The sequence below is a fragment of the Dermochelys coriacea genome, chromosome 24 (assembly GCF_009764565.3).
Source record: "Dermochelys coriacea isolate rDerCor1 chromosome 24, rDerCor1.pri.v4, whole genome shotgun sequence".
NCBI classification, from domain to species: domain Eukaryota; kingdom Metazoa; phylum Chordata; order Testudines; family Dermochelyidae; genus Dermochelys; species Dermochelys coriacea.
The window spans coordinates 4,194,161-4,266,249 of record NC_050091.1 but is presented as its reverse complement, the minus strand read 5'-3'; the positions used below and the strand labels follow the sequence as shown (position 1 = coordinate 4,266,249).

Genomic DNA, 72,089 nt, shown 5'->3' with positions numbered 1-72,089 from the left:
AACTGGCCTAGTATCTATAATGCTAAGAGCATGCAGCTTAATCCTAAATGAACAGAGATACCAGTGGGCCTAAATCTCAGTTATAAAGGCCCTTTGTGCTGCCAGAGTGATGTAAACTGGGTGTGCATGTAGTTTATTTCCACTTTCAGGCCTCTTTGTATTGTGTAAAGGGGTGTTAGTATAAATGGCAAACAGGCCTTAAGTGCATATGCTGACTAGGAGTAGCTGGATATATGAAAATGGAGCATACATTCTGTGGGAGATCACTACTATGTGTTACAGCTTGGTAACAGGTTTCTAAGATTTAAGGGGCTCAGTGAGAAATGCTGTGCTCACACTGATGGTACTGCAAGCTAATTCTTGAAAGAGAGTTTGAATAATCCCAAATCCCTGTTTTACAGGAGGAAGAGTGCATTCAATATTTAATCCCTGATGTTGTATGCAAAATTCTACAGGCAGTCACTCAAACAAAGTGATCTGGTCCTTTAAGGGTATGGGGCTTCGCTCGCTCTGTGACACAGGGAAACTGCACAATCCTAGCAAAGACCTAATTAATAAATACTGAACATGCTTTTGTTTTGTCTGCTCCGAATGGTCTGGTTGGCTGAATCTGAGCTGGGGAGGCAGGATTCCTGGGTTCTATTCTGGACTCTGTGTTCCCTTGTAGTTCATTCTGCCTGGGTCATATGCATAGTGGTGTAATAATTCTACTGGGGTCAATGGAGTTACACTAAGGATTGACCCAACCCTAAGGGCCAGGTCTTTAGCGGGAGTAAATGGACATGGCCCCCACTGAAGTCGAGATATATCCTCAGAGGATCTATTCTGTGATGCCAATGCCCTATCTGTATAACCGCCAATGCACTGCTACCTGCTTTGCAGGGCTGTGGTTAGGATGCGTTAGAGTTTGTACTGGTACTTTGAAGACCTAGAGCGTTGCTTGTTCTAGACCCATGCAGGACCCTTCCCAGAATAACAAAGAGATAGCCGGATCCTCCACTGGTGTGAATGGCAAAGCTCCATTGATGTGATTGAAGCTATTTGGATTGGTGTCAGCTGAAGATCTGGTTGGTAATATTTTAGAAAGCAGCAAAAAGGGGGCAATTGATATAGCAAATAGTTAAATAGCTGGGGGAGAGAATTTTCTTCTCGCAAGGCATTTAGCAGTAATCAGCCTTTGTGGGGCTTTTGCTAAGCATCAGATGCCTTCAGTTGACTTTCTGTTGAGTGGAACGGAGCTGAGCTTTGCAGATCAGGGTTGGCCCTCCATGGAGCAAGTCCCAGCAGGAATTTATGGGGCAGATCCCAAGCTGGCGTGTGTCAGCATAGCCCCGTTGGCTTCAACAAAGCCCCTAAATTGACATAGAGCCTTGGAGCTAGGATCTGCCCCTCATGTATCCAGAGTTAGTACAATTCCTCTCAAGGGATCTGACTTTTTGTGTGGGACGGAAAACGTATCTTCAAGGCACCCACTCCTTCCGGTCACCTATTATTCTGGATACAGTCTGGAGTCGGAGGAGTTGGGAAAGGTGCCTCTACAATGACATAGGGTTTGTCTACATGGGAGCATCCAGGAAAGTTAATCCAGGTAACTAAAGGTGTGAATTTGAAGGGGATTAGTTAAACCTCATTAAACCCCTGTGTGAACCCCTTATTCAGAATTAAAGTGGCCTTAATTCAGGTTAGCTTGATTCACTTTGGAAGCGAATTGGGCTAAACCAAATTAAGGCCACTTTAATTCTGAATGAGGGCATCCACCCAGGGATTTAATGCAGTTTAATTAATCCACTTCAAATTCGCATCTTTAGTTATTTTGGATTAAATTTCCTGGATATCCCTAAGAAGATGAACCCTAGATGGATTTTGCTTTCCCCTGTGTCAGGATTTTTTTTTTTTGGGGGGGGGAATGGAATTAGGCACTTGGGGGCTGATTCACCCATTGAAATCAGTGGTGTGGTAGTGGAGCACCTAACTCCTGCTGATGTTCTGTAGGAGTTAGGAGCCCATTTGTCTAGGACAGGGGTTCTCAAACTGGGGGTCATGAGGTTATTACATGGGGGATCACAAGCTGTCAGCCTTCACACCAAACCCCACTTTGCCTCCAGCATTTATAATGGTATTAAATATATTAAGGTTTTTTTCACTTATAAGGGGGTTGCATTCAGAGGCTTGATATGTGAAAGGGGTCACCAGTACAAAAGTCTGAGAACTACTGGTCTAGGAGCGCTTGTAAATTGCACTAGGCACCTATTTGCATCTGTAGGCACCTAAATACCTTCATAAATCTGGCCCAGGGTGACTATCAGTGCTAGATTTATCATTCATTTCCATATGGATTTTTCTCTTTAAGTCAAAGTCTAGCTGTGAACTTCATCCAGTAGTTGCCAAACCCTCCCCTGCTTTCATTCATCTAGAAGACCCATTGCAAGGTCTGAAAACCTTTATGAAGGTCTGAGATCTGGGGATGGCAGTACAATTATGCCAGGCCTGGATGGGACACAGCCTCTGATTTGCATGAGTAACCATGGAGAAGAAATCACTCTGAGGTTAAGGACCAGGACTGGAAGTTGGGGGCGAAGTGATTTGTGATTTTTTTTTTTCAATTTTTATACCTTAATTTTGGGGGTCCCAAATTAAGACTCTCTTAAAGGGATCTGATTTTCAGACTCTGCAGAGCATCTGCCCTCTAAAAATGGGTTTCAGAGTAGCAGCCATGTTAGTCTGTATTCGCAAAAAAGAAAAGGAGTACTTGTGGCACCTTAGAGACTAACAAATTTATTTGAGCATAAGCTTTCGATCACGAAAATCTCTAACTTTTGTTAGTCTCTAAGGTGCCACAAGTACTCCTCTAAAAATGGTCTCTCTCAAATCGGGCACCCAGATACTTAGTCATCCAAAAGTGCTGTGATTTGACCTTCCTCCCTGCCACCCATCAGCCTTGGAGTGGTGTTTGAAACATGGGTCAGAATTCTGCACATTGATTCCAATCTCTGAAAATCAGCGCCCTTTAATGGACACCCGAAATCACTAGTCACTCTTGACTTAGTCTCGGTATTGCCTTTGCAAGCATTCCAAAATCCTGAGTCTAGCCTCAGAAAATGAGATTTAAAACAACACTGAGTAGCTCTTTTTATTTATCTTCTAGTTTCTGAGCTTTGAGGGTTACACTGAGACCCTATTTTCAAGCTTTTGTCCATGATGACGAGGGCGAGAAACTTAAGCTCAGATTCCTCAAAGGTATTTAGGTACCTGCTTCCCATTGATTTCACTTGACTCCAGGAGCTGGGGCTTGAGGAAAACCACCAAATATTATGAAAATCATGATCCAATCCTGAGAGCTGGCAACTCCGACTGTTGTTTTCTCTTTCAGACGGGGCAAGTTAAAGGGAGTGGGATATTTATTGGGCCTGATTCTCCATTGGCTTGAATCCTGTGTGGACTAGTGCAAAGTGGCTGTGAAATGCTTCCATGATGATGTGGTAGCATTTTACATTCACTTTGCACTGGTGTAAATAATTGCACAGGGGTGCAGGGCAGTGAAGAATCAGTGGGTTTTTTCCTCCTCTTTACCTGATTTTGAATGATCGTGATAAAATGAGACGTTGAATAAAAATTGCCGAGGGAGGGAATTATGATCAGCTTGTTTCTTCCTGAGCTTTGGAATTTCAACTTCCAATTCCTCTCCCCTCCCCCCCATCCCCAGCTTTTGCCATCCCAGCTTTTGCACCAGCTCCTCCGGCAGGGCTCTTATCTCCAATAATCCCCCTATAAGAGGTCTTTCTGCTTGTTATGACACCCAGTGAAAGCGCTGGAGAAAGATCCATTCTTTTCCCTTGTTCTCCACAGCTAGCCACTAGCTTGAATGGAAGGCTTTTTTTGTGTCTCTGTGTGCCTGACTAATTGAGCTGAAGGACTTGTGTCTGGAAGGGTTTGAAAGGGTCTTTTGTTGCCGCTGCAGAGTTTGTAGAAGGCAAACGAGCCCTGCTTTTTTAAGGAACGGGGGTCCTGGGCAAATTTGACTCTCGAACACTTGTGCGTCCGGGTGCTATGGAGAAACCAGAGAAAGGGCTGATCTGTGAAAGGATCACCAGCCTCAAACATTCAAAAATTGAGTGAGGCCCTGGAAAGATTCATGAGATTGTCTTAAAACTCATGAGATTTTTTTTGACAATATAATACATTTTTTTTTTTAATTTTTTGTGTGCGCACCTTCTGGTGTCTGAGTCTTAAGGGTTACACATTTCAAGCATTACTCTGCAACCATGAGAGTTAGGAACACTTTTCTTTTGGCATAGCTGTGTCTACAATGGGGGTTTTATCGGCTTGCTGTATTGATTGATGGGGGGGGGGTTGGTTTTGGTTTTGGATTTTCAAAGTTTTAAGTGTAGACCAGGCCAGAGATTCTCATCTAATCAAGTAAGTCCAGGAATTGAGGCTTTAAGAAAAATAGTCTGTATTGCAAGACTTGTTAAAATCATGAGTTGGGAACACTGTCTTTCTCCTCTTCCAATGCTGTTGTTCAGGAGGAACGTCCAAATGTCAGCATTATTTTGGAATATGCTTTCATTATTATTTGGCATACAATTGCACTTAGAGGTGCTCACCAAAACTGGGGACTTGTGCTTGGCCCTGTACATACAGATAGTCAGAAACAGTTCCTGCCAAGAAAGCTTGCACTCTCAATAGAAAAAGGATGGAAGGGGAAGCTGAGGCATAGAGGCAAAGTGACTTGCCAAAGGTCATATAGCAGGTCAGTGGCAGACCTGGGAATAAAACCCCAGGTCTTTTGACTTCCAAATCAGGACTCTGTCCACTAGACCATGCTACCATTATACTGCGTTCCAAACTTCTGTATAGGAGAGATGCTAATTTAAAAAAAAACCCTAAAATCTCTGCTTGGGCACCACATTTGAGTATTTGCGCTTGCAACCCTTACTCCTGTGATTTCAAAGGTTCTAATTTCATGTCACGTATTAGGGACGTAACATGTGAAGCCTGTGTCATGGGACACGTTTTGTGCATGTCTGTCGATTATTGCCTATTCTAGTTTGTGCTATGCATAGATGACGAAGTCTCGTCTTGCATATGCAATTGAGGCAGTCAGTTTTGGAAATGAAGTCCAGATTGCGTATAGACTAAAGCAATGAAGAGCAACTAATGGACTCTGTGTGTGTGTGTGTGTGTGTGTGTGAGAGAGAGAGAGAGAGAGATTTCTGATGCAAACACTTACTAATTTCTGATGATTTTACTGTGTTTCATTTATTTTGCATTCTTCCAATTTCACGTTTCCCTGAAATTCCACTGAGTGGCTTTTTTTTCAAATAGGCAACGTATGAAACTTCAACTGCTGAATATTTGCCTTGCAAGCTACATTTTGCTTCTGAAGGGATGGGAGGGGTGCAAAGAAATCAAATGTTCACTTACAAAAAGATGGTACATTTTACAATTTTTGTTTGGTAAAATCCTTCTGTTTACCTAGCTGCATCTATAGTGGAGTTAAATTGAGCTAATGGCATCACACAGGGCATGACATTTTTTTCACATCCCTGAGCGATGTAGCTAAGTTTTATGTGTAGACCCAGGCCTAAGACTTTTCTTTTTCTTTTTCCCCTATGGACTACTTCTCTGTCATCCTCAAGATTATTTATTAATACTCAGGAGGGCTGGTTGAAAGTGGTTTGGTGTGGAAAACTGGGGTTTTGGTGAAGAAGAAATTTTTTTTTGGAAAAAACTCCTGCTTGCCTCTCCTTTTCCTATTCATTGAAAAATTTTCTCTCTTCAGTTTTTCAAAGAAAACTTCCATAGAAAAATAACCCCATTTTCCAATCAGCTCTAATACAATCAATTGCCTGATCCTTCCCATGCAAGTCAATGCTGTGATTCCCCATTTTACAGATGGGGAAAGCCAAACAAATCAATGGCAGAGATGGGAATAGACCCTAGGAGTCCTGAATTCTAAACTCAAGCTGTTGGAACATGCTGCCTTTCCAGAAGCATGAATCCAGCAGATTGTTATTTTAACTTTCAGTTGTATCCATTTCCCTCTGCACCCCCACCTAACGTCGGAAATGGCTAATTTTCCTTGGTTTAGTGATGTGCCAAAAATTTTCAATTTTTTCTTTCTACCTCCTCACAAATCCAGGTGTTTGGTTTTGTTTTTCCTTTTTTTCTTTAACCTAATGAGCCAATAGTTTAGCATTCTGTACAAATATTTGTTCAAGCTGTGATTGGTCAGAAATGCTACAAGACCTTGATTCTGCACCCTGTTTGGATGAGCGCACTCAATGTACCAAACTCGCTTGTGGGGTCTTTGAAAGCAGAGCTTGGTTGAAAGTTGAAATTTTGATGAAAAATGCCCCCCAAAGGCCACTTTTCCCACAATTGTTTTCTCTCACTTTTTTTCAATCTCTTGTAATTGGAAGCCACATTACAGGAATGTTTATCCCAGCACAACTGGCGGTGGAAATGCTGGCAGAAAGGCAGTTCAAAAGGGGGCATGAAAGATACTATCTTAAAAAAAAAAAATCACAGAACTTCATTTTTTGGCATTAATGTATTGGATAATATTTTTGACCGGTTGGATGAAAACTGAGATCTTGAAGTAAATGACGGTCCTAAAATATTATGATGTTTATTTGTATTCCAGTAGCATCAGAGGTTCCCAGCTGAGTTCGAGGACCCATTTTACAAGGCACTGTACAAACACATAGTAGGGAGAGTTTTTATTCTAGATAAAGTGTGGGAGGGAAAAGAGGACCAAAGTCTCACTGCGGAGCCAGGAAGAGAACTTGTGTCTGCTCAATCTCGGACCCCTGCTGTACCTACTGGGCCATGTAATTTAAAGCAGAATATGGAGATCTGAGACATGTGCCTCATTTCCCCATCTTGTGCTTTTAACATGCATGGGCTGGTGGGTATCACAGTGAACTGAGATTCAGGAAGGCTTCTAGCCCTGGTTCTGCCAGCAAGTGAGGCTGGAAATTTCAGAAGGGTTCTCTGTTCCCACTAGGCTAGGTTTTGAATGAACTTCGCATGTTGAAAATCTGCAAATAGTGAATGGAAATGGGTCCTGGGTGGTGGTTTTCTTCATTTTGTTTTAAGAAAATGAATCTGACCTTAAGTGACTTGCTTGGTTTCTCCAAATCAAACATTCTAAAATCATATCGGGGGGGCCCCCCAAAAATCCTGAAAGTGGCTTAAAAACCATGAGGTTTTTTGTTTGGTTTGTTTGTTTAAATGTTGGGTTCTTTTTATTTACCTTTTGGTTTTGGGGCCTTTAAAAGGATTAAGTTTCAAGTTCTTCTCTGCAACCATGAGGGTTATAAATTTATTATTCTTTTATTTTTAATGAAAGCAGAGTATCAATTAATCACATGACTCCAGGAAATGGGGCTTCAAGAAAATCACCAAATGTCACAAGAGTTGACTACACTGCTTACTCAGTGAGTTTGTCGGTGCTAGGAACTGAACTCACATCATCTAGCTTCCGAACACAGTGTCTTAATCATAAATCCATCTTCCTTTCCAGAAACTTAGCTTCATCCAACTCTGTTGACTCCTAGGATGAAATTGACACTGGGTATTTGCTAAGTGAATCCTAACCAGCTTTCATCTTAGGTAAATTACAAGTTACATGCTATTTTGGGTGCTCATAAAAAAGCATGAGTGAAGTTTGCTTTCTCAGCACTGTGGTATGAAAATGATGTTGCATATTAATTGTTAGTAATAAGTAGCTGTCTGTGTCAGTTTCTCGGGCTATGCCTGGAAAATGCAGACAAGGTGCACCTATGAGCAGTGACATTTTTGATGATGACAGCTTGTGCTTGCAAAAAAAAAAACCCAACCCAAGCCTGGTTGAACCTTTTTGAAGTGAGATGAGTTGGTTTCTTCACCTTAAATTTAAATCCCTTTATAAACCCTAACAGTTGGTATGGTATGATGAGGTTGCCTACAATGGCATATGACCCATCTATGATTCCTAGCAGCAAATGGCCGGAGATGGGACAGTAGAGGGGGAGGGCTCTGAGCTACTACAGAGAATTCTTTCCAGGTTCCCAGCTGGTGGGTCTTGCCCACGTGCTCAGGGTCTAACTGGTCGGCATATTGGGGTGGGAAGGAATTTTCCCTGGGTCAGATAGGCAGAGACCCTGAGGATATTTTTGCTTTCTTCTGCCACGTAGGGCACAGGTTATTTGCTGTTTGAACTAGTCAGTGGTGAATTCTCTGTAACCTGAAGTCTTTAAATTTAAGATCTGAGGACTTCAGTAACTCAGTCAGAGGTTATGGGCCTATTACAAGAGCAGATGTTTGAGGTTCTGTGGCCTGCGAATTGCAAGAGATCAGACTAGATGGTCCCTTCTGGCCTTAAAGTCTGAAGTTATTCCAACTTAAATACAAAGGCTGGGCTTTTCTGAAGGAGAAGCTAAAAGAAATTAAGCACCTAAATCATATTTAATTTTGGTACCTAACCCCCTTAGAATCCATTAGAAATTGTATGCAACTCGCGGGGAGCCCCATCCTCCGGGGGACTGTCTAGCAAGGAACTGAACATGCTTACTCTGCCGAAGCCAATGGATGTTGAGGGGACTTGGCACCTTGCAGCAGCGGTCCTTTATGGGCCCAATCCAGCCGCAACTGAAGTCAGGCTGGCACACGTGGGTGCCCTTGTACATATTGGATCCGATTCTTTTTCCACGTGCACCTGAACAAACAGGGAGTAGCTCCACTTAAGTCAGTAGGGCCAGAGGCTTATTCACACGGAGGCCCCTTGACAGCAGTCTGGTAGGATAAAGTTGGCTTAATGTGGAGGCAAATGACAGCTACTCTCACTTTAAGGCCTCTTTCCTTTGCCATAGACATGTAATAAGGCCTTGGTTCACCTGAGAATCATCCCAATAGTGTTATGCTGATGTGAGTGCGTGCTCACTGTATTCATTTTTTGTGGTAAATGATCCTTCCCCCCCCTCACCTCACTACTTTTCCTCTGTTCTTCACGCTGTCTCTTTAGTTGTTTTTCATTTCACCTGCTCCATTTTCCATGCTGTATTTTCACTGGATTTTATTGCTCCCTTCCCACCCTTTTCTGCTCCTTAATTTCCACCCCACTGTCTCTCTCCTTAGCAAAATACACACCCGGGCCCTGATTCAGGAAAGTATCCCACCAGGCACCCTCTGTTGTGAGTCATTAGTCAGGTGGGATCAAAATTCCAGCCTGAATTCTCATTTACCCTCTGGCCCATTTAACAGCCCTCTGACAATATAAAGGTGTATTAAAATAAGTGTAAATATGAACTGTCTAAATGTATCACTGCAAAATACCCCTCCTTTTTTAAAGGACCGTTTCCATTCCTGGATCTGCTCTTATGGTTTTGCTGTTTTTATTGTGATTTTTTTTTTTAAAAATGCCAAGTGTCACAATATTTGGTGGGTTTTATTTTTGAAACTCCAGCTCTTGGAGTCATGAGAGAATCAAATTTCATGTAATAACATAGTCTAAGCCCAGAAGGGACCGTCGGATCATCTGGTCTAACCTCCTGTATATCACAGGTTACTAAATACCACCCAGCACCTATACACTAAACCCAACAACTGAAATTAGACAAACGTTTTCCAGCCCTCAGCAGGCTAAACTATGATAACAAAATAAGTAAGCTCTCATAGTTTGGGAGAAAAGTTTGAAAACATGACCTGAGCATGCCCAAAAAAGAGACCAGAGTCTTCAGAGACCAGAAGACTGATAAAAAGAACCCCAACTTTATTATTATTTTTAAAATCCCAAAGGATTTTGGGGGGGGCACGCAGGTCTGATTTATGATTTTTTTGAACACTTGAGGTTATGATTAGGACAGTATTGCCAGTGTTGTTAGTTCATCACGGTAGTGCCCAGGAGCCACAGGATTTAGCACTCCATTGCACAAGGTGCTGTACAAATGCAATGCTCTATATTACGTTAGTACATAGAGGCCTCAGTCAGATTGGAGCCCTGTTGCCTAAGCCTTGTACAAAAATAGGGCAGCATTTTCAAAAATGACTAACGAGTCTGGGCCCCTGAATGTTAGTCTTGCCCAACTTGAAACATCTTAAAGGGGCCCGACTTTTTTTCAGAGTGACCAGCACGGTCTTAAAAGGAAACCCCTTTAAGATGCCTTTAGTGAGGCACCAAAAATCATGAGATGCTTTGGGAGAACGTTGGCCGTATCATAAATGACCATTGCTGTCCCAAAGAGCTTGCAATCAAAAAAGACAAGCGATAACAGGTGGTTGAAATAAAGAGGTAGGCATGGTGAGGAAGGACCGGGTGACCAAAATTATAGGATGTTTTAGCCCAGGCTAGCTGTGTGCATAATTACGTAGCCGAATAGTGGCAATGATGATAAAATATTTCTAATTAATAACAGATCTATTCAATATTGAGAATTAGATATATATTTAATATAACTGTGTTTTACTGGTCACTTAAATATTCATTATTCTTGTGATTCATACATTTATTTTTCTCTTAAGTGAAATATCTAGTTTAGGTTATAGAGATTGATTTTGGGCTACTCTATCTATCCATCCATCCTTGCCCTGTTTCCATCACTGCAGAATGAGTCCTTGTATTGTAGCATATTCTGTAAGGCCAGAAATTAATAGAACAATAAGTGGAAGCTGTGGAGCAAGGAATAATCCTATTGTGTAAACATTTCTCTCTATAGGCCTTTACTCCCATGAGTAGTTCTGTTAACATCAACCAGACCACACGCTTTGCCCGAGTGAAAATTTTGAGGGGTTTGCAGGGTTGTCCGCAGTTATTGCGAGCCTTATTCTGGTTTTGTTTGTTTGGATCACTCTCCATTGTGGGAAATGACCTGTCGTTTTTCAATTTTAAAACAAAATTAAACATTTAATATAGGGTTGGGGTTCTTTTTGCATGTGAAGGCAAGAGAGGTTTTGTTTTGTTTTTTTTTTTTGCGGCCATCCTGGCATCCGGCTGCTGGTTGGATTAAAGCAACCGAATCCCTGGCGGCTGCCATAGTTTTTTGCCGATTTATCACAGAGGGACTTTTTTTAACGTTCTATCGATGGCTGTTTTTAAATTCCAGGCTTAAGCCTGCTTTGTTTCTCTTCTCCTGCAGACACAGTGAACGAAGGGGGTAGCTGCTTCCATGCCAATGTTTTTTTTGCTTTGTCTTACCGGATGCCCTGGTTATGTTCCCTCAGACCTTACGCTTGTGTGAAAAGCGGGGCTCCGCAAGCAGGAGAAAAGGGCCGTGTTTCTGTTGCCATTTACCAGCCAATTTTGGATTTGGAGTGGTGGATCAGAGTTTTGGGCGGGGGGTGACGGTGTGTTTGTGAAAGTGAATAGGGGAGAAAAAGTAAAATAAATAAATAAGCCAAAGGAAGACACTGGTTCTTTCAGAAGCACGGTGGTGGTGGCCAGGGAAAGAGTTAACCCATTAGCAATTCCGAGCCCCTCTTCCGATAGTTAAACCTGATTTGCATACATTTGCATAATGAATGTCATTTGCATTCTTGGAGGTTGGCTACTTCTGTGGGAAAAGTCAAAGCGGGATTGTGGGGAGGGTGAAGGGAGGTCGGCAAAGGAAAAAAGGGAAGATTCTCCCCCTCCACGTCTCTCCCCCCCTATCCTCCCCCAAATGGAGAATTTAACACGACATCTTGACTGCCTTTTCCTCCGCAGGACACACACAAGCCAAAGACAGATAGGCCTGCCAAACTACAGCCTTTTAAAAATTGTTTGTTTCACTGATCTATTCCCCACCCCCCCGCACTCATGGCTTATGTGTGTATGGGGGGTGGTGGTGGTTTGCAGGGGGGGGATAAAAAGGATTGCAGAAAGGAAAAGGAGGAAATCCACCATCTTAGGCAGCTGGCATCTCTAAAATGGCCGATCCTCCTCACAGGTAATGAGTGATGTGCTCGGTAGCGTACTGCGTGTCAAAGTGGCTGTATTGTTCACCTCACTGAGGGACGTGGCACGGGGATCCGTGGCAGAATTCCTCACCGGGAGGCGGCTGGTTTGCTAGCAGCTGGGCGGAGGCTATGTCCTCACTGCAAGAAAGAGGTGTGTTGTTGACATCGAGAGAAAATGCTAGCGGAGGCAATGCACTGTAGTTTTGACCTCGAGGTAGACCCCACGTAGGGGATATAAGATTGACCTCACCTAGTCTCATCGAGGTAAAAACGACCCGGGCCTTGTCTGCAATAGGATTTTACATTGCGATTGCTATGGCGGTGTCAAAAATGCAGTGAAGACAAAGGGAGAGTTAATTCAGGCTATATCCTCACACGCTATTTGCAATGGGGTGGGATACAAGTGTATGTGAACATTAACCCCCCCCCCCCCAAAAAAAACTGTACAGAACAGTTGATATCATTTTTTAACCCTTGACTGCAGAATTTTCTCTAACTATGTGAGATGGTTTATTCATCTTTATTATTTTTTGTGGACTGCAGTGAATAGTAGGAAAAATATATATATTTTTGGTTTTCTGAGTAAAAATCTGTATGGGCTTAATTTCCTTCACCTTGGATTGTCATTTAAATCCGTGCAAGATGAGTGTGAAACTCTCCCAGATAAGAATGGTGGTGTTTTATGCCCACTTTGCTGGTTTAAAGGACAATGCAAGGAGACTTTTTTATTTATTTTTATCTAAAACCTTACTGTATTAGGCCACTGTCCGTCGTGTATGGGAGCAAAAGCTACCTATGTGATGTAAGCCAAGTGTTCTCCTATACACATATATGTGAGGGTGCCCAGTGCAATGTGTGCACACACCCTGGAATTTATTGCAACTGAGACAATTTTTGAAAGTCTCATTCACTTTTTCCCACTTGACTGATCTGGATGCCAGTCGAACTGAAGACTCTGATCTTGCAAAGACCTACTCACGTACTTCCCTTTAAGCTTGTGAGGGGGCCGCATTGGCTTCAGTGGGACCACTTAGAACATAAGAACAGCCAGACTGGGTCAGACGAAAGGTCCATCTAGCCCAGTGTCCTGTCTTCCGACAGTGGCCAATGCCAGGTGCCCCAGAGGGAATGAACAGAACAGGTAAACCTCAAGAGATCCATCCCCTGTTGGCCATTCCCAGCTTCTGCAAACCCAGGCTGGAGCTTAAAGTTCAGTATTGGCTTTGCATGATCCAGGCCCAGTTCCGATTAATTCCCTATTTCTAGTCTATTTCCCTGTTCTTGTGGCATAGCGCAATGCAGTTGGGTTTGGGTTCTTAATGCTGCAGGGCAAGATTGGCATCATGATGTGAATCCCTCTTTTTTTGACCATGTATGGGGAAAGGCAACATTTTCATTATGGGTTTGGTAAAGCTTTTATTTTTTATTTATTTGTAGTACTGTCAAGCCAAGAAGCCCCAGGCATGGACTAAAGGACCCCATTATACTAGGTGCTGTACAAACACAACAAAAATGGTGATCATCCCTACCCTGAAAGACCTTCAGAATAAAAGCCCAGGTGTCTCCCTGATCCCTTGTGCTGACCCCCTCCCTTTGTTGTATCTGCCTCACATCCCTCAGCTCTTTGGGGCAAGTGACCACTGTTTTTTGTTATGTGCATGTACAGCACCTAACACAATGAGGCCTCTGAGTGCTACGGCAATAAAAATAATCGAAGTGAGCCTGATTCTCACTTACGCTAAGGCCTCTTTATACTGCTGTGGCCGTGAGAAGCAGCTCTAAAGTAGGAGTAAATTAGTTACCCTCACTTGAAGGCTCCTTTACACTAGCAGAATGGCATAAAGAGGCCTTAGTGTAAATGAGAAATCAGGCCAATAATAATTTGGGCTCTGACTCTTTTTAGCCCAAATTATAAAGGGCAAGCAGCTGTGCATCTGTCTTTGACTGCTAACTTGCTGATCCAAGAAGGGGAAAATATTTGCCTTGAGCTTGCAAAAATGTGCAAAGGCTCTTAGTCATTTTAGTGTAGCGGCATCCAGTTAGCCCCTTTCCCACTGCTTTTACATATAACCGTAGTCACTGCAGGGAGATTTCCCTCCCGCTCTTATGCAGAGCACTGCAAGCCAGGACAAACCCATTCCGATCCCCATTCCTGAGTCCCCTCCTATTACAGAAGCAGGGAGAGGAGGCCCTGCAAAGCTGGGAAGATGACGGGAGAATGGCTGTGTTGCTAATGGCGGTAGGCTGTGTTTACTTTTTGGTGGAAAGAGGATTATCAGCACTAGAATTTTGGCTGCTGGTGGATCCCTCCCACCCTGTCCCAAGTAGCAGGATGCCAAAGTGTTGTGTTCTAAGGCCATCATCCAATGCCTGTTGAAGTCTATGGGAGTGTGTTCAGAAGCTCCTCAGAGAGAAAATGATGGTTTTGAATGTAAAGGCCTGGAACCTGGGCACTGGGTTCCATCATAGACTTGCTACTTGTGTCCTCTTCTGTTGGGGTTTTGAACCACACTCATCACCAGACTTTGAGAGTACCTTCCCTGTAAAATAGATCCGCCGTGGTTACGTGCTTAGTGGGCTTGATGGAGTCTCTGGTTCTTCTCCTTTGTCAGGTGATAGAAAGATCTGCTTTGGAGTAGCATTTTGGTTCTTGGTGGGGAAGGAAAGAAGGAAGCTGCTGATGTTGTGAATGTTGTTCTGGTTCCAATACAGCAGGTTGAACAAGTAGGGAGGCTTTTGCCATGTTTCCTAAAGGAAGCCAGACTCCAGATTCTTCTAATCTACTCTGGAAGTTCATTCCAGAGCTGGATCCATGTGACTGGTTGCTTTGTCCTCAACCGCTCTCACATGCCTTGTGATCGGCATCTGTAAAATACTTTCTCACTGGGTGTTAGTGAAATTATCCTCAACCTCTCCCATATAAGTGATTAGGGAGGAACAGGGCAAGATAGATGAGGCCAGATTTTCAAGCCCTCGGCACCCACACGTGGGGCCCAGTGTGCTGAGTGCTTATGAAAATCTTCTCACTCACTGTATGGGAACTGAGCTCTTTGACCCATTAAGAAAAGGAGTACCGGTGGCACCTTAGAGACTAACAAATTTATTAGAGCATAAGCTTTCGTGAGCTACAGCTCACTTCATCGGATGCATCCGATGAAGTGAGCTGTAGCTCACGAAAGCTTATGCTCTAATAAATTTGTTAGTCTCTAAGGTGCCACCGGTACTCCTTTTCTTTTTGCGAATACAGACTAACACGGCTGCTACTCTGAAACCTTTGACCCATTGTAGTTGTAGATCCCTTCTGAAAATTCCAGCCAGGCAGTTTGATTCCTGTTCACACGAAGGCCTCATTTAAGGCCCTGCTATGCTGCCAGAGTGACATAAAGTGAGAGTTCATCACCCCCCCCCCCCCGCCAGCGTTCACTGTCTGGGATAATTCAGGCTGGAATCTTTGCTCATTCCGTTTTGTTTTATCTGTCTCATAGTTCTGGATGGTAAATTTCAAATGCATAATCACAGTTGTTGCCAACTCTGGTGACTTCTATTGTGAGTCTTGCAACATTTGCTGGCTTTTTTTCTTAAGCTCCTGCTCCTGGAGTCATGTGATCATGAGAGAATCTAAACTTTTTTTTTTTTTTTTAAGAAAATGTCTAGTTCCTCTGTTACAAAGAAAAGTGCAAAAACCAGAAGGCAAATAAAGAACCCCCCAAATTTATTATTTTTTAAATCCGATGAGTCTTCAAGCCTCAGAAATCCAAAAGCCATGACTCATGAGATTTTGGAGTCGGCAAGAGTGTAATTATGAGTATTTGCATCTGAAAGTCTGTTCTAACCATTACACCTATGCAGTCAGAAAACCGGTCACGTGGCATTGTTTCTATCAAGCTTAACATTTTTCTGTAGTGCCCTTTGCTGTAGTATCAAAACTCTTGGGCCTGTACATCCAATCAAAACAGCTCTGATACGGATATGCCACAAACTGTTTGCAGATGAGCTATAAGGCTCCATAACATTAGCCTGGCAACTAAACCCTTCGTGCAGTCGTTTACACCAAAGCAAAGAGGGCGTAAAACAGCTTAGTAGTGCGTGATTCCCATTTTTCACTGTTGTAAATGACTGCACAAACTACAATGGAGAATCAGGCCCATGGGCCGAAGGCTGTGTTAGATTTTTTTTTTTTTTTTTTCCCCCCCTCTCTCGTGACTTTAAATGAAATATTTTGGGTCTGTTTCTCATTTACACGAAGGTCTCTGCATCACGTTGGCAGTGCAAAGGGGCCTGAAAGTGAACGTGACTGTGACATCCATTTTAGGACCTTTTTATTCTGTCCAAGCAGCGAAGGTAGATCTTAGCATGAATGAAAATCCAAGTTGCTGTGTCAGCTCAAGCCAAAACGAGCTCATGTGTAGAGCTGGTTGGGGGTTTGCAGGTGAAAACATTTTTCACTGAAAAATGTTAACTCACTGAGACCAGTTTTTCCTGGAAATGTACCTATTTCAGGCAACGGCCTTTGTCAGGCAATGCTTCTCAGGTCCAGGATGGAAATTCTGATCAAAATCAGAGAGTTTGAACTGGGATCAAATCGCTGGTTCAGATCAGAGATTTAAACCGTGGTCTTCCACATCCCAAATGATTGTTAAACAGACAGAATTGGCTGTTCTGGAGGATGGGTTTCTCTCTCCTCCACCCAGCTCTGCTTGAGAGCTTTTCCATTGAAAACTTGCATGATCTTTTCTACCAGGGCTCAATTCTGGAAACAACCACAAAGGAAGTAATGCAGGGGAAAGGGCCATTCACAAACTGACCTCTATCTTCCTGTCCCAGTTCCTGCTGGAAAAAGCAGGAGGAGAACCGAAGAGACATTCCCAACAATCTCTCTCTTGCCATGGAGTCTATTGCTGTTTAACACAAAAAGGGTTTTCTTTCTTAGAGCCTAGCCTGGATGACATTTTAAGGTGATGTTCTGTGCATGCAACCTTCTCTCTGGATGGCGAATCGTGAGTCTTTAGACCCTGCGGAAGTTCACTTGGAATCCCTGGGTAAGTGGAGGTATTTGAAAAGCATTCTATCTGCTCCCGTAACGGGGACAAGGCTTTTTTTGTTTGTTTTTTTTAAACACAGGCATGGAGTCATAGTATAGTGGGGGTGAGTTTCCAACTCTTGTGTGTTTATGGGCAGGCACAAGACCACAGTATAATAAACCAAGCTTCCCTAAAAATCACGTTGGAGGGAAGAAGTGTGTCTAGGGGTACAGCAAGGATTAGGTACCTGGACTGTTGCATTTTGTTCCCACCCCTTCCATTCATTCACTGGGTGGTCTTGGACAAGTCACTCCATCTTTCTGTGCCAGATTCTCCTTTATATCCAGGCCCTATAAAGGGGCTTTGAAGTGGGCATAACTGTAATTTACACTCACTTTAATGTTCTTTTAGTTATCTTTGGTACACATATGGCCCTCCATCACTGTCCTAGCTGAGCGCCTCACAATTCTGCATGCGGGTGAAGATAGGGAAGAGCTATTATTTGCATTGTACAGATGGGGAAACTGAGGCACAGAGTGATTTGCCCAAGGTCACAGAAGGAGACTGTGCCAGAACAGGGAATCAAATGCAGCTCTCCCATGTCCAAGGCTGTTGCTGTAACCACCAGACCATCCATCCGCTGCTAGAGGGTGAGAATCAGGCTCACTGTGTCTAAGCTTTCCTGTCTGCAAAAAGGAAACTGATACAGGAACAGTTAAAAGGCCAGAGGCCCAGATGCTGGACTGGGTATTAAAAGAACTGAGTTCTCCTCCTGGCTCTGATATGGATCTGGCTGTGTGACTTTGCACTTCTTTTCCCATTCCGCCTTGTGCCTCACCTGAATATTTCAGTATTGTCAAACCCCAGCACTCAAAGAAAGAGGAGAGAGTGTACTGGAAATAGTGTATGTGTGTGTGGTGTGGGGAAGAGCGTGGTTTGTTTTGCTTTCTGGTTTCTACACCTTTAGGCCATGCTCACTTCACGTTTTCAAGCTTTTTCTCCACTACCAAAAGTTATTTAAAAAAACAAACAAAAAAACCCCGAAAGCTGAGATTCTCTCAAAATAACATGACTCCAGGAGCTTTAAGAAAAACCTCGGAATAGAATGACTCTTGAATTGGGAGAGTTGGCATCTACCTGTCTGTCTATTGTCCATGTGCCTGACAGCCACGGCTGCATACAGGAATAATCCCTCTTTTGTTTTCTGAAGAAACAAAGGAACTTAATTCTCATTTACCCCACAGCACGGGCAGCATAAAGGGGCACAAAGCTCGTGTAACTCACACTTTATACTACTTCAAGTCTCCTTTGCATTTAGGGTGACTAGATATCCTGATTTTATAGGGACAGTTCTGATATTTGGGGCTTTTTCTTATATAAGCTCCTATTCCCCCCCCCCTCCCCCCCCCCGATTTTTCACACTTGCTGTCTGGTCACCCTATTTGCATTGCCAGAGTGGCCTTAGTATAGAAATGAGAATCAGGCCCAAAGGTTTCCATGGACAAGAGGAGCTACCGAAAGGTATCTGATTCGACAGGGATGAAGTGGCATATAAATGACTTCAGAGTTAGACCAGGCGTGGAACAGAATAGATATTCAAGATCTGCACCTGAGCACGGAATGATCTATAGATCGTTAAGCACGCAAAGCAATAGATTGCTATGGACAAGTGGTGATCGAGTATATGGCGGGTGGCGCGATAGATAGATATGCATGTGTGGCAATGGATATGCAAGCCAGGAGAGCAATAGATTGACTGGAGGATGGTTCAAGGCAGGAGTACTTTTTTCTCTGTGGGTGCTAGGGTATACTGGAGCAGGTGTTTACAGCCCAAAAGAAATTAAATCTGCGGGTGACAGTGGAAAGGCTTCCCACAATAGTGGATTGTCCTTCAGCTGACAGGCTCTTCAAAGTTTGACCTCCAAGAAAGGTTGGGGGGGAGGGGTTGGAGTGGGAAGGGAAAGGGAGATGGGAATGGACTGAAGTCTGGATCTGACCCACAGACAGTGCTTTTATTAATGAAGCACAGCTGAAGCAGGTTCTGTGCCAGCGGCCTCGCTTGATTCACAAACTCCTCATTGTTTTAGAGTTGGTTCAGCTTGGTTTTTCCCCTCCCCAGCCCCCCGCCCTTCTTCTTTCCTCTTTTCTCTCTCTCACACAAAGATGTCAGTGTGCTGGGGACTCGGCAGCATTATTTGGGCCAAAAAAAAAAGGGGGGGGGGGAGAAAAAGAAGAAACAAGCCAAGGTGAAGAGGCTTAAATCAGCTTAGCCCAAATGCCAATTAAAACCGAAGAGGATTAGCCCTTGCGATGGGGAGAATAGACTGTCATTGTACCCTTAGCAGCCTGAGTGTGTGTTCCCCTTCCAGCCCCCAAGTCTATCTCACTCAAATTCTCTGTCAATTGTCATCTCTTTCCTATCTTATTGCGCTGGAGAGATACATGGGGCCCAACTCCTCATCTTTGGAGCTCTGCCAATATACACCAGCCTAGGATCTGGAAATGTGCAAATTAAATACGAAGCTGGAGATTCTACCAGTTGAAAGAGGAATTATTAAAAAAATGTCTGCGTACATTCTCCTGTATCTCCGCTTTGAGGTAGACTGAGTGATTGTGCTTAGTCCTGAGCTGCTTGCCACTGAACAATCCCTGCCCCAAACACCCTGCTTGCAGATGCCAAGCTCTTAGCCTCAATGATATCTCATGGCAATGAGTTGCACCGGTGAATTGCGCAGAGTTGGGGTGAACAGGTGACAATATCTCATTGTTAGCGTGCCAGCTTTATCTATTATCATTTATCTATTTATGGGAAGATGAAAGATTTCTGACACTGATGTCTTGGAATCAGTTCACAATTATTTATTATTTTATTAGAATTATGGGGGAATTTATTAGAACTAATAGGGCCCTGATCTCAGTTGGGGCATTTATGTTCGGTGCTGGAGGCATGTAACCTGCTGGTGAGTGTGTTATAGATCCCCCTTTGTACCAATCCACAGAGGTTATGAGCTATTACAGTTGTCTCTTGCTTTTAGCTCTGGAGTCCCCAGTTCAAACCCTGGTATGTTGGCCAAGATAGCAGCCATCACACATACACATAATGAGAGACAGTCCCTGATCCAAAAGATAAATCTAAAGCCTGATTTCACACCCTGAGTTGCAGCACTTTAACTAATGTAGTTAAATTGGTGCAACTTTGTGTATGGAAATCTCTTAAATCTGTTTAAACTTAGTTTATATCAGTTTAGCTTGCAGCATATAAACCAGATTTAAACTGATATAAGAATCAGGGCCTTGACTGCATCTTGTTTTTTATGCCCCTAGTTGTGTTCACTTTCCACAAACACACGTGCAATGGTACAAATGCTTGTGGGAATCCAGTTTCCAGCTCATATGCTCCAGTACTGGCAAGGAAGTGAATTTTTAGTTTACTTTTCGATGAAAATTTACACCATTAACTTGACTGAGAGTTTATGCTCCTCCATTCAGGGAAAGGAAGTGACAACTTGTGACCCCCTTGACCAATGAAGATCAAAAATGTCGGTGACTGAGTATGGCAGAGCAAAGCTGTGGAGTTAATGAGATGGTCGCGAGATGCTCCCCGTGGTCCTGTCTGGTCTATGCAATTCACCAATGAATAATTCCAAATTCTGAAGAAATCTGGGGAATCTGCTCATTGACACCCGGCCAGCTGAAAGAGGTGAAATACATGAAGTGAATTATTTGATTTGGGTAGGAATATTCACTCAGGTTATTCCCTTCCAACTGGAGATAAGCCTGGCTGTAGGACAAGTCTAAGAAGGAAATTCTGGGTTTCCCATTGCATAGGTTGAGACACCGGAGAAGATCTGTCACATAGATATGGAGCCACATCCTCAGTTGTTTCAAAAATTCTGAGGGGTATAGAACAGCTCCCATATGAGGAGAGAGTAATAAGATTGGGACTTTTCAGCTTTGAAAAGAGATGACCAAGGGGGGATATGATAGAGGTCTATGAAATCATGACTGGTGTGGAGAAAGTAAATAAGGAAGTGTTCTTTACTCCTCCTAACACAAGAACTAGGGGTCACCCAATGAAATTAATTGGCAGCAGGTTTAAAACAAAAAGAAGTATTTCTTCAAACAAGGCACAGTCAGCCTGTGGAACTCCTTGCCAGAGGATGTTATGAAGACCAAGACTATAACAGGGTTCATAAAAGAACTAGATAGGTTCATGGAGAATAGGTCCATCAATGGCTATTAGCCAGGATGAGCAAGGATGGTGTTCTTGCCTCTGTTTGCCAGAAGCTGGGAATGGGCAGCTTGATCACCTGTTCTGTTCATTCCTCACACCTGGCATTGACCACTATCAGAAGACCAGATACTGAGCTAGATGGACCTTTGGTCTGACCCAGTCTGGCCATTCTTACGTTCTTATGTTGCAAATCAACACCTCTCCATTGACTTCAATGGAGCTATGCCAATTTAGATCAGCCGAGGAGCTGTCCAGCTCTCTCAGCTAATGGAGCAGTAGGTTACTTGGTATTGGATAGAAGAAAATCATCAGACACAGATAGTTTCATACTACCTAGAGAGGAAGCATGGCCTTGTGTTTAATGCAGAGGACTCAGTGTCAAAAGGCAAGATTATTTTCCTGGCTTTGCCACAGACATTCTCTGTGTCCTGGGTGTGAATTCACTTTGCCGATCTGTGCCTCGGTTTCCCCATCTGTGAGGTGAGCATAGTAACATCTCAGGTGGCTTTAGTTCTAGAAGGGTAAAGGATTGTTAGTCAATCAAGATGAAAGTTGAGGACCGTATTTCCTTTTAAAAGGCCGGAAGGGGCCACTTCGATCTAGTGTAACCGCCTACATAGCACAGGGCAGAGAATTTCTCACCTAGTAATTCCTGCATCAGGCTCAGAGCTTGTATTTAGCCATCTTTTTGAAAAGATGCCCAAGGTAGATGTAAAGACTTCAAATGATGGAGGATCTACCATGTCCTCTGAGAAATTGTTCCAATGGTTAATTACCATCAATGTTAATAGTCTCCATCTTATTTCTAGCCTGAATTTACTTAGCTTCTGTTTCCAGCCATTGGATTTTTTTTATGGCTTTGCCTGCCAAATTTAAAGAGCCCTCTTCTATCAAAAAATCTTCTCCTTATGTTGGTACTTGGAGAAACCAAATGTCTATGATAAAGGAAAACAGAGATTTTCCCATGGATACCGACATCCTAATACCCGTTGGACACCAATTGGAAAGGCCTAGGATGGATATTAGTCCTGCTCAGGTATGCCTTCTGAAGACTGACTTTTCACCCAGTGCCCAATTAGCCCATAGAACTTATTGCCACATGATGTAACTGAGGCCAAGAGTGTAGCAGGATTAAACAAACTATCAAAAACTAGATGTTTATCTGGGTAACCAGACAATACAGAGTCACAATGGGATGACTTTAAAAGCCCCCAGGATTTGGGAAGGGATTATAAATCCTCTTCAGGGAATAAAACAACCTCTCACTGGGAGGCAGGTTATTCCATAGCTGCCTGCTTAATTTTCTATTACATCAACAACAAGAGACTTTAGGTACAATCATGGTCCCATTGTGCAAGACTGTTCCTGCCCAAAGAGCCTACATCCTGGTTAGACAAGACAGGCAAAGCGCTGGAAGAGAAACAGAGGGCAAGTGTCCCATCTAAGATCTCAGAACATGGCCATGGAGAGTAGAACTCAGGTCTCCTGAGCAGTAGTTTAGTGGCCTGCCCGTTGGACCACACTGCAGCTCTAAATTTCTTCCACCTCCCCCCGAAGCACCTGGTGCCTGCCACTGTCAGAGTCAGGGGACTGGGCGAGAGGAACCCCTGGGCCCGATCCAGCCTGGCACCCTCAATTCCCGTGGATGTCAGAGTTGAGGGCATACGGCATTTTGCAGGGTGAACAATGCAGATCCTTCTTCTCCACAAAGTGGCTTCATGTAAACACAGTGGGACAGAGGGCTCAGTTAACTTGATTTATCCCCCTCTGTGCTTCCTTCCCCTCTCCTTTCATGGCCTTGTTCCAGCCGGGGCGGCCATTTTGTGTGCCGGGTGGCTCTCTGGGTGAGAGCTGGGTTTAATACACTGTACTCTGTGGCTAGTACAGTACAGGGCATTTTTCAGATTTCCTCTCCTCAAGCAGCTAGCAAATCAGGCCCTCCCTTCGGCCTGGGGAGCCAAAGGCAGCATCTGGTATAGGAGGTTGCAGTGTGTGCATTTACACGCATGCCGGGTGTACCATCTGGGAGTGAGTGGAGGACTGAATGGGGCAGTATCCCAGCATATGGGGATAAGGGGAAGAATCTCGCGTACATGCTGTTCTATTACCAGGGGAGATTTTTACCTAGTTTTGTGCCATCGGCTGTCCTGGTTTAGTCTTAAACTACCAAAATCCATAGCTCGGTGTTTGCATGAGCGTGCATTGTTGGGACCAAAACACTCCCTTCTGTTCCTGAGTAAATCCCCTTCCAGAGAGGTGTGAAAGGATCTGAAGCTACAAGTCTGTACTACAAGTGCACAATCTCCAGGCCAGAGTCAGAGAGGTGGAATAGATTCTTCGCTCTTCTGCTTCTTTTTAGTCTTATGCTCTTACCACTAAGGAACGCTTCTTCCAAATGTCTTACCTTTTGGCTTGTTGTCAGTACAATAACTGCTTGCTAATTGGCAACATTTCGGTGATGCTTGATACAGAAGACTTAGTTGCCCTTGGGGCCGGGGGAGTGGGGAAGCATTGCTCCAGGGATAGATCTTGTTCTTATGGCAGAGGAGCAGGACCCAGGGGACCTGGGTAACGTTCTTGGCTGTGTTGCTGGTTTGCTTTGAGTTTGGCCAAGAGTGGTTTTTTTTGTTTGTTGTTTTTTGGGGTTTTTTTCCTTTTCCCAAAAGAACCCAGCACCTCTCATTAGGGGAGAGATTAGCAAAATAACTCGGCATGCTGGGTGCTCTACCATTTTGAAAAATTGGGTCCCAGTTGTGCGTGCTGAACACTTGGAAATCTGGCCCTGAGCACTTTTGGGAAATGCCGAGTCAGTGTTTTGGATGGAAATAATGCCGAAGTAGTTAATTATGCACAGCCAGAACTAGCACTAGCCTTTTGAAATTTTGCAACCAATTTTTGAAAAATGACCTTACCCCCCTCCCATTGCTTCCCTCCCCCCCCAAAAAATAAATTTTTACCCCAAATTTCCCCCCCTTGTTTTTACAAAATTCAAAAATGAAAACCTTTCAGTGTTTGGTTTTGCCTGTTGTTTCTCCTTTTTCTCCTCTTCCCCCCGCCCCCCTTTACTTTAGTGGCAAAATGTGGTAGAACGGGTTAAAAACCAACAAAAAAATCTTCTCCAGAGTGGATGCGGCATGGCTGTGTAACCAGAGCCCAATTCGTGCCATCTGGAGAGCTGAGATCTAGGCCTGGCACTGACCCCGAATTGCCTTGGGGAAGTGACTTCAGTTTCCCTGTCTATAAAATGGGCACAGCGATACTTACCTGCCTTTGTAAAGCACTGTCAGACTTGCAGATCAAAGGTGCTCTAGAAGTGCCACACATCCTTATTGGTAATCATTTTCCTGCCAAGACTGCTGTCCCCCTTTCAGTGCCCCGGACTGGTTAATGTTCTGGTCATGGCTTCCCTCTGGCTTTGGTGGGTCTGAGGGTAGTTCTCTCAGCTTGTCATTAAGAGCCCCCTTACTCCTCTATCCATCTACTGTAATATCATAGCATCTTACAACATCTGTCAGTCCTGGTGCAAGGTCTTGTCTACACATGCAAGTTATTCCAGAATTGGGAGTGAATTTAAAAGCAGAATAGCTCTTCCAGAATATCACCATGTGTGAACACTCTCAATTCAGAATGAATGCTTGAAAGAAAAACTTAATTCAGTTTGGATTAAGGCACTTTTATGTGTAGACAAACCATAAGTGACTTGCTCAAGATCACACAAGGAATCTGTGCAGAGGAGGGCATTAAACCTTGGTTGCTTAAGTCTCGCTTGACTGCCCTAACCACAAGTCCATATTTCGCTCATGCTCTCTAGTGATTTACTACAGAAATGGGCCCATTCAAATCCAGAAAACTCAGACTGCAGGCACAACACTGAATTTAAAATAAAAAGAAAGAAGGGCATTTGAGTGGTGCCTTTTAAACAATGAAAGCAATATACCCTTTCCTCAGACTGATACCCGTGTGAGTTGAGTAATTCCACTGAAGTCAATGCTTGATTTTTAGAGCTGTTGGAAATATTTTTAACAAAAAATGTTTGGAGGGGGGGGAGGAGGGGAAAGAAGGCTGTTTGACCAATAGAGAAAAATGTTTCATTTTTTTGGTTGAAATTTTCCAGTTTTTAAGTTGACCAATGGGCCAAAAAGTTGTTTGTGGTTTGTGTAAAAAAAAAAAAAAAAAAAAACCAACAACAAAAAAAAAAAACCACCAGGTATCTTGAAAACAGGTTTTGCAAACCAAACGTGTTTCAGTTTCTTTCCCTTTCCCCCTTTCCTTTCTGAATAACTGAAAGTTTTACACTGGAAACGGCTAAAAACAAAACCATTTTTTTCTTTTCAAAATTCCATGCAAAAAAATGTCATTGGCATTTTTCGATCATGTCTACTGATTCTCCTCTAGCTTACACCGGTCGGTGGAGCTGTAGTGGTTTGAGATCAGCATTAAGACCAGCTCCGTCCCTAGGTGATGCTGTCATTTTTTCAGATCACTCAATGTGTTGGTGTTCATTCCAAAGCTCCAAGCAGAGAGAGGGGAGAACAGTGGGGACCACTGCAGAAATGTCAGTGCATTGTATGAACCCATTGAGTCCCTGCATGTCTTCTGGGATGTTCTTGATGTACTAACGAGGTTGTCCAGAAGGGGTGGATGAGTGAGAGTAAGGGGGTCCTCAGGATGGAAATTAGGAGAACCAGATATTCTCACAGGAAGTTCTTTGGTTCTGGAATTTACTCTTGATGATAGTTGGCCAGAGTCTTGTCTTACGGTTGGTTTGTGATGTGAGATGCCTCTTTTTAGCCAGCATTACCCTCAGTGTGGGTTTCAGGAACCCCCCAGGGCTTTGGTCTCTTTACTTTTGGGAGCTCAGCTGGTGTGAGTCCTATTGGATGGTCTGTGGTGAATAGAAAATAGGGCCAAACTGGAGAAATGCTGAGCATTAGCTCTGGGAGTTGCAGGTTCTCAAATACCATGCTGATGGGCTCCTTAGAAGTACATGCAATGACTAATGCCTACCTGAATAGAGTGCATGACGCATGTCTCAAGGTAGAACCTTCTCTATTGAACACTGGGCTGCCCAGGGATCTCCAGCATTATTAGCAGTATTACAATAGCATCTTGACAATTCAACCAAGCTTAGGGCCCTATTGTGCAAGGTGCTGTTCAGACATGTAGTAAGAATCCATTCCTGCCCCAAGAGTTTACAATCCCGGTAGGTTAGTAGCAGAGCCAAGGTTCTGGGTCTCATTCCATTGCCCTGCCTGCAACCGCCAAAGGAGAATTCCATCTCCATTTGAAAAGGAGGACTTGTGGCACCTTAGAGACTAACAAATTTATTAGAGCATAAGCTTTCATGAGCTACAGCTCACTTCATCGGATGCATACTGTAGCTCACGAAAGCTTGTGCTCTAATAAATTTGTTAGCCTCTAAGGTGCCACAAGTCCTCCTTTTCTTTTTGTGGATATAGACTAACACGGCTGCTACTCAGAAATCTCCATTTGAGATTGGGTGCAGAGAGGCACCATTTTTCTTGGACTCTGTGGCTCAGCCATCTCTTGCATGGGAGCTCCAATGTCCACAAGGATCTTAGTTGTATGTTTAACTCTAATTGATGGCATCTGTGACTGCTGTCGTCCCCCTCCACCCCAACACCACGGAAGGGCAGCAATTTAGTTACTGACTAAAGTGTTTAGCTGAGTCTGTATGTTGACCATGCAATGAATTTCTATACCGTTGTTGTTAGCATTATTTATTGAGTACCAGTGTGTACTGTGCCTGCAAATATTATATACTTGCAGTAGCACTCGGTGTGTGCTAGGTGCTTTCCAGGCTCTCAAGAAGGAGCCATCTCTGCTCAGAGGTGTTCACAATCACAGGATGGATGGGCTAGCAGAAGGAAGTTGGGAGAAGGGGAATGATAGGCAATTTAGATCCAAGTAAACTTGATTCAACGTGGGCAGGGGGGCTAGATGTGGATCTTGAAGACAGATTTGAATGTGGATGGGAAGGGGGTAGAGCTGATTGAAAATCCTCCAAAATTTTCCATGGAAATTAAGTTTTCAGCCAGATACTTGAAACCCAAAAGTTTCCATCCCAAAAATTCAAAAGCTGAAATATTTCAGCTGAAAATCACCAAGATTTCAGCTAAAAACTCAAAGACCAAAAGATTTCAGCCAATACCAGAAAAAACTTTCGGTTTTCAGCCAAAATCTGGTGTTTGGCAGAAAGATTTTTTTTTTTTTTTTGACAAACAAAATTTCCCATGGGAAGGAGATGCTGTCTGTCAAAACCCAATTTTTCTTCCATAAACCGTTTTGATGGAAAAATTTTGTCTCGCCCTACAAGGGGACCTTGTGGATGAGCTGGGGAGGGTCGTACCGTGCTTACAGGGTTGTGTGAAACAAGGCAGGAAGGTGATGGTATGGAAATCTGACTAATGAGCAGATGAGGTTGGGAGCATTGCTGGGACAAAGGTGAGGGGGAGCAACGCAGAGACTGACGGGGGAGGATCAGTAAGGAGGGGGCAGAGCTTTGACAATGGTGCAAAGATTAAATTTGATGGGATATCACTGGGAAGCCAATGAAGGGGGCACAGGGTCCTTTTTTCATTTCTAGCTGGAATTCAAAGTCCTAATTTACAAGACCCTTGTTGGGTTGGTTCCAGGTTGCATCAGAACACCTCTCTGAGAAGGCTTTTCTCCTGCTCAAGGCATTCCCCCCCACTGAGCAAAATAAGAGAGAAATAGAAGGGAAAAAAAGTATTATACATTGGGAATGTGGGAAAACCAAGAAAGTTTAGCTTCCTTCCCGGGACGCAATTATCCACCTTCAGTTGTTCAATGTTGAGATGCCCCAATGCCAGGAACCTTAAAAGTATGAAAGAGCAGGTGTTGTGGATGCATACTCTAGATGGATGTCATGGACTGAGGGATGGAACGGTAGATGCTAGGGATGGAAGGATGCAGGGGGGATATACTAGGAAGGGGAGAGTGAACAAGAGAGCAGAAGCTACGATTGGATGGATTGAGGTGCACATGGCAAGACTCTGTAACTATGGTCCCCTTCTCCATCTTGCCACTCCCGTTGTTTGTCTTTAAATGATTGGATTATGAGGGTTCCAGGACAGGCCTAATTCTCCCTATGGTTTGTACGGTACCTAGCACAATGGGGCTCCGTGATCCTGACCGAGGACCTTGTAGGGTCCACCATGACCATTCCAAGTGATACCTGCGTTAGGTGGCTGGAGAGATCCCAGGCATTTGAGCCGGGCTCTTCTTTCACTAGGGTGCAGCAACAGAGACGCGAACGCTGATGGAGCTGGGAGGAGAAAAACAGGGAAAGGATCCCATGCCGAGGAAGCTGGGGGCCGGTTGGTGGGAAAAGGGGGTAGGGGAAAGAAAGAAGCATTTCTCTTTGGAAAACATTCATGCCACCAAGTTCCGAGCACCCGGACCCCCTGCGTTCGGTGCCAGCCAGAATCCAGGGAGTGGGGGCAGGGTGCCGCTCTGTAGCTGCCGTGTAATTTATGATATGAGAGGCTGCCATTGTCTGGGCCCATCCTGTATTTTTCTTAGGGCTCTGCCTCTCTTCCCAGACCCCTGCTGCGCTCCTGCTACTGTACGGTTGCTATGTGACACGCTCCCTGTGCCGTCGCTATGCGGGGAATGGCTGGGGAGGGGTGACGACTGCCGCTAGACCCATCTGGATCCTGAGGCCTACCTCCCCACAGACGAGCCCAAACTTGGCCCCCGTGACGCCCAGAGGGCCTGGGAATGGGTCTTTGCCTCCCCTCAAGTTCATGGCCAAGGGAGGTCAGTTGACGGGGGGGTGGGAGGGGGTGTTGGGCATTCGACTCAATTCTCCCTTCTCCATAGCCATTCAGCTCTGTCGGTGTCCCCGCTGCATATTGATCCCTCCGTCCCTTTCTCCCGCTGACATGTGCGCACATAAATAAATTACCCCCACCGCGTGAGTGTGGAACAATCTGTCCCCTAAACTCTATTCAGCTCCAGACAGGCCCCATTATTCCCCCGATTAAAGCCGCCGGAGTACTTTGCAAGGGATACTGTTACTCTGTCAAACTGTAAATAAGACCCTAAAAATAAAGAGAGCTAGCGAGCGAGAGGAGAGAAAAGCTAGACTAATGCCTGCTGCTAGGGAAACCGAATGAATCCTTAATGACTGCTGTGTACAAACTGCAAATAATGAAGCGAAGCTGACAAACGGACCCTGGTCTGTTTTCGATGAGCTGTTTGTTATGGGATTCTCAGTGAGATCCTAGTTTTAGAACAGTAACGTCGCCAGCAGGGACCTGGTCTTCTGCATTTCTCTTCCCCTTGCCCTTTTTTCACCTCTTCAAATGGACAAAAAAAAGGGGGGGCACTCCTGTAAACTTCCTTTCTTCTGCTCCCCACGGTGGCCGAGATGGAATCTTAACCAATTTCCTTCCACCCCACCAATACTAAATTGCCCCCAATCCGATCTCAGCCCTTGCTTCAGGCTCAAACCAGGAGAGCGCTTAAGCACTTGCTTAACTTTCTGTGTGTGCCCAAGTCTCATAGATGTCCTTGGGATTTACACCCATGCTGAAATGCTGCCCTCAATCAGGGTGTCCTGCCTCAGTCAGGGACTGTGGGGAAGAATCATGCTGTCTGGTGCTGACTCTGGATTCGTTTTGGCTGATGTGAGCTCATGGCAAAATGGCTGTCAATTGTTACCCTAGAATGACCTGCACAATAGACAGCCCTGAATATTTTGCTTGTCCTCTGATATTGTTGTCATTGTTAGGTGCTCTCTTGCTGATGGTTCCATCCTCTTTCTTGATGCTTGACTGATGTCTTGTTCACATGCTCAGGGTCTAACTAACCACTAGATTTGGGGTTGGGAAGAAATTTTCCTCCCTGTCAGATAGGCAAGGATCTTGGGGTGGTTTTTTGTTTTTTGGTTCTTTTTTGCTTTCTGGGCACTCCCCAAGGGGAGTGAAGCACCTAAATACCTTTGAGGATCTGGATCTATGAATCTCTAATGTCACAGATGCCCATTCCAGATCACTGTTACATTTGGGAAGACAAAGACCCCGGGAATAGTTTTGATTTTCAGTATATTCTAAAAAAATATTTTAGTGTGAATTTATAGTGAGATCAATTGACCCATCTTGAGCAGTAGGAGGGTCTAGTCTAGTGCAGTGGTTCTCAGACTTTCCCACACCCCTCTGCCTTTTAGCTGGGATCTAACCAGATCTGCCAAACTAATTAGTGATTGTGCTTAAGATAACTGACTAGGAGTCAGGAGAGCTAGTTCTCCTCCCAACTATGCTGTAAGTGATTTGAGGTGAATTGCATTAAAAAATGTGCCCTGTAACAAAAGGCCTTTTGCGTATAAATAATTTTCTTTCTCCCTGGCTCAGTTTTCCCCATCTGCAAAATGGGGAGATTTACCTCACAGTGGATGAATGTGTTCATGTGTGAAACCATCCTTGGCTCTGCAGGTGCTAGAGAAGAGGCAAAGTGGTATTAGAGGGACTCTACTTGGGTGCAGTTTTGAACCTCTTCTAGATTCCAGTGGTGGCTGGAGATGGGCGTTTTGTTTTGGGTCCATCTTGGACTGTTGTATAATCCACAAGCCTCCTCCTCCCAAATGCCCCCCACACAGAGAAAAGCTGCTGGCCCATTAGAAAGAGGATGGCCCATATTCTGCTCATGAGCTTCAGCGAAAGACCTCAGAGGATTTTTCTTCTCCAGCTCCTGCCCCATCAAAGCCCTGGAGTACTGACCCACTAGATGACTTGCCAAAGACAATTAAGGGAAACTTGGCTAGCTCTGGGAATTGGAACCCGGTTCTCCAAGGTCCTAAAGGAGTGTCTGACCCGAAAGTCCATCCTTCATAAGGACATAAGATCAGCCATGTTGCGTCAGACCAATGGCCCATCTAGCCCAGTATCCTGTCTCTGACCGTGGCCGGTGCTAGATGCTTCTGGCAGCCCCAGATTTAGGGAAACCTGGAGCATGGGGTTGCATACCTGACCATTTTGGCAAATAGCTATTGAGAGAGAAGTTAATGGACGATGGATTCAGTTTTTTTTTAACTCATTTATATTACTACTCTGGACGCCGACCCACTGTGGATAGCTCCCTGAGCCAAACTGGGTGGAGTGCTGTGGCCTGAACTCAGCTGGAGCTTGTTTGCAAACAGCACAGGACAAGGTGCAAAGGGGCTTTGAACCAGAGCAGTGTGTTCACTCGAGGGAAGGGCAAATTGATTTCTGCAAAGAGCTGAAAAATTTGAGTGGCCCTAATGACCCTTGCTTGAAAAAGTCCCTTTGACTTAAAATGTTGAGCGCGATTCATTATGTTGCCCTGCACCTTGTGCTGTCATCTACCCCAAAGCAAAGTGGGTGTGGAGCATTGCCCATTCTCGTTCAATGCGCTCACTTTGCACTGGTGCAAGGCACAGGACAACAGTGAATCAGGCCCCCAGGCTGATGCACAGTAACTAACGTAAGGTAAAATCCCAATGAAGATAAGGCCGTTTGTAGCTTTTATGAGTCAGCAAGTCAAGATGAATCCTTTGCATCCCCATAGTCTTTACCTTGGCCTGCTAACTGGAGTGACTCTGCAGTTCTTTTGGAAATTTAAGTGCTTGAAATCTAGAGAGAAACCTCTCCTGGTAAGATTTTTTTCAGTCTGGTTTCCAAATACCAGGGTTTGATTCTCCTCTCACTTAAACTGGTTTAATATCAGTGTAAAGGGATTGACTTAAATGGAGCCACTCTGGATTTACACCGGTATGAGATGGGAGTTAGGTTCCTTACTATGTAGTAATTTTTATATTTATACTGCTGGATTCTGATTTCATTCACACCAATGTAAATTATGACTAACTCCATTGAAGTCAATGGAGCTGCCAATATAAATCTAATGTAAATGAGAAGTGTTTCATGCCCATAAAGTAATAAAACTGTAGAACCATCCTCTGAGGTATGTCACTATTACCCTAATTTTACAGATGGGGAAACTGAGGCACAGAGAGGGGACTGCACTTGCTCAAGACTCGTGGCGGATCATGGGATAAAACCTGCCTTCCACTCCTGTAAGTCTGTCTGCTAGACCTCATTGCCTGTCTAAACAACTAGCCAGAGCCACAGCTGCTGTAAATGTCAGGTGCTGTGCTGACATAATTGTAGTTACACCAGTTTACACTACCCAGTGACCTGGTCCGCAGAAACTTTTTGAGATCAGCCCGTTTCGGCTTGCTTCTGAGAATGTGCTGACCATTTTCAGGCCGTTCTGGAAGGGGGAATCTTCTCTGGAGCTACACTGCGCAGAGCCGGCCTACTTCCAATGCAGCCCCTTAGCATTCCATCTTGTGGCCCTGCGTGTCACATTGGATTGTGCTGATGTCCTCTGAGTGTGACTTAACATGCTGTGAGCAAATCTGTGCCAGCAGTGTGGCTTCCATGCGAGGGGCAGTGTGTTCCTTTGTGCTATTCCTTCTTTAAACTGCTCTGAACAAGTCACCTGGCAGTTAGAGTGGATGATGGGCACAGTGCACATCGAAACTGTTGCAAATCGCTTTGAGAGGAGGAATGTAGGGGAAGCGTTAGCATGTGCTTAGTCAGCCCAAACGTGACTGCTTAATTTGTGCCGGGGCTGAGCCCTGGCACCTCTAGGTTTGCTGCATCTGTTATGAAAGTAAAGAAAATTGCTTGAACCCTCAGCACCTCTTTCATTACAAATTAAGCCCTGCCAAACTTGCCAGTGGGGATGGATGGGGCGGGGGGACTGTACACTGATAGAGTGCCAAGGCCCAATTCTTCAAACCATCTGCAGGCTGAACACCCATGGACAGCGTTGGGAGTTCTGTGTGTTCAGGGCTTACAGGAACTGAAGTAGCTTGAAAGCTTGTCGCTTTCACCAAGAGAGGCTGGTTGAATAAAAGATATGACCTCCGCCCACCATGTCACTCTTAGAAGCTTTTCTCCAGCTCGGTCATTGACCTGCTGTATGACTTCAGGCAAGTCACTTTCCCCTTTCCGTGCCTCAGTTTACCTCTCCGGGGAACCTCTTTCCCTTGTATGGGACTTTTGACAATTTTAACCTTAATTGTTAAATGACTTAGACTTTGTTTATATGCACAAGTTGTGTCACTTTAACTGTTCCAGTACAGTGAAAGCAATGCAACCCCCACATAGCATGGCTGCAGCTATATAGGTGTACAAATGCTTAAATCAATACAGCTATTCCTATATGGGAAGGGGAATACTGGTATATCGATTTAAAAAAAAATCACATTCTTAGCTGATATAAAAAGAAAAGGAGTACTTGTGGCACCTCAGAGACTAACAAATTTATTAGAGCATAAGCTTTCGTGAGCTACAGCTCACTTCATCGGCTCACGAAAGCTTATGCTCTAATAAATTTGTTAGTCTCTAAGAAAAGTACTCCTTTTCTTTTTGCGAATACAGACTAACACGGCTGCTACTCTGAAACCTGTCATTAGCTGATATAGTTATCCTGGGACAAAAATCTGAGCATAAGCTAGGCCTAAATTCTATTGAAAATGGAATTTATAAGAACTTTACAAACATAGCCTGATTCTGTTCCACTTCCCCTTAAGAAGTCATTTACACCTCTGCAAAGGGCATGCAAACTGACTGTAAAATGCTACCAGAGTGTACACTTATCTTGCACTGGGGTAAATGATTGCTTAAAGAGCAGGGCAATTAGAAAATCAGGATCACTAAATTAGCCTCAGACCTCCCCTTTGTAAGAGTTATAGAGCAAACAGTTCACCTGCCTCTGAAGTGCTTTTGTTTCTGGGGTGGAACCTCTTAGGTGCTTAACAGTGCATCATAATAGGAAGTAACACAGAAAAGTATGATTAGTTGCAACTGCTGGAAGAGTTTAGGGAGATGGAATGTAATTACCTGCACTGGATTTTGTACCTTGTATGAAAGACTAAAATAACAATTAAGCAAAATTAGATAGTCTGATTCTTTAAACTGGCCTCCAAATTTGTGACCATAATCAGTTGTGGGTACAAATTTGTGAGCACAGTGGTGGGTGCAACTGATGGCTTTTAGACCTCTAAATTATTATTACAGCAGTGCCTAGATGTCCAAGTCAGGTTGGGGCCTATTGTGCTAGGTTTTGTACATACACACATTAAACGACAGCTCCTGCCTTAAAGAGTTTGTGGTCTAAGTAGTCAAGACAGAAGAAAGGAAGTATTATCATCATCCTTGTTTTTGTAGATGGGGAGAAGTGAGACCTGGGGAAATCACAAGCAGCCTGTGGCAGAGCAGGATCTGAACCCATAGCTGCTAAATGCCAGTCTCACCTCTTTAATGTCTCAAATACCTGATTGTACTGACCATTCAGTTAGCTAGATGCTTGCAGAACTGCACCTGTGATTGACTGAGGCCTGCACAATTCATTGTTCTTGCAAAACCTGGGACTCCTTTAAAAAATCCAGCCCTACAAATTCCACAGTTGGTCTGAGGGAAGAGTTCATTTGTTTTTTCTGAATGAATCCAGCCTTTGGTTTACGGACGATCAATTTTCCCCCAGTGTGCTTCTTTGGAAGGATACTTTTTTCTTTTGTTTCATTTTCTGACTGAAATGCCTCATGACTTGAAAGAGCCATTCGTAGGACAACCCTTAAGCTTCGTGGCATATGCAGAATTTCAAGCAGCAGCACATAGCTTCAAATCTCCCCTTTATTTTTGAAGTAGCATTTGATTATTTGCTCTGGGGAGAACTCCTAGTGGCAGCAAAGAAAACCCAGAGGAGCAAATTAGATAAAATGCTGATGTTGCCCTGTATAACCCACTTCTTCATGAGCCAAGATGCTGTGTAGCAGTGTTTCCAACTTTTATGATACCTGGTGCTTTTTTTTTTTTTTTTTTTTTTTTTAAAGTTCCAGCTCCTGGAGTCAGATTAGGTGAAAATCTCAGCTTCTGGTAGTTGTTTTTTAAAAGTAAGTTTCTAGCCCTTGTGGTTGCAAAGAAGATGCGACCCCTGAAGGCTCCAGCACCGGAGAGCAAGTAAAAAGAACCTTCCTCTTTTTTTTCTTTATAATCTCATGATTTGAAAGCCAGTCTCAGGATTTCTTGGGGCCTGGCTCATAATAGCTGAATGCTTGGAGTTGGTGCTATGCATCCAAATATGAAGACCCAGCATCCACTCTTCTCTAGAAGATTCTTTTATTATTAAGATGGCAAACCGAGGCCCTAACCCAGATCAGGGCTCCATCGTGTTAGTCTCGGTCCAGGCACACATACACAAATGTGGAGTGTCCGTGGCCTGTTATCCTTATAATCTAAGGCCCTGATCCTGGAGAGACTTGCACATGTGGTTAACTTTCTCCACTGTGAATAGTCCCATTAAAATCACATGGGTAATGTTCAGTACCAGGTGCAGGTCTTTGCTGGATCGGGGCCTAAATTATTGGTAGCATGGGAAGGAAGGGCTCTTCTCCGTTTTTTCTGTAGATTGCAGAAGGAAGCATAGGGAGACCGGGGGTGGGTGGGTGGGATTTTCAAAGTATTTTGCCACTTAACCATGCAGATGCAATTTTGAAAGCTCTTATGCAAATTAGGTGCCTAATGCCTATTGATGTCAATGTGTCATTCAGCTCCTAAATGCCTTTGAAAATCTAGACTTGAGGCCTAGATACATGAAAGGACTTAGATGCCTCACTTCGAGAGGATTAGAAACATAAGAACTGCCACACTGGGTCAGTCCATCTAGCCCAGTATCCTGTCTTCCCGCTTCTGGCAAACAGAGGCTAGGGACACCATCCCTGCCCATCCTGGCTAATAACCATTGATGGACCTGTCCTCCATGAACTTACCTAGTTCTTTTTTGAACCCTGTTATGGTCTTGGCCTTCACAACATCCTCTGGCAAAGAGTTCCACAGGTTGACTGTGCCTTGCATGAAGAAATACTTCCTTTTGTTTGTTTTAAACCTGCTGCCTATTAATTTCATTGGGTGACCCCTAGTTCGTGGGTCAGGAGAAGGAGTAAATGATACCACCTTATTTACTTTCTCCACACCAGTCATGATTTTGTAGACCTCTATCATATCCCTCGTTAGCCCTCTCTTTTCCAAGCTGAAAAGTCCCTGTGTTATAATCTGTCCTCGGATAGAAGCCATTCCATACCCCTCATCATATTTGTTGCCCTTTTCTGTACCTTTTCCAAATCCAATGCATCTTTTTTGAGATGGGGCGACCACATCTGCATGCAGTATTCCAGATGTGGGTGCACCATGGCATTGTTATATAGCAGAGCTCAATGCCAAATTTCCTGACAGGAGCAGGGCTTGGGTCACATCCCTCTCTTCAGCTGCTTCCTTTGGCTAGCTTAGGCAGAGCCCGGTGTAACATGCTGGATTTTGGGATTTCCCCTTCTGAAGCTCCCCTCACTCCCTAGGGAACCTGGGCCCTGAGCTCAGGCTTGTGGATTCCACTGGGTGGCAAGGCGTCTCAAAGTTAGAGGCTGTGATTTTCAGCATGGCAACTCCCAAATCCCTTTGTGGGTTTGGGCATTAGGGACTTCCCAAGGAAATGTGTAGGGAGGTGAGAGATTGACCCCCGAACCCCAAAGCTCAGTCCAGCAGTTTAACAAGGCTACCCTTCCTTTTAAGGGCCTGGCCTTTTTCTATGCTTAGGGTTAGTGTCTTTTACTGGGATCCGTTTCTATTTGCAACATCCTGTTTAAAAAAAAAAAAGACTCCTGACAGTGGCTAAATCAAAGAGGGACTCCCAATGAATACACACATACCAAGCAGTCATCGGGGAGCTTGCCCGGGCAAATGATTCTTTTTTGCTACAACCCCCTTTTTAAAGCAGGTTGAAATACCTCCTTGCTGTTTCATGGGAGAGCAGGTAAGCCATTCATTTGAATAAACAGGTACATGCCATGCATCACAACCACACCTGCAAAGCCCAGTCCCGGCATTACACCTGAGGACTCGGGGGTTGATGTTCCATATTCCATAAAGTAGAGTAATTAAGAATTACTAGTTGCGATGACTTCAAACAGAGCAACTCCAGGAAATAAACTCATTCTTTATAATTAGTGGGATTTCTTCTGCATCAGATGGAGGATTGATACTTTTTTTTTTTAATCTGCTCACATGCTTTTGATTTGGGTGCTCAACTCACTCGTACCAGCTGCTTCCACCCCCTGCTCCTTCCGCTAAAGCCCTCACAAAGGAGATTTCAGGGAGGCATGACCTGGACTGAAGTCTAGGATTTTCTATTTTGCTTTGTGTAACTTTTTTAAAAGTCCCCAAAATAATAATAATAAAAAAAAATCTGCATTGCCCAGGTCAAAATGCTTGCATTCTCCCAACAGTATGCCCTCTGTACGATCATTTCTAATGCATGTGCTATATGACCTGTCCACAGCTCTGTACTGTCCTACATGCTAGGGTGGGTCCCACAGGCTAAATTTTGCTGTCAGTGTAAATCTAGTGTATCCCTGTTAATGTCAGTGAATTTAATCCATATTTGCCCCAGAGTAGCAGAGATCAGAATTTGAACTCTTGTCTGTAAAACATGTGGCAGTCAATTGCGTAAGCCATAAGACACAACAAAAGGACTGATGTGGGAAGAATTTGTTTACAGGGCTCTTGTCACAGAATCATAGAATAGTAGGGTTGGAAGAGACCTCAGGAGGTCATCTAGTCCAACCCCCTGCTCAAAGCAGGATCAACACCAACTAAATCATCAAGTAGATAAGGCTTTAAATGCAGGTTCTGGTAACAGTTATTTATCATTGGTGCTACAGAAGCAACCAAAAATCAGGTCCCCGTTGTGCATGGTGCTTGACTTGTGCAGAGAATGGAAATTGCTTTTCATGGAAGCTTTTGAGATTCCAATTAGGAACAATCCCTACACATTTCAAAATTCTTCACAAAATGGAAATTCTGGGGAAAAAAATAATTCACTTCAGGTCAATCAAAATGATTCATTTCTATTTTGACTTGAACAAATTGCGTAGGATCTAATGATAGACTATAATACAAAATTATTATTTTTTTAAAAGGCTAAACCAAAAGTCGTTTTGAAAGGGAAAAATCAAAATGTTTCCGGTTCAGTGTTGCCTGAACTATTTCCCCTCTTCTTTTTTCCCCAACCTCAATGAAATTTCAGTGGATTTGCTGCTGTTTTGCCAAGCGTTCGGATTGCGACAGAACTGCATTGTCCAATGGAAAACAAGGTCCATTGAAGATTTTCTGCCCAGCTCTTCTGAGAGCTGTATGTGCCCAAAGGAAACGGAGATGGTCTCTGCTCAATGCATTTACAATCTAGTTAGTCAAAGGATTATTCCCCCATTTTACAGAGGCACAGAGACATTCATTAACTTGTCCAAGGTCACAAAGTGACTCAGATGGAGCTGGGAACTGAACTCGCAGCTCCTCGGACCCTCCTGTGGAGTCAGTTTCTTAGGAAGAGCGTTTGTGAAGCAGCATGGGCCAGTGGACAATGCGGCAGACGAGGAGACCTGGGTTCTGTTTCTGCCTCTTGCCTGCTGTGTGGTCTTGAGGAAGATACTCCATGGCTCTGTGCCTCAGTTTCCCCTCTTGCTCTTTGTCTGGCTCTATTTGGATTGTAAGCTCTTCAGGACAGGGCTGTCTCACTATGTATCTGCACGGTGCCCAACACGCTGGTGCCTCAGTGCTACTGTATTAGAAAACAATAGTAAGTGGAAACAGTGAATTTTAAGCCAATACATTTACTCTTAATATTCATAAGTCATTATTTATTATTCGTATTCATAGAAAGCAAATTTTCTGTTTGGGCGGCAGACATCTGCTTCCAATTGGTCTGGAACCACCACGTGACCTCTGCATCCAATTAAAACAGCTGGACTATCAAGCTGTTACAATGAACCTCTCCAAAGCATGAGCTATTTGTGGGAAATTCTTGGGTGAAACCTTCCGAGAAAATTGCAGATAGAAAAAAGGGTGAAATTCAGGGAATAAATTCTTCATCCTGAGCCCGGCTCTGGTGGGAATGATCAGCGAGAGAGCACCAGGTCTCTGTGGCCGGATGCTGACCATAGGCAAAGTGAGCACATGCCATATCCTCAGCTGGTGCCAATTGGAGTCGTTCCCAGTGACTTCACCACAGCTAAGCTTTCTGTGTCTGTTCTCATAGTGCTGTCATTGCAACTGCAGTGGTCCTATGTGCCCAGATGAAATTCACAGTACTTCAGTGGCTGTGTGAGGGACACGCTGGCTAAACAGTTCTTTCGCTGTCCCTATGAACTGTGGAGAGGATCTTCAAGCCAGCTGTGCATAGGCTGGTGTGGAAGGCCAATATAGTTTGGCCAGCTGAGGTCACGTTTATGACTCCAGTGGCCTTTGGACCCTGATAGGATGGGTGATCGTATGGTTAAAGCACTGGGTTGGGACTCTTGAGATCTGGGTTGCATTCCTGCCCCCTGCCACCCCTTGTGTGATCTTGGGCAAGTCACTTCATCTTTCTGTGCCTCAGTTTCCCAGCTGTAAAACACGGATAATTTTTCCACCCCTTGTCTATTTAGCTTTTCAGGGCAGGGATTGTCAAACGATGTGACTCTACAGCACAATGGGGATTTAGTGGATAATTTCATCCAGTAGCATGGAATAGCACTGTGGGAATGCCACAGGGCAAACCAACCATTCCGGTGTGTGCCCTAATATCCAGGCTTGGGGGATATTAGACTCCAGGCTGGAGTCCAGAGGTAGGTACATAGAGTTTAGTATGCCCATGGCATGCCTCTTCCCTGTCTGGAGCGGTGTCGAACACAGATTGTATAATTAGCGAGCCGGTGAATACGTAACTGTACAATTATGCAAATAGTGATCAAAATCACTGTTTTCAGCAGAAATGCCTGAAGATCAAGACAGAAACTTCATGCAACCTTAATTTAATCTGGTCCTGCAGGAGAGGGGAGGTCTAATATATGACCCAACCTCATGCCTGCCTCGGTTTAGCAAGGATGTGGGGCAGGGGAAGACCGCAGTGCTTTTAGCATGCTAAGCAAGCCCTGCGGCATGGATGGATAGAGGAAAAAATGATCTTGATTTCCCTTTAATCTATTGGGAAAACATTTTAAAAAAAATTGAAGTGTTGATATTTAGAGTGTGTTTATCTCCTTCTGATTTGCAGGTGAAGGATGCAAGCCGGAAAGAAAGAATTTGATCATCAAAGAAATAAAGAGCAGCAAACTCCTAAAAACCTGGAAATCTGCGTTAATTGCTTCTGAATGTCTGTCTGAAAAATTATCAAGTTGATGCTGTCGTGCTTTTTTTGACAGCCTGTCTGTTACATTTTTTTTTAAATATTCATGCACGGAAATCTAATTACTAGGCAAATTTAATGATAATGAAATGAAGGCACTTCAGCGGAAAGCGTGGGGACCCTGTTCATGTTTTCTCAGCCTCTGTCTTGTTCAGAATGTGGGTTGGTATTTTTTTTTTTTTTACGACTGACTTTCTTCTACTTTAAAAAAAAAATTGCCAAAAATAAAATGTGGATTGCTGAAAATGTTTGTGGCTTCTTCATTTAAAATGATGTGGCAATTGCAAGGTGATTAGAGGAGTTTTCCAAAGATCAAATGAGACTAACCTGATCAGATCAAGCAGATGAAATATTATTAGTTTTGCATTAAGATGAGTGAGGTGTGGTTCTCCCCATAACAGGTGACAGGCTACCTGTCTTAGTTACTTCTATGGCCTCCATAGCACTTGGGTCCCCTTAGCATATTTATCCTTACAACTCCCTGGGAGATAGGGCAGTTCTGTCAGCCCCATTGTACAGGTGGGAAAATAGAGGCACGGAGAAGCTAAGGCCCAGATTGTCAAAGGGATTTAGGTGCCTGACCCATTGAAATCAACCAATGGGAGTTAGGTGCCTAAATACCTTTAAAGAGCTGAACCATTGCCAAAAAGTCACACGAGGCCTGCAGCAGGGCTGGGCCTCGAATGCTGACCTCCCAAGTCCAATGCTAATTCCTTAACTACTGCCCCGTCCTTCCTCTCAGTCCCTGCCCCCGAGAGTGTTCATTCTAAAGTGGAGTGACCGACAAAGAGGGAAACAGAGGCACACGGTGACTTCCCCCAAGGTTGCATCTCAGGTCAGTAACCAATCATAGGAGAGAGCCCATGTCTAGGGCCCTAACCCCTGGGTCATGCTGCCGCAATATACTATCATCTTAGCAACAGGGCTACTGGATGTATCTGTGACATGTTTTCTTTGGAACGAGGAACCCTCCCTGATCCCATGGAGGTCCTGTGTTCAGAACCCCCTGGCTCCCCTGAAGTCAAATGGTACCAGCAGTAGCGCCGGTTGCATAACGCTTCATGGTAGCTTGAATCCTGACATGCAGGTTGGTTTGAGAATGAACACGGGGTGGGGGTGGGGGCTTTATCCTGCTATTATCCCATGGTGCTCAACAAACAAAGTCCTGTGGATTTTGATGAGTACAACACCTGCTGTTCCAAAGGATCCCAATGTGTGTGTCTATATAGGAATCACTTTGCCCACTGCTGAAAATTGTCTCATCTAGCTCTGGGGTGGAACCTGTCAGGCAGCCTGGTATAACAGCATCTTACAGTGATGTACAGCTGCTTAAATAAGGAAGGGACCTATGTGTGTGTGCTCGAAAGCTTGTCTCTTTCCCTGACGGAAGCTGGTCTAATAAAATATATTACCTCCCCCACCTTGTCTTTCTAATATCCTGGGACCGACATGGCTAAAACTATATTGCCAACAGTGATTTCAATGGAAATTACAAGCCTGAATGCCTTTGTGGATTTGGGTCTTACGAGACCGGGATAAGACGAACAGGACTAGGGTGAAAGATCCTTTTATGCTGCCTGAGTGGTATAAAGGGGCGTCAGTGTAAATTAACATTTAAGTGCATGGAGTTCAGCTCCAGATCTGGGGTCTGGATTCAGAATTATGGCTTAGACTTATTCCCCCCAGTTGGCTAAGATTTGTGAACTTTCAGGGCAAGATTGGACCAAGTTTCAGATGAACCCTGGGGAAGTTGGGAGGGAGGCTGGGGGATTTATAGTTTACCTATGGAGCAGCTGGTAGCACTAGGAGCAGCAGGCTGGTGCAGAGGGTCGGGTACTAGTCTAAGACTTTGGAGAGCTAAGTTCAACTCCTGGCTCTGATACAGAGTGTATGATCTTGGCCAAGTCACTGAACCGCAGTTTTCCATCTGGACAATGGGGATTGTGGCACTGCCCTACCTCACACAGATAAATACGCTAAAGCTTGTGTGGTGCTCAGATGTGATAGGGATAAGTACTTGAGCTATCTAGACAGACACAACACCGATTATGGTGAATAACCATGCAGAATTCAAAGGGTAGTGGGTGCAAAAACACATGAAGTTGCCATATGAACAGAAGCTGATGGATTTCAGCCAGCTCCATATGCAGGGCCTTGCCTATATATCCAATATTGCGACATTCTTCCCTTAACACCCATGCTTGCAGTGATTGGAAACAAACACAAGCTCTAAAACAGGGGATATGGTGCTGAGACACTGAGTTGGGAGCGGGATTCAGATGAAAGTTTGAATGTGCTTTGGCTTGTGGGTACCGGTGTGGGCCAGCAATAGAGAACAGCACACACTGCAAAGATTGCTCTAGATCCAAAACTCAGCTGCCTGGAGGGGCTCAGAGTGATGCTTATGTAGAACCAGCAGCGCAGAAAAGCGAGCTGATTGGCTTGATGGCTGTCAATTATCCAGAGAGACACAGGCCGGACTTCCCAGCAAAGGGTTCTGGGTAGGGAATCCCTTTATAAAATGCCCTAGCTTAGGGCTAGCAGTCAGAGTTGTTGGAGGAGACTTTGGAATTGTTGGAGTTCTGTGTTGGAAGACATTCCTTGGTTGGTGTGTTTGTTTTTTAATTCAGTCTTGGTATGATATTTTTCTAAACTCTCCAGATTGCATCTTGCTACTCTAGTGGATAGAGTGGATAGCCTGGCTGTTGTAGTCTGCCACAGCCAGACTTCTTGTTGTGGGTCAGGCCCATCTCTGTTTAAATAATAAGCACAACAAATTGTAATTCAGCAGCAGAATTAGCATACAGACTAACACAGCTACTGCTCTGAAACATATTCACTAGTGAATTTCTAGATCTTTAAAGCCAGAAGGAACCATTGTGATCATCCAGCCTGAACAGCACGGGCCAGAGAATTTCACCCAACAGTCCCTGCATTAATCCCCTATCTTGTGGTGGAGCTAGGAGACATGCCTACAGAACGATGTCCAATCTTGAATTTAAACACTTCAAATGATGGAGAATGTGCCACATACTTTGGGAAGTTTTTCCAAGCATTACTTGGCATGACTGTTGAGAAGTTGCCCCTTATTTCTAGCCTGCATTTATCTAGCTTCAGGTTCCAGCTATGGGGATCTCTTTATCCCTTTGTCTGCTGGATTAAAGAGTTTTCTACTACCAGAAATCTATTCCCTGTATAGGTACCTCTACACAATGACTAATTCACCTCTCAAACCTTCATTTCTAAAATTACAGATCACTGTACCTTAAAACAGCAAGGAAGCTGAAAACCAATGTCTCTTGTGTTTGGCTGGATTCGGGGCTGGGATCCATCTCTCATTCTAGTTCTGTGTTTGCGTTAGTCTATGGATTTCCACCAATGCAAGTGAGCGCAGACTCTGCATTGTGAGAGCTGATTTCTGATCTTGGGTGGGTGTTTCCCATTCAGAGTATGACTTTACCTTAGGGAAATCAATGACTGAAGTCCAGGTGCCTGATTCTGCTTTACCCTGCTCTTTGCCCAGTCATTCACGAATGCAAAAAGCTAACATTCTGACCTGGTTTCATTCTATGCCCGCTTCACACTTGTGGAAATGACTGCAGGAGATGCAGGGCACTGGAGAATCAGGTCCAGGAGGTTGTGATCCTGGATGTCAAGGCTTGAAAGTGATTATTTATCGTTACTATTGCAGTAGTATTTGGGTACCTCAAGTGAGATCAGGTCCCCATTGTGCAAGGTAGTGCACATCCTCATGGAAAGAGACAATTCCTGCCCTTTAGAGTTTACAATCTAAACGGACAACACAGATGAGAGAAGGTGTCTTAGCTCAGATTGGGAAATTGAGGCCCAGAGAGATTTTAAGTGAACTGCCCCAGGTGATGCAGGGAGTTAGTAGCAGAGCCAGGAACTGAGCGCAGATCTCCTGAGTCCAACACCAATTCCTTAACTACAAGGCTACCCTTCCTCTCTGGCGGGAGGGGGAGGGGGCGGGAGCAGGGGCAGGAGTCCTAGTTTATCAAGGGTAGAACAGGCACCTCAGTTACCCTTCTGTAAAATGTAGCTAATGCTATACCTGGTACCTCTCTGCTAGGGATGTTGTGATGCAAAATTAATTCATATAATTTGTTGAGCTCCTTTGACAGGTCTGTAAGTACAGAGAGCAGACCCCTAGCTGGCGTGAATGGGCCCAGCTCCACTGGAGTTGATGGGCCAGATGCTCAGCTGGTGTAAATAGGTGTAGCTCCTTTGGCGGTGATGGAGCTCCTCTTATTTACCCCAGTTGGGGATCTGGCTCAGTTTTATGATCAGAGTGACAAAGAAGAATCAAAGGGGAGTGGGGGAAGGGAAATCCTTTTTTGTCTGAGATCTATCCATTTCAGCGACGCAGGGGGGCATGTCTGCTGGGCTGGCATGAAAGGTGGGTGGAAGATGCCAACCTGACAAAGGGCTTTGCTACCTCATCTGGGGTACCACGCTACGGCGCCCTCTCTCCCCCTGGCAGGGTGCAGGGCTCTTTCTCTGGTGATTCAGAGAGCAGTGAATGGACACAATGCACTGAGCAGCAGTGTTTTAAATTCTCCACGTTAATCGTTCCCGCGGTGGGCAAGGGGTGATTGTTTGGGATGAGACAGATTGTCTGCCACGCCATCTGCCAGCTCAGCGCTCGAGCCTGGAACTGGGGCAGATGTGGGCATCCACCATTCTGCCAACACAATATGGGATAGAGATGCCCTGGGGGAGATAAGGGGGCAGGAACAAGGCCCCAGCCATCATCCACACCCTCCCACCCTGGTTACCTCTGAAAACCGCTTGTGCTATCAGCAGCCATGGGCATGCTCTCTGTTGGAGAGATCCAGACTAATCAACTCATTGCTCTGCTCCAGACCTTCGCTGCCACCTGGAAATTTTCCACCTTCAGAACCTCACTATTTGGAGGGGAAAATGCAGCACCCCTATCTACAAGCCAGTGTTTCCCCATGCCCGGTCTGTGAGATCTCCCTGACACTGTTTAGGAAGGCAGCAAGCCAGTCCCTGATAGCAAAAAGATTGAGAAACCCTCAACTAAACCACATGGCCATTACTTTAAACTGCAGCTGCAATGTCAAGCTTAGATCACCTTAGAGGAACTTCTAACGTCCTCCATTCAAATCTTTCAACTGGTCTCCTTTGGTTTCTACTGGGGAGGGACCAACAGCCCTGGGATTCAGCAGAACCAGTAGAAGTGTTGGCTCCATTCCAAAACCTAGTTGCCAATGGGAACCAACAGAGTTGCTCTTACAGAAGCATGCGCACGCTCTATTTATTTTGTTGAGCTCGTCTCGTGGCATTTATCATGCCAAACTGACATTTTTCTATTAGTGAACCGCAGCCCGCCACAGTGATTATAATTGTCACTAATTTCTTTCTCCTGCAATCAGGTTGCACCTTGGCACAAAATGACGGAGACCATTCTGAGCTCTGCTGGCTACGAAAGTGTGTTTCCTAAGGCAGTTGAGGCGTTTGGGAGTGAATTAGTGATGGGTTATGGGGCCTTTAACCTCTGGGTCACCAGAAGACCTGAGTGACACTTTATGGGTGAGACTTTTTTCCCCCCTCTCAGAAAAATGCAGATTTTGTTTGATCAAAATATTTAGAAAATTTGTGCCATTCCCCGCAAAAAACATTTCAAAATATTTTTGAAACAAAATGTTTCCCCTTTTCCATTCAAAATGACTTTTCATTTTGTGTTTTTAAACAATTTTTTTTAAGAAAAAACCCTCAAACAAAACAAGTTTTTTGTTTTGGGTCGAACAAAACATTTTGTCCCACCTGACATGCATTTTTTTTTACTTCAGTTTGCTGGAAAAAAATGGAAAAAGTTAATTTGGGGTCAACCTGAAATGATTTATCTCTTAATTTTTCTGTTTGGCAACTAGTCGCTCTTGAAAATCTTGGTGCCAGCCTCAGAAGAAAGACCGAGGGTTGAATGAATGATGGAGGTTTGCAGAAATTGGGAAATGCCCCAGCTGGGATGCATACATCCCTCCTGCATGCATCTGGGTATTGGCGTAATCAAGCCCGAGTGGGAGCTGCTGGGTGCTCGAATGCTCGGTCCCAGAGGTCATGATCCGAAATGTCAGGGCTTGTACGTTATTATTTATCATTACTATTGCAGTAGTATTTGGAGACCTCAAGGGAGACTAGGTACTGTACATCCACAGAGAGATAATTCCTCCTGCTCTTAACTGCTCGCAATCTCAATCGAGAACACAGAGGAAAGGAGGACTCCTATCTCTGAGTGGCAGATGGAGAAGCTGAGGTCCAGAGAGATTTAAGTAAACGTAAGTGCCCCAGGGGTCACAGAGTGGGTGGCAGAGCCAGCTTAGATCTGAGTCCAAGATCTGAGTGCCTTGGGGGCTCAGCTCTGAGTGCCTTAGGGTGGGGGAAGGGAGGGGGGGAAAGAGTGGGAAAAGGGAGGGAGGCAGGAGTTCTAGCAGAGGTTCATGCAAGTTTGAGCAAGGTAGGACTTGCACCTCAATTATCCATCTGTAAAATGTGGCTCGTGCTAGCCATGGTACCGCCCTGCAAGGCTGAGTTAATTCCTACAATGCTTCGAGATCTGTAGGTAGAAGAGGTTCTACAAGCACAGAGGGCTGGCTTCCCTGGCAGGCGTAAATCAGCATCGCTCCCTTGAAGTCACAGAGCCAGCCAGTGGCAGCGGGTCTCTTTGGAAAATCCAGCCCTGTTTTAGATACTAAGTGCTGGGAAAAACTTGCTCCTGGAGGATTATGGTGATGGGCATTTGAGATTTAAGAGCCGCTCACCCTTCAACGAGGTGGTCTTCTCCCAGTTTAGCACAGAGGCTGAGGGGAGGGGGTCTCCTGAAGGGAAGGAAGGAGTTAACCTCCAGGAGGCTATTCAGTCTCTCAGGGAGAGTTCATGCAACCCCCTCTTCCCTTACTCCATACCAAAAATTTATCTAAGCTTCCTCCCACCCATTTATCTCAGGCCCTTCGCTTGTATGTGTCTTCATTGGTATGTTAATGAGGGTTGCAGGCTTCCATGGAGTCCAAAGAGATGTGTTTATCCATTAGGGCCACTCAGTGGCTGCCTGCTGCATTATCAATGCACTTGGCTAATTACTGCCACTGAACTGGCTAGGCCGGAGTGGATCCTGGAGGGAGGTGGCGTGGGGCGGAGCATGGGGCAAAGGTCAGATTTTGGGGAGGGGTGGCTGACTGTGTTCCATTATGAATTTTGGAAGGGAAAATAAAAAATCTTGCTTCAGGATTGAAGAAACTCTTCAACTATTAGAGATACAGATTATCCCACGTCTGTTACTGTGGGGGTTCTTACACCTTCCTCTCCATGGGTAATGAATGGTGTCCCTAGCCTCTGTTTGTCAGAGGGTGGAGCTGGATGGCAGGAGAGAGATCACTAGATCATTACTTGTTAAGTTCACTCCCTTAGGGGCACCTGGCATTGGCCACTGTCGGTAGACAGGACACTGGGCTGGATGGACCTTTGGTCTGACCCACTCTGCCAATTCCTTTGTTTACATTTGCCCTGTCAGTGCGAAGAGGTTAGGGGGTCTATTACAGGAGAGGTGGATGAGATTCTGTAGTCTACGACGGGCAGGTCAGACTAGATGATCATGATGGTCCCTTCCGACCTTGAAATCTATGAAGTGGGCATAATTTACAGTTACAGGACAGACTGAGGGGACTCCTGAGTAAGAGGCTGATGCCCTGAGCATTGGGCCATCCTTCCTTTCCTCCTCCTCCTCTGAGGTGCTTGCGCAGCCTTCAGAGATGCTGGAAGAGGCGCTGTCCATGGTATTGTTAGAAATAGAGGGTGCGATGAGGAGCCCTGCCTCTGACTTCTTTAAGCTTTGGATCAGGCTTGCCGACGGCTGTGACAGGACTGGAACCCCAAGGGGTGGTCTGACTTTCTCACACTGTCCTTCCAATTGCACCTCCACTCCCGGGGAGCAAAGTGACTGCGGCTCTGTGCAGGGACAGCGGGGGCTCGATCCTCCGTTCCTCTGCGTCTTGTGCAGGCATCAACACTATTACAAAGCACGCGCTGATCATTGCCAATTCTAATCTAGTTCTGCTCCGGCTTTGCACTGGTGTAAACATCTGTCTGGGGCTGTGACAGGGCAGCGATTGCATAGGGGCAAATGGAGTGCAAAAGCCAAGCAAATCAGAATTGTAGGGCAGGGGTTCTCCTTCGTGTGAAGGTCCCTTTCCTCTCTTCCCACCCCCCCCCTGCCCATTTAAGTCCCCTTGGTGCCACCAGAGCTGTGTAAATGGGCCTCAGTGTGAATCAAGCCCGCCCACTTTGCACTGGGGTAAACTATGATGCTACGGGCCTGATTCTCATTTACACTAAGGTCCCATGAGTGTAAAGGGGCCTTAAACAGAGTAGAAGTATAAATTGCATCTTATCTAAGGGAGTGGTGTCAAGGGGCCATGGTGTAAACAAGAATTCAGACCAAGCAGCAGGGCAATGGAGTATCCAGGGCCTTGCCTTTACTCTGGATTTACACTGGCATCAGTAAGAGTAGAATTTAGCCCTCAGATTATTATTTAGACCCCCCTCCCCCCAAAAAATAAAATCATCAGTTGCAAAAGATTCCCAGAGTTTTCAAATAGTAACACAGGACCAAGAAAAAACCCTCCAATAAAACAAAGCAGTCAATTGTTCAGGCAACTAAAATTACCGGCACATCAAATAAAATATGTATAAGCGTTAAAATAAAATTTGCATTGCAATAATGCTTTATTAAGCCCATTAGGAGATTAAAAGAATCAACCTGTTTGTTCCTGTTCACATCATGAGGGAAATTTGCATTTATTTCCCTACCTCTAACTAGCCACTCTCCACTGCTTCTCTTGCAAGAGTCATTTTTTTCTCAAGGAACCTAGCAAAGGTGGCCCAAGAAAGGGGTGTGTGTATGTTTTAAATCAAAGCACTTGACTTGGCTGCATGTTTGTCTGCATGAGTGTGCAGCAGAAGAGGGAGAAGAATGGAGAAGAAAAGATTTGTCTGCTCCCATTTCAACTAAAATGGTTAATTAAGACAATAGTGGCTATGAAACAATTGGGGCCTGGTCTATGAATGGTTGTCTAGACTCTATAGTTCAACTGCACGTTCTGTCGGAATTTTAACTTGGTTCATCTGATCCCCCTCCCCCGTTACCCCGCCCCTTAGCCTATGTCCATAAGTTCCTTTTCTCTTTTGTTTATGGGGTTTTTTTTTTTGTCCTTAAACAATCAATCTTTTGAGAGATCCCAGCTGGACTGACAGCTCTGCTTGTCCGAGGCCTTGCGTTCACTGCTAAGTCACCTTCCCAGAGCCTAACACAGGGATCATAAAAAAGAGGCATTATTGTTAAGTGTTTTCTCTCCCAGTGGTAAAGACCTGATTTTCACTGGCAGTGGAAAGGGACACCAGCCTGCAGCAATGGGGCCTCGATGTGAATGAGAATCGGGTCTGGATCTTTTTCTTGCCCTCGGAAGAAACTTGATCAGGAGTTGCTAGTGCTCAAGCAGATCTGTAGGGATGTATAGAGCTGATTCTCATTGACCCGAAGGCTCAGATCCTCAAACGTATTTACATGCCTAACTCCTACTGGGGAGTATCTGGGCCTGCCACCATTCTGGCAGCATAGCTAGGTGTAACTAACAACACCCACGCTGTACCGCCCTATCTACACTGGTATCATTAAAAGGCTACCACCTTCCTCGTGTGGATACAGTTATAGCCTTAGAAAGGTGTTTATACCAGTATAGCTATTCCTGAATGGGAAGGAGAATCAACTAACCTGGGAGCGGGGTTTGATAGCAGCCTTCAGCTACCTGTAGGGGGGGTCCAAAGAGGATGGAGCTTGGCTGTTCTCAGTGGCAGCAGATGACAGAACAAGGAGCGATGGTCTCAAGTTGCAGTTGGGGAAGTCTAGGTTGGATATTAGGAAACACTATTTCACTAGGAGGGTGGTGAAGCATTGCAATAGGTTACCTAGGGAGGTGGTGGAATCTCCGTCCTTAGAAGTTTTTAAGGTCAGGCTTGACAAAGCCCTGGCTGGGATGATTTAATTGGGGTTGGTCTGCTTTGAGCAGGATGTTGGACTAGATGATCTCCTGAGGTCTCTTCCAACCCTAATCTTTTATGATTAGGGACCTTCAATATCAGTCTCACTGCATCCACACTAGAGGTTGTACCAACATAACTGCAGCTGTTAAAAATCACCCTCCTAACCGAAAGGGTTGCCGTGCTCCGAGCTGTGCTTGTGGCCCAGACCCAAATACAGCGGTAATTTGTGCCCACTTTAAAGCCCCACCAGGTCGCATAAATGAGAATTAGGGCCATCAATACTTTTGGAAGCGTTTGAGATTAGAGTCAGAGAGTTTAAGGCCAAAAGGAACCAGCTGATCTGGCTTCCTGTATCTCACAGGGCACCGACACCCCTCGGCACCGGCACACCAAACCCAAAAACTGAAGGAGACCATATTACTACAGCCCTCAGGAAACTAGACTATTCTGTGCCAAGATGCACCAGTGCTCAAGACCCCTCCCCCCCATCTCTGCCACTGCATTTCCGGTGGGACCTTGAGCAAATCTCTCGACTTCTCAGCGTGAAGTCCTCTGGCAATATGTACCGAGAACGCTTCCCTGAATTGTAAATTTACAATAGCTGGGGATATGAGCCACCCTGAGCACTGCTGAAGGGTGCAAAGGCACTTTAATGTAAATTAGATTCAGGCCCAAGGTGCAGGGCAATGGGCTTTCCATGGGAAGCCACCGCAAAGAGTGCAGCCTCTGGGCACGCGACGCTTTGCGCTCATGCATCGTGATTTGAAAAGCACACTAGCGCTCAGGGAGCTCTCTCTCTGGTAGCAACTCCCTTCTTACCTTCAGGGGCTAGCCCATGCGATTTTAAAGGACAGCAGGTGTGGCCTCACTGCTATAATGGAATGCACAGCAGGAGATGGGCTAGCTGCAGGTCCAGCCATGTCCTCTAAATAGGAGCTCGATTATTCCAACTGCATACATGCAAATGAGGCCTGTCTGTAGACAGGAGAGACAAAAGGTCATTAACTTCCCATGTCGAGCCCCCAGAACAGCTCCTAATGTACCATAATTCTAACCCTCTCCCTGGCCTTTGAGTTTTATGTTTAAGATTAAAAGGCCTTACGGCAGCCTTGTTAGGTGCTGAGAGAGGTTTTCTGGTGAGCTAGACAGAGCAATGGATAGATATATTAGGGCATGTATTGTGATCAATAGGCGTGTATGGGGATCGATAGCTATGAATGAAACAAATGTTTAGTTCATCTTTATAAACTTTTTAATTTAAAAAACAAACAAACAAAAACTGATCACAGGCCAGATCCTTGCTCTCACTTTGGGAATGTCTATGCCACGTTGTAAACCTGAGTCTGTGGGACCCAGGTTTGTGGAGTTGATGTTTCCAAGCCCACGCTTGAGTGTCCACACTTCATTGTAAACCTGGGCTTAGATTGCTGTACCCGGGTTTCACAGCCCTGCTAACGCATCTATATTGCACGACGCAGACCTTGTGACTTGGATCAGTGGCTCAACCTGCATCCATGCTGCAAAAGGACAGTGCTTGGATCCAAGTCAAACTGATTTGTGTGTGGACAGAAGCTGGGCATGAGCTTAAACCTGAGTCAGAGCCTGGGCTCGCTGTGCAGTGTAGACTTACCTTTTAAGGCCCCTTTAATTTGCCAGAGTGATGTAAAGGACTTTAGAGTAAATGTAAATCAGACCCTATGTGTGAAATCAAGCGCCTGAGCTTCCCCCGAAAAGCAGCAAGTGATTAAATGCCAGGATTTTGCATTGGGCTAGTTGCAAAATCAGTGTTGTGAGCTCTCATGATTCTATCAACATCCATAACATTGTGTCTTAAAGCCCCAGGTCCTGGAGTCAGGTGCGACACGACAATCTCAGTCTTCATTTTTAAAACAAGAAAGTGTCTAGTCCCAGTGGCTGCACATAAAAGCTTGAAAATGTAACCCACTCTCCCTGCCCAGTGCATCTGTAGAGTTTCAGAAGGCAAAAGAAAAAAACCCAACTTTTATGATTTTGTATAAAAAGCCAATCATGAGTCGGGTCCCAAAACATCATGATTTGTATTTTTAAGGCTTGCAGTTGGTGATTCTGCAAATCCCATGTCAGGATCAGGATTTAAGATTTTGAATAACTTGCTCAAAGCTTATGAGTATTTGAGGGTTGTGTGTGTGTCCTTGCTCATGAGTTCCTTGCCATACCCTGGGGCCTAGTGGATAGGGTCCTGAGCTGGGATACTGAAATTTTCTTTGCAGTTCTGCTGGTGACCTTGGGCAAGTCAGTTCCCCACTCTGTGCCTCTGTTTCCTCATGTATAAGATAGATTTAGAGCCGGTCAGGAATTTTTTGACAAGAAAATTTGTTTTGGTCAGAAAATGCCAGTTTGTCAAAAACCCAAACCTGTTTGCGGGAATGGATCCGTTCAACCAGCGTGCGTGTCCTGCCAGCAGAGTGGTAGTTTGGGCACTCACCGGAGACGTGGGACATTCCAGTTCAAGGCATAGCTCTAACTGATTTTTGGAACAGGATCTGTCTCGCTCTGCATCTTGCAGATCCCAGCGGAGTACCTGAGCTGCTGGGCTCTTGGCTGTTCTGGGTTCTCTCTCTGTTTTTCACAAAAATATTCAGAATCGTGTTTTTATTCTGCCTAGGCACAAAAACAAATGTCGAAACCTCAGTGTTTTCCCCCCACGAAACAGAATTTGTTTTCTAGCCAGCCCTAAAAATGGGTGTGATAGTGACTTCCTTTGTGAAGCGTTTTGAGTGTATTTTTTATTACTGATGATGTGGGGTCGGGGATGGGATCTTTGGTCCTTTGTGGGCCAACCCCTCCTTAAAATCTGCCTTGCCTGAGTGCTACAAACACATCCTGGGTCCTTGGAGCCAACATCTGCTGAAGCCTCATGCCTCCGATCTCACAAAATTCAGCCCACCCCTAGCTCCCCCACCCTCTACAACCTGGCACATGGATACAGCCTTGATGCCATCCTTCATGTGAGCAGCCCTGGCTGCGGTTGTCATGGAAACACATGGGTGGGCCGTTAATGTATCTGGAGATGGTGTGCACGCAGAAAAAGCGAAGCAAGGAGGGTCGGAAAGCTCATTTGGCCGTTGCTGTTTTTCTTTAATTTGAAAGTGATCAGATGCCCTCTGCTGCCAATCTCTGCAAGTTTCCTCCTTGCACGGAATGCAGCAAACAGGTTCTGCGGGTCAGCTGTGCGTTGGCTGATGCTAAAATTGCAGCCTTCCTGAATCATCAAAGCTAAGGTTGGCTGAAGCCTGCCTGCCTGGATCCTGGTGGATTGGCTCGGGAAGGAAAGCAAAAGCACACAGGGGCCAGATCCTCCACTGGCATAAAGACGGGGAGCCGGCAGAGTGATGTCAATTACTGCCAGCTCCGGATTGGACTTTGTCAATCTGCCCCCGACTACTAGCCTGTTTAACTGGCAGGCTTTTGCCTGAGGTTTCCTATGTGCTGCTGTGATGTGGAAAGAAGAGAAGGGCAAGTGAAATAAGTGGCAATGTTTTTAAACTGGTGCTGATTCCGGGGGGAGGAGGGGGGGCTTAAAGCAGACCCAGCGATGTGGGACTCGGGAGAGCTGGGTTCAATTTTCAGTGCTGTTGTTGACCCCATGCGACCTTAACAAGTTATTTATAAACTGGATCTTTCACTCTTTTTTTTTCCCCCTTCCCATTTAGATTGTAAGTGTGGTGCTCGATAATCACATCGGTGCTTGAGGCAGATCCTCTTGATTCAGGGACCACTTCCAGTTGCCTCTGCATAACAGGGGCTTCTGCAGATTTCTTGTCTCTAAAGCAAACCCAGGGAAGATTCAGTTCCCAATACCACAGTGAGCTCTTTGGGACAGAAAGTGTCTTATCATAGACACGTAGGGCTAGAAAGGACCTCAAAGGGTGGTCTAGGCCATGCTGCCCCACCCACCGCATGCTGAGGCAGGAGTAAGTATGCATGGGCCATCCCATTAAGTATCTCTAGATCCTCCGCTAAGCTAATATGTGTTTATATAGTACCTAGCATAATGAAGGCCTGCTCTCAAATGGGGTCTCCAACTGCTGTCACATACATAATAATTCTCATGGACCTTGGTAGAGGGGAAAATAGGCAGCAGGTTTAAAACAAACAAACGGAAGTATTTTTTCACACAATGCACGGTCAACCTGTGGAACTCCTTGCCAGAGGATGTTGTGAAGGCCAAAACTATAACAGGGTTCAAAAAGGAACTAGATAGCCATTGATGGACCTATCCTCCATGAACCTATTGGGCAGGGATGGTGTCCCTAGTCTCTGTTTGCCAGAAGCTGGGGATGGATCACTTGATTCCCTGTTGTGTTCATTCCCTCGGGCTTTGGCTTCGGCCCTGGGCAGTGGGGCTCAGGCTTCATCTCAGGGCCCCAGCAAGTCTAAGCCAGCCCTTGGCGACCCCATGCAAAGGGGGGGGTCACAACCCACTTTGGGGTCCTGACCCACAGTTTGAGAGCTGCTGATTAATCAAAATGAAACCTTTCATTTTGGGTCAAATGTTTACCTACAGTAGAGGGCTTTTTAAATTTGGATTCCAAACATTTCAAAAGAATGGATTTTCAGTTTGACCTGAAATGATTTTTTAAAAAATTCTTTCAGAATTGCCCATGAATCAACCCCCCACCCCAGCCCACCGCACAACTGTTTGCCCCACTCTAACCAGGACTCCTGGGTTCTCAGCTTAATACCTCAGGTGTGGCTTTTAGAGCCCCGACCCACCCCACAGCTCCTGGTTGATTTGAAAACTGGAGTTCAGAAATAAAATCAGGTCTCAGATGCCCGAACCAGAGTAACCCCAAAATGGAGTCACTCCACATTAGTGGCCACTTTTGAAATGCTTTGCTTGTATGGGGTGTGTGTGTGTGTGTGCGTGCGTGCGCACATGTGTGTTGAAATGCAATGAAGGGCTTCCATTCTCCCTCCCAGGAAGGGAGCCTAGGGTAGTGCAAAGCCACCTTTATGTTTCTTGTGCTCTGAGGCTCTTTAGGGTAAACCAGAGCAGACTCAGGACCACTAACTTACGCTCCCTATCGGCCCTGGAAGCAGGAACTAGCCACAGCGTGGTGCACTTGGGCCGTGCCCTGGATTCACCATTAGACCTGGGGTTTGGAACAGGGCTCTTACACCATTTACACATTGGCTGGGGAGGCAGATTCTCAGGGAGCCTCTTCTAAGCCCTTTATACAGCTACGGTGGCCTCCCAGTGTTAGGCTAGAGGTACAGGACCATCCTTTTTGTTCTGCTTAAGGCAGATCGGGCCTATGTGGGTCGGGGCGCCTGTGATCTCACTGTCATCAGGGGGTGTAGCAGAGTCACTCGGGACCCTACAGGCTCTTTGGGAAGATCAACACTCAAATGAGGGCTGCTATCAGAGGGGATGAAACAGCTGAGGGTGAATAACGAAGCCAAGGGGGCAGAGCTGTGGGTTATTCACCTACAAGAGGCAGAAAAGTGGATTAAACAGATTAGGTCAAATCAGGGGGGAAGCCCGGGGGGGGGGGGAGAGAAAGGGAAGCAAACACCGCTCCTAGATCTTGAGATCCATACGCTTTTTGTCTCAGAGAAAGAGGAGGTGAATGTGATGCAGACGTTTAAATAAGTTTAGCCCCTAGATGGGCGGGTGGGTTGGGGAAGGGGCCAGAGACTGGCAGGCAAGCCTCTCCTCCTGGATTGAGAGTTTATTCACGCACTAATCAAAGTGACATGATGGGGGGTTACAGACTAAAGCCATTCACTCCCTGAGCCGGGGAGGGCAAGAGGTCACCCAGGTTCACAAGAATTGAGGCCTTTGTTATGGAAATTGGTGGAGACCAGACCAGACCAGACCAGACTGAGCAGTAGAGGCCGGGTCCACAATCCCCCACCCCCCAATAATAATAAATAATAAGTAGCTGGTTGAAACTGGCAAGTGTTTTCTGTGAAACTTGAAAAGATTTTTTTTTTAAGTTATTATTTCATTGTATCTGTACATCACCTAGCGCCATGGGACCCTGGTCCGTACTTCAGGCTCCTAGGTGCTATGGTGATGATTTTTCATAGAATTGATCAGTTTCTTAATGAAGTAATTCTGAAATAAAATTTTAGAGAAATCAGTTTGGTTTTGGTCAAACCCTCCCCCCCCCCCCACTTTCTCTCAACACTTTCTACTGGAAACATGGGAGATAAGAGAGTGAGGGAAAGGAACCAGAGAAACTCCACAAACTGTTTTGTCAAAAAGCTACAAAAGTTATCAACAGACTTAATGATCTTGTTTTTGTCAAAAAAGTTTTGATTATTGATTGAATAATAATAACAGGAAAACTCCCCTTCCGTCAAACCAAATGACTAGTAAGGCAAGTTAAATTAATGCAAAGTACAAGTTTTTTACACACACACAGGGTGTGGTTATGACGAGCTTGGATATGCTAATGAGGCATGTGGTTGAAGATAGATGGTGTACATAGATACTGTGGATGGATGAACAGACCGGTAGGTGAACACCATGGATAGATAAGCATGGTCATAGGTGCTGGAACTGGCTTGAAGTGCTTTCCATTATATACAGGGTTAACTGTTTGGTTCAATGTCTCTCAGCACCCCCAGTATATAAATTGTTCCAGCACCCTGGGACACTGTGTGTCAGAGGTTTGCTGCTTCTAAAGTGTCTCCTTGCGGCCAAGAGTGGTTCTGCAGCAGCCCTGCCTCAGTTTTCCTCAGATTCCTGTAAATAATCCACAAAGACTTTCTCGTAGCTAATAACACCCTCGCTGTGGGGCTGGTTTAATAACAAACAGTTGAAAACACTCCTAAGTCCCAAAATAAAGTCCATCAACACAACCCAGACATTCATACCCCACTCTGAGGTCTTCTGCCATTCTTGGGCTTTTCATCCAGCTGCTACTCCCAGGGCTTCCTATCTGGAGTTCGTCCTTCCTTCCTTTCCCCCTGAAGAGGATCCAAAACTCTCTGGCTCAGAGGCCAGCAAATCATCCCCTCTGCTACTCTCCTGACATCTCAGGGTCTCCTGGATGAGACCTTCATTTGCAATCTTCTCCAGGCCTTTGAAGCTTTTCCTCTCCCTTCCCCTTATATATCCCAGAGGCCTGATCAAAACACATGACCCATCTTGCATTTCCCCATCCTGAGGAGGCGAGTTAACAAGTGGTTCTAAAACCCCCTTCCCTTTAAAGGGCTACCCACCCTATGACATGGGATGGGTGGACACTGGCTAGACGAAGGCACGGATGGATGACTGCTGTGGATGGAGGAATACCATGGATGAATGGATACTGTGGATGGGTATTATCAGTGAATAGTTGGGTAAAAGATACGGTGCAGGAGTGTAACATGTTGGCCCCTGTAAGGGCTAGGAGGCCTGGGGCTAGCCCAATCGTGTTTGACCAGCCCCACCTGTGCTGTAATTAACTGCATCTCAACCTGAATGGATGAGACCACTGTCGAGCTCTGTTGGATTTGGAAGGACTTTTCAGCCAGCCCCAGGGGGAGCTGGGCAGAGTCTCTCAAGAGGCCAGCTTCAAGCCTGACTGGTTACAGCTGGACTTTTCTCACCCCAGAAGGGGATGCACTTGAAGTCGCTCAAAAGAAAACCGCTGCCAACCAGATCCGCTAACTAACTGTGGGAAGTAACCCTACAATGCTGCATCCCGACCAGAGGGGGGGCGAGCTGGTGGTGAGGCTCCATGTGACACGTAGGACCAGACAGGGCTAGGCCGGACTTGCCTGTGTTCTGATCCATCCAACCAGCTTGCACGGCCCCTCCCAGACACATGCCCTGGGATTGTGCACTCTCACATGCGCTGAGCTCCTGCCCTCTGCAGCAGGTCATGACCTCTTTGTTCCGTGTTTGTACAGCGCCTAGCACTGCGGGGTCCTGGGCCAGGACTGAGCTTCCTAGAAGCTACTTGCAATATGAATGGTTATTATTAACCCTACCCGCCCCATATGGCGAAATGCAAGGGGGAAGAGGGATATGAGGCCAGATGGGAGCTGGACCCAGATATGAAAACAGTTGACAGCAACAGAGTTAGGGTTTTGCTGTGGCTTGTGACCCAGCAGAGGAACTGCTGGGGTGGAGGACTGCCTAGACACATCTCCAGGGGGTGCAAGGCTTGTAGGACTGGCTCTGCAGCAGCAGTATAACCAGGCAGGCCCCCCCCCCACAGTCTCCAGCCCTTTGCACTAGCCTGTCTGGCCCCCAGGGCCCTAGGGCAACGATAAATCTGCCCCCTGGTCTTCTGCATTGAAATGCATCCCCAATTCAGCCTCTCCTACCTTGTCTTCCAGGGAAGCAGCTGAAATCAAATCACATTGAGAGCTGTGGGAGGGAGAAAAGGGGAACTGGAATAACAACAAAGCTTCCCTCTCATTCTCCCTCTTTCGTTTTTCATTCCCTCCTTCATCGCCAAAGGAGGACTTTGCTCCCACAATCACATTCACCTCACATGATTCTGTGCAGCAGGAGATTATCCTGGCAAAGAAGGATTTTAAAACTTTCCTGAATGAGGGGCGAGAGGGTGGCTGGTGAATGAAGGGGTCATACTTGAGCTGAGAAACTGGCCTTTGTTGATGGAGTTCCCAGCCATCAAGAAATGGCCAGCAATATTTCTCCCCCTGCCCAGAGATAAGTGTAGATTTTTTTCTCCGTCTGGAGTGGTATTAGCAAAGAGGGATTTTTTTCTTTCACCCGTTAATTGAAATGAAATAATAAACATTCCAACGTTTTCATAGACTTTCCCCTGAGAAATACTTTTTCCTCCCAGTAGAAAGGTGGTTTTTGATCTTCCAGGGAGGGGGAGGGATCCAGTTGAGACCAAGTTCTAAATTCGTCACTGACAGAAGCAAGAGACAGGTTTCAGAGTAGCAGCTGTGTTAGTTTGTATCCGCAAAAAGAAAAGGAGGACTCGTGGCACCTTAGAGACTAACACATTTATTTGAGCATAAGCTTTCGTGAGCTACAGCTTTGATGAAGTGAGCTGTAGCTCACGAAAGCTTATGCTCAAATAAATTTGTTAGTCTCTAAGGTGCCACAAGTCCTCCTTTTCTAGAAGGAAGAGAGAGGCTTGTCTGTCCTGCACTGAACTAGAACCAAGGAGCTCTGGATTCAATTCAATTCAATTCCGCTAAAGGCTGGGTGTGAACCGTTTCATCAACAAGGCAGCAGGTCTAGTTGGAGAGAAGAATTTAGAGCTGGGTGGGATGAAAACTTTGGAGATTTTTGAAACTGTTTCCTGTCCTAAATTGAGGTGGAAATCTTGAAAATGTTCACAAAATGGAAATCTTAAGGGGGAATGGCAATCCGTTCAGGCCCATTGAAAGGTTTCGTTGCAAGAATTTCAACCCATTTCTGCATTGATTTCCACCTTCATTTAAAAACTTTTTTTTTACTGTGAATTAATTTAAATATAAAAGTGAAACGTCGCTGTGAATCAAAGAAATGGAGCCTTTTTTTGTTTAGAAAATGTCAAGTCTCCTTTTGACAATATTGAAACTACTTTTCCATTTTTTTTTCTAACCAGGAAAACTCTGTGTAACCGACCCTTTCCCACCCAAAGTTTCAGTTCTGACAAATGGGCACTTTTTTCACACTTAACTGAAAAATTCCCAACCGTCTCTAGACAAGATTTTGAAATGTGCTATATTCTGAGGTGCTACATTTCTAGAAATAGCAGCTTGGCCTCTATTGTGTACCAGAGCCCCTGGTATCACATTAAATAAAGCCCATCCTGAAACCTGGCCCTCTTTTTCCAGTTCCATTATACTATTTGGCCTTGGGTAAGTCATTTAATTTCCCCATTCACAAAATGGGGATGATACCATTTCTCTTGTCTATTTAGACTGTAAGATCTTTGGGACTGGGGCTGTCTCTTATTGTGTCTGTATGCCTACCAAAAAGAGGCCAGGATCTCAGTTGGAGCCTTCAGGTGCTAATGTACTTTATTTTTATCCAGAGATCTCAAAAGCACCTTGCACAGGACTGTAAATATCATTATCTCCTTTTCACAAGTGTGGAGAAATGGAGCAAATGGGAGAGCAATTTGTTAAAAATGCGCCACAGGTCGATGGTAGAGCTGGGAACTGAACACTGAACTCAGCACGTTCTGAAAATCAGGCCCCTTTAAGGAGACTCAAGTTGGACACCCAAAATCACTGGTTACTGTGGAAAATTTTGGCCCACAGTTTAGCAAGATTTAATAACAGATTATACTAGAGCTGGGTGGAGTTTTCATCCAAAATATTTCTTTGATTGAAAAATGGCATTTGAACCAAAACGACCAGTTCTGTTCTGTTCTTTCCATGAAAAACTGAAATCCAACAATGTTTTTCATGCCACTCCACCTCCCTTTTAGTGGATGAAAAGTGAGATAAAGGGAAAAATAAATAAAACAAAAATGAATTCCTCCCCCCTCCACCCACCCTTGCAGGTTTCACTTAGTCAAAACCCAAAATATTCTTGGAAATCTTCAAACAAAATAGAAGGTTTTTCTAATTTTGTTTCCTTCAAAACTTTTCACTGAACATAATCTAGTATTTTTCAGTCAGCTACAGATTAGACTGTGACATGAATAATGAAGAACAAACCTCCATTATTTTAGATAAACTTGTAGGAGGGCTTTACTTAGAATTTGTTGTGAATTTTCCTGTGAAACTTTTGTGACAAAAAGTGTTGGTTTTTTCGTCAAAATGGAAACTTCTGTGGGAAACGTCTGTTTTCAATGATGTATGCGGTGTAGTTGTAGCTGTGTTAGTCCCAGAATATTAGAGACACAAGGTGGGTGAGGTAATATCTTATATTGGACCCACTTCTGTTGGGGTGAGAGAGAAGATTTCAAACCACGCAGAGCTCTTCTTTGCTTGAAAGCTTGTCTCTCTCACCAACAGAAGTGGGCCCGATAAAAGATATTACCTCACACATCTTGTCTGTTTTTTTTCAATGAAACTTTTCAGGTTTCTCACTGAAAAAACAAAACCCAACATTCTTGCATGGCAACAAAAACATCAGCCAAAAATGGAAGTGTTTTTTATCACTCAAAAGAAAAAAAAATTCTGCTTAAATTGGTTTTCAGCCTAAATTCTTCAGGTTTTGGGTCTTCATTGAAAATCCAAAAATTTTCACCTTCCCCAAGGCCTTTCCTGGGTGGAAATCGACACTTGTGCTCATCTGTGGAAATGTGTCTGGAAAACATGGGTGTGTGCATGCATATGTGTTTGTGTGTGGGTCAACCTACAAGCCACACAGTGAATACACTTCTCTATTAAGACCTCTGCTGGCCACTCTGAAAGAGATATGTCCAGTGGCAGGGCGTGAAATCCGACTGACTAGATAGATGTCTTTCAGCTGAAACAGCCCAAAGTGTCTGGGAAATAACTAAATTAACTCCCTGCCTCCCCAGCATTTCCTCCTTGGTTAACATGGGAAAGCTGGCAAAGTCAGACACAGGTGAGGTTTGACAAGGAAGGGTTTCTTTGAGCCAGATCTCCATTTATACTATGGCCCCTCTGGCAGTGTAGACGAGTCTTAAAGTTGGCATAAATTAGTCACAATATGACCAACCCCACATGCTCCAAAATCCTGAGACTGTTTTAAAAAACCCTCATAGTTTTTAAGCCAAACACTAAAGTGTGGGTCTTTTTTTATGTCTTTTGAGCCTTTTAGGGTCATACTCGGGTCCCATTTTCAAGCTTTTCTCCACAAGGGCAAGAAACGTACTTTTTTTTTTTAAATGAAAACTGAGAGAGTCACTGGATCGCGTGAATCCAGGAGCTGGAGCCTTCAATAGCAGCAGGTGCTGTAAGACATGCATAAGTCAGCAACATTGCTCAATTGAAGAGGCATTGGTGTAGATGAGAATTTGGCTTCATGTGCTTGGAGCAGATCTAGTACAGCGAGACCACAATTTTCACAACAAATAACCCTATAGTGCTTTTCATCTGTGCTTTATATAGGAGGGTGGTACCAGTATCCCCATTTTACAGATGGGGAAACTGAGGCAGAGAGAGGGGCGGTCACTTGCCCAAGGTCATCCAGCAGGCCAATAGCAGAACTGGGAGATAACACCTAGGTCTCCTGAGTTCTAGACTAACGCTTTGTCCACCAGGAAGCACTTCCTCCCTTTAGAGCTAGTCTAATACAAGTAGTAGTAATAGGTTAGCATGCTGCAAGGGAGTGTACCAGTGAGTATTGGGCTGAAAAGAAACTAACAGAAAATATCCGAACTCCTTGTGCGGAGCGGTGGAAACCCCTGAGATCAGATATTTCACACCAGAGTGGCGGATGATATACTGTGGGGGGCAGTCGTGTCTTGGTTGGAGCTCTGAGTGGCAGTTGCAGTTTTACTGACCTATGAAATGTCAGCAGATGAGCTCAAGCAAAGGGAAATGTGAGCCATCCCAGTGCTCGCTGGATCCCTGCAGGATGTATATAGCAATTCCTCACCCCTTCCTCTTGTTCAGTCAAGGCCTGTGGTTCGCTTAGGCCTTCCATTCGTTTTGAACCACTACGAGCACACTGATTTTTTTGTGGCTTCACCCAGGCCAGTGTAAGAATTCATCCCTGAACCACACGTGTCTTACTAGTTCATCATACGGGCTCTGCTCCACCAGTATGCAATCCAAGACGCTATCAGTGGCAGTAGGGTATAGTGGTCAGAGGGAGATTGGGAATAGAACCCAGGAGTTCTGCTGATTCCCAGCTCTGGAAGGGGAGGGGAGTCTGGTGGCTTAGAACAGGAGGTGGGGGGCTGGGAGTTGGACTTTTGGGTTTACTCGTGGTGCTAGGAGGGAGTGTAGTCTAATGGATTGAGCTCTTGGGTTCTGCTGCTAGCTCGAAGGGTCTAGTAGTTAGAAGGGGGGGCTGGCAGGTGGGACTCGAGTTGTGTTCCAAGCTGACACTGTCTCAGGCTGTGGGCCGTGCATATCAATCACCCTCCCTGTGCCTCAGTTTATCCATCTCCAAAACTAGGGTTAATAATGTGCCTCCCCCAGCTTTGGGAAAGTGCTTTTGATACCACTGGGCAAATAGTGCCATATAACTTCTCGTGTTTGTCTCGAATTTTAAAGGAGGAACAATTGTCAGCTACTTCTCAAGCAACACCATAGCACATTGCTCCAAGTTTAAGTGTGGAGCATCTCTCTCAGAAAGTATAAAACTGTTAGAGACCTTGTGAGCGGAGCAGAATGTTCGAAATTAATTTTAAAAAATCTGTATCAAGAAGCTGATTTTTGTGGGGTTTTTTGCTGCTTGGGTGGCCGTTTAAGGGCTTGTCTACACTGTACTACTCTCCAGAGTGTTCTAATGCGTTTGCGCACTGACTGCCCTGTGTAGACGCTGCTGGCACGCTCTATTGTGGGTTAAATTAGTACTACATAAGCACAAACTCGACAGCTTTTAGTCCATGCCAGCAACATCTACACAGGGCAGCTAGTGTTCTGGACCTCACACACCTCTGAGCCACAGTGCGGCATCATGTAGGCAAACCCTAAGATAGACACGGCAAACAGACATCCAGAAGCCTGTCTGTGCCTCTGAACAATCGACCATATTCTGCCTCTCGCTCTCCAGTCTAAATCAAACCTGTGCCCATTGCTTTCGTATCTGGTACCAGACTTAATGTGTCCTGTGCTAGGTAAGGACCACACCCACTGATGCCAATGGAAAGACTCCATTGATTTCACCGGGTTCTGCAATGAGTTGTAGGTTCCATACAGATGCAGCAGTCAAGGGGGAAATGCTGGTCTTGATTTCTGCCCCCTGCCCCAAATCTTTTTTTTTTTTCACGTAGATCCCTGGAAGATCTGGTCATCCACTGAGCCAGATTCCCAACTGCTATTAATCTGCCTAACTCCACTGAAATCCAATAGAGCTATGTGTGTTTACACTGGCTGAAAATCCAGCCTGTCTAAGGAAAAGGAAACCTGCAAAATCAGGCCAACCCTGCTTCGCTTGTCGGGGAGCTGGCTCAGCAAGGGCAAGTGGCTCAAAATGGTGGCTTGGCACAAGCCATCTTCGCCGCCGGCACCTGGAAAGAAAGGCGAGCACTGGTGCTGTCGTTTGCCGCTTGCAGACGGGCGGCGAGAGACTACCCAGCGGGCAGTGCGGGGGAGACGCGGGGTGAACACTTTCTCATCGTTCTTGCAAAGCCAGAGCACAGGGGTCTCTGATGAGCAGCTTTCTCCAATGCTTTCCCCCTCCCCTTGCCCCCTCCCCAGCTCCCCGCTTCTGCCGGTTGCTCTAAAGGAGGCTTTGGTACTTCCTGGGTGGTGGCTGGAAAATATTAAGACTGCCGTGAGAGAGGGGGTGCGGGAGATGCGTGACTAGTCATTCCCGGGGATGGGGCATGCTGAGTGGAGTTTGGGGGGGGAAGGGTTGGAATTGCCAGTGCAAAATGATCCATAAAACGACTGTCTTTCAGCCAGAGAAAGCAAGTGAAAGAGACAAAAGGGGAGGTGGATTTTTTTTCCCCCCAGGGGGAATACAATGTGACGAATTCATTGCCAGGGCGGGCGACGCCATTAATATACTTTCAGCTAAACAGTGTTCCTATGGCAGCCGGGGGATCCAGGCGAGCCTTGCACGATGCGTTTTGTGCACAGCTTTGCCATGGCATTCGTGTCGAGGGGTATTGGTGCCAGATGGGGGATGCAGACTCACTACTCGAGACGAGGGAGGGGGCTGGAGAGGGGTGGAGGAATGGAACCAAAAATAAAAAAGTTAATGGGCTATTTTTTTTAAATGCTGTAAAACAAAAGGGGTGGTGGAGTTAGCCCAGGCGCGAGTCTGGCATAGTCCGTGCACAGGGAGCCGTGTCTGGGACGCCCTCGTCTCAATGAAATGCTCTGGGCAAGCAGACCTCTCACGAGTGAATGCATCCAGGTAGCAGCATAAAGGAGTGAGAGAGGGGCTTGTTAAGCCCCCCAAACAAGGGGCTCTCAGGACTCCTGGGGTCCATTTCCAGCTCACCCTCGGTCTCTCCCGTGTGCCGAGGGGCCTGGCAATATTATCCTGAGGAAGAGAGATTGAGGAGATTTGCGGGAAGGGGAGCTGATTTCCCAGCACGCCACGCCGTGTGTGGCCGTTGACATTGGTGGAAAGGGAGCGTGAAACACTATTGCATTGACAGGGCAAGGCCTGATCCTCCCCTACCTTGGGCAGCTCCAGGGGGCCTCAAAGTGGGTGAAAACTGCAGCTCCCTTAACAATGTTCGTTACCTTACCCTGGGGGAGGGGCTTGGTGCAAATGAGAATCAAGAGCTGCCACTCTGATCTAGTGAGGTTGCATGCCCCTTTTGCACTAGTGTAAATGATTACACAAGTGACAGGCCAGCGGAGAACCAGACTCCCAGGTGCAGTTTACAGCATTTTGAAATACTTGGGGTCTGATTCTCATGTGTAATCTATGCTCACTTGTGGGGAGTGTTGGCACCGTGCACTAAGCCCGGGCTCTGACTCAAGCTTAAACCCAAGCCCCTCTTCCGTCCACACACACTCATCAGTCTGACTTGGGTCCGTGGTCTTAGACTAATGGACCCAGCTGGGGGGCCGAGCCCAAGTGCTGCTGTGACTCCGGGCCAAGCCCTGTCACTTTGCAATGTGGAAGGAACTCAAGCTGCAGACCCGAGCCAAAAGGTCGGCTTAGTGCAGTGCAGATGCAGTAGCATGGTTGTAAGACCTGGGCCCAGCAATGGTAAACCCAGGTTTACCATGCAGTGTGGACACTCAAGCACGGGCTTGGAAACACTGAGTCCACAAGCGCAGGTCCCTCTGACAGGGGTTTGCTGTGCACTGTAGACAGAGCAGGTCCCAGAGCTGCATAAAGGGGCCTAGTGTAACTAAGAAGTCAGGCCTAGGGAGCTGTGCTGTGCTGGCTTTGCCATGGCACAGCTACGCCAGTGCTGAAACCTGTCTGGCGAAGGGACGTCCATGGCACCTCACCAATTTTATTGTAAAGGTGAATTTATCTTGTCAGCACCCCTGTGAGGTGGGGGAAGGGAAGTTATCCCCATTTTACAGATGGAAAGCCAAGGCACAAAGGCTCAAGGAATCTGTGGCGGAGCAGGAATTGAACTGGGGGGTCACCTGAGTCAAAGGGAAATGCTAGACCACCCATCCAGTCAGACACATTCAGTGCATCCCACTGCGCATGAGCCCCGACAGACCAGCCAGACTTGCGGGCTCTAGAGGATCCCTTTGCGCCCCTTTCCAGAACCTCTTCTCCACCTGCAAAGTGACCCCTCTGCCCCCACCAAAGGGCCAACACAGACCTCTCCCCTCACCCAAGTGAGCCACAGCAGTGTCTCTCCTATCGCAAAGTTGGGTATAGAGGATTCGCTCCAGCGTGGATAGAAGCAACTTTGATCCATGGAGCAGACAGATCCAGGCAATAGTGAATTGAGGCTAATGGCCAAAGGAAAATCTTGCCCAGGAAATGAAAGGGGCGGAGGGTCAGTTTCACCCCATAGTGGCCGGGGTTCCCAGAGCAGCCAGACTGCCCTGGTTCTGCAGCATGGGGGCGCGAGGGGAAGCCTTTTGGCTTTACCCCATGTTCGGGGCTCTGTAGAGCTTTGGCAGGGACCTGTGCAGAAGGGAGTGGTGTTGGCAGGGGGCAGGGGGGAGACCCTAGCTTTCTAGTGGTGACAAAGCCATGTGGAGGAACTCGGAGCAGGGCCATCGAAAGAGGGCACTGGAGCATCACTCTGAACTGAGCAATAGACTCTCTCTCCTTACTCCCTGCAAGGGACTATCGTCCCACATGAGCCAAATCCTGCTCCCCATTATGCTGATGTAAATCGGGAGTAACCCTATTCACTTCAGTGGGGTTACGCCTTCTGTAATCTGAGAGGTTTTCATGGCCGCCTTTGAAATTCCCCCAGGTTACCTGTCTCTGCTTCCTGACTGATTGCTGGGCTTCACACCATTTGTTAGAACAGCTTGGTTTTTAGTGGATTGTTGGGTTTTTTTGGGGGGTGATACTCAGTATTTTTGGTATATGGATAAACCAAAAGGTTGAAGGCCAAATTCTCTGCTAGTGCAAATTGAGGGAGTTTCATGGGGTCAGACCCTCAGTGGTGTAACTTTTAAATGACCCTCCACCCCCTGAAAAAAATTCATTGACATTGCATGAAAATTTCCATTTTGTGTTAGCCAGACATAGCCCTGCTGAGGATCTGGTCCTTAATTAATTGTTTGAAGTGATCATCTTCATTTATTCTGCGTCTTGTGCAGTCATTTGCACTGTATCGGACTGGTAGCGCGTTACACTCACTTGGTACGGGTGTCGTGGTGTAAATGACTGTGCAAGGTGCAGGGCAATGGAGAATCAGGCCCTGCCCGGCTTGATCATTACACCACTCTGGCAGCATAAAGTGGCTGTAAATAAGTTTCACCTGCTTAAAGACCCCTTTGCTTCTCCGGAACAGCATAAAAGGGAGTGGGAATGAAACTCAGACCTGGTCTACACTTAAATTTTGGGTTGACATAGCAATGGTGCACAGGAGCGTGAAGAAATCCACAGCCCTCAGCTTTGTAGCTGTGCTGCCCCCATGTAAATGCAGCTAGGTGATGGAAGAATGCAGCCGGGCGATCCAATTGCTCGGGGAGCTGGAGTTCCTACAGCAATGGGGAAAACTACAGTGACAGAAGGAGGCTGCGTCTACACTGTTTACACTGCAAAAAAAGACCTGTGGCTCGTTTGGGTTTGCTGACTTGGGTTTGCGGGGCTTGAGAGGGTGGGGCTATAAAAGAACGGTGTATATGTTCCGGCTTGGGCTGGATCCCTGGCTCTGAGACCTCACGGGGGGCGGGGGGGGGGGGGGCTGTGTCAGTCTCACAGCCCAAGCTTGAATTGTCTAAGATACGTTTAGCCCCCCAGGCCCAGCCTGAGTCAGCCTACCAGGGCCCTGAGACCGGGTGCTCTGGGTTTTTTTTAGTGCAGAGTGGACAGGTGCAGAGACTCTCTGTTCTAGCAAGAAAGCAAAGAACAGAGCCGTGTCATCCAGCACCTGTGAACGGGGTACACCATCCTGGTCAGAAATCTTACAGAAGATGAGAACCGATCTCCGAGGAAAAGTCCGTGGTTCCAAGAAGTGTCGCTGCTGAATGTTTGATTCCTTCCCCGGCACCGAGGGCGGCCCGGGATGTTAATTTTTTTTATCCGCAGCATATGGCAGCCTGTCCCAAGTGGCATAACAGCCCCTCGCCCAGGCGAGCCTTTCCGAGTGTGGGCAGAAGCATTTCAGATGCTCGGAACATGAAAAACCAGGAGTCTTAGGCCAGTGTGGTTGGCAGAAAGAGCAGCAGTGGGAGCCTCTGCTGGTAGAAGCCTGAGCACAGCACTCCCAGTGCGGCTTCCCTGGGGCTAAACGTACAGAAGGGGGGGGGGGAGTGGAAAATGCTAGAAAAATGAAGTCCCGCAACACGTGACTCAAAATGGCAATGGGCCAGATTCTCTTTTCTACCAAGGCCCCTTTTTGCTGCTCCAGGAGGGCCGTGAAGTAGACTGAAATTACATTTACACACCCTTTAAGAGCTCTTTGCACAGTTAAAGAACTGGAAAGGGGTCCTAGAGTGAATAAGAATCAGGACAAATAGGTCTGACCCTCTTCATGCTTTGGCCTGACTAATTCCATTGATTTGAATGGGGATTATTCCTGATTTACACCAGGGTGAGATAAGAATCAGACTGATATAATATTAGGGTTGGATTTTCATTTACACACAGGCTCTGGCAGTGCAAAGGGGCTTTGCAACAGGTGTATATTGCAGTTACATTCACTCTACATTTCACTGCCAGAATGGTGTAAAGAAGCTGTGCTACAAATGAGAATCTCGGCCTATGGTCTCTGAATGCTGTGTAAAGGGGATTTGCTCTAATTAGACGGAGGCCCCTAATATTGTCTGTTGTCCTGTCCTGTCTGGAGCAATGTGGCAGATTTACAGGTACACATCCGTTAAGGGCCAGATCCTTATCTCATGTACTTCATCCTCAGAACTGATGGACCGCATCCATCTATCACAGAAGGAGCTGTGAGTTGCAAAGGAAGCAAAATCAAGTCTTTAATATGTATTATTGAATTCTACTTAAAACCGAGTTTCGTCACTTAGAGAGAGATCCTCAAATGGTGTGAACTGGGGTGGTAGTTTCATTGAATCTGGTGGTTAGGTGGATTTGCACCAGCTGAGGATCTGAACGTTTTAAATATTTGTCTTTCTAATGTTTTATTTTTTTCTGTTTTGGGCTGATGCATTACGGTGGATGAACTGCATCTAGCAGCAGTAGCGTTGGTGATGACAGCTACAGGGAAACATATTCGGTTTTGTTATTTTAATTGTTAGACTCTCTGTCTGTTTGAGCTGGTTGGGAAATGACTTTCATTTTCCTGGTGGAAATGTTGTCAAAATAATTTTTCTAAAATTTTGGGGGCTTCCTTCAAAAAAACACAAATGATTTTCAGTTGCCAATTTTAAAATAATTTTTTTTCTTTTAACACTGACGTTTTTCACTTTTCCAGCAAATACAGTTGTCATTTTTCCATGAGAAATTCCATTTCGTCAAAGCCACTTGGTGTAGGGGGAAAAAGTTTTGATGCACGTGTCTGATCAGTTCTGTCTAGCTGTCTATCCTGTACCTAATCAGAAAATGCTGCTTTTTTCCTGTGCATCCCAACATAAAACTCAGCAAACAATTTTTCCATTTCATTGGTGAGGCAAACTTTTTTTTTTAAATCATAGTTTATATGAAAGATAATTTACAAAATAATTTAGGCTCATAAAGGATGAGCAAAGCTTTCAATGGTGGCTAAATCAACTGGCACAGTGTTCATCAAATCACCTCCGCTTATAATCATGTCTCATAATGATCTGTAATGCCTTCTACTAATTTGCTTATAAATGTCTATAGCACAGACTGCTCATGTTTGTACTATGCCTATAACATTAACGTGTCCTTTACTAACTCTTTATATACTGTTTATAAATGTATCTGAATCTAAAGTATGCCCAAAAGGGGGGAAAATATTGTAACCAACTGAGAACAAGCCCTCTTCAACAATGCATGTTTTTTTAAAACAAAAATACATGTATATATTCTATATCAGCACAGCACAACTTTTGATTAATCAAAACCATGCCAAAATCCAACTGTGAATATACCGTATGCATTTCTGATTTATTGTATTCGCTATCGATGACCATAAAGGTTAGAGCCTCCACCCCAATAGAGCTGAAAAGGCCATCGTGTATTCTCAGGTACAGGAAGCTTAAATATAAAATCCATGCACAACAGACATACAGATACCGCTCCCTTTATTGCCTTAAGCATAACCTTATAAATTAAAGGTGAAAACACCTTAGTACCAGCCGTGCTCTGAGTTTAGTAGGAGTTCTTCAGTTGAGTTCAATAGACTTGATTCTCATTTACACTGAAGACTGCTTAATAATAATAATTAATAAATCTAGCTCTTATAGCACTGTTCAGCAGTAGATCTCAAAGCACTTTAGAAAGAAGGTGAGTAGCACCATTCCCATTTTACAGATGGGGGAAACTGAGGGGAAGTGACATGCCCAAGGTCACCCAGAAGCCCCACACCACTCTGGCAGTGTGAAGAGGTACCATAGTGAGGGTAACTGTACTTCACATCCACTTTAAGGCTTTTTACACGGATGGAACACTGTGAAGGGGTCTTAATGTAAATGCCACTTGGGTGCAACTATACTGATTTGGGATTATATTACCTTCCTATTGCACTGTTGTAAATGAGTGTACAAGATGCTGGATGAATCTGGTTCTTGGCCTTTAATTGCCGGCATGTAAACAGCAGTAAAAGGAGAGAAGGGAACACCCAAACTAATCCTTTTCAAAGGGAAATGTGGGGTGCTATGTGTGTGGGGAGGGAAATTTGGCTCCTATTCAAATAGAATAAAATAAATCCCTATATAGAATCTCAGATGATAACTCAGGTTATATCCATTTCAGGCTGAGGAGTTTGCCATCTCTTCTGTTCCTGCAGAGGTTGGCGTGGGTGATGTATCTGTTATAAACAGATTTTTGTTGCTTTTTAGTTAATTTCTGCAGGCATATCTCTTCCTTCCCTCCCTACCTGTCCCTGGCATGATCTTTTTCTCACTGAAAGCTTTTGTGTGTGTTCTTTGTTCCTTGTTAATCACACCAATCTTACCTAAAGGCAGATTAATTAAAATAAAGCAGCCAGCCCAAAAATAAATCCACAAACAAATAAAAATGTTGATATCCGCTGACCGTTCCTCTTTATGCCTCATGCTTTAAGGGATGCTGTCAACTTGAAATCTAGTCGATTTTTAGAAAAGAAAAGGAGTTTAAAAGTTATTTTGGGTCTTTCACCTATGTCTGAGTCTCCTGGCCAATTTTTGTTGTCTTTTTGCAGTCACATTTTCCTGTTTTAATTTGTCTCCCTGGTTGCACTATGGAAGATCCACACAAACCGGGGAAACTGACTACACGTGGGGGAAATATTGAAACTGACTATAAACAAGAGGCCTGATTCTCA

At 45.3% G+C, this 72,089-nt stretch overlaps 1 long non-coding RNA gene across 2 annotated transcripts; it reads left to right on the top strand.

Moving 5' to 3' along the window:
- The first annotated feature begins 43,018 nt into the window (after positions 1-43,018).
- Positions 43,019-71,814, top strand: LOC122457348. 2 transcript variants are annotated; one of them, XR_006276852.1, is made up of 3 exons: positions 43,019-43,065; positions 46,377-46,781; positions 68,496-71,814. It is a non-coding gene; the product is annotated as an uncharacterized LOC122457348 (long non-coding RNA). The 2 variants fall into 2 exon arrangements; XR_006276851.1 differs by lacking the exon at positions 68,496-71,814 and adding an exon at positions 50,900-51,321.
- The last annotated feature ends 275 nt before the right edge of the window (positions 71,815-72,089 follow it).